At 41.6% G+C, this 61,879-nt stretch overlaps 2 protein-coding genes across 2 annotated transcripts; one reads left to right on the top strand and one right to left on the bottom strand.

Annotated features, from left to right (window-relative positions):
* The first annotated feature begins 2,567 nt into the window (after positions 1–2,567).
* Positions 2,568–13,542, top strand: BRI3 (brain protein I3). The gene is made up of 3 exons (XM_084216520.1): positions 2,568–2,856; positions 4,372–4,486; positions 13,162–13,542. Exons 1-3 carry the CDS (start codon positions 2,688–2,690, stop codon positions 13,292–13,294), a joined length of 417 nt encoding a protein of 138 aa, XP_084072646.1. The 5' UTR covers positions 2,568–2,687; the 3' UTR covers positions 13,295–13,542.
* Positions 13,543–14,679: 1,137 nt separating this feature from the next.
* BAIAP2L1 (BAR/IMD domain containing adaptor protein 2 like 1) lies at positions 14,680–47,273 on the bottom strand. Its single transcript, XM_084216510.1, has 14 exons — positions 46,856–47,273; positions 38,666–38,741; positions 35,843–35,929; positions 23,659–23,720; positions 23,491–23,562; positions 23,027–23,164; positions 21,806–21,958; positions 21,180–21,347; positions 20,328–20,475; positions 19,078–19,285; positions 18,713–18,790; positions 18,211–18,376; positions 15,788–15,828; positions 14,680–15,257 (listed from the first exon to the last, which is right to left on the bottom strand). Exons 1-14 carry the CDS (start codon positions 46,904–46,906, stop codon positions 15,182–15,184), a joined length of 1,524 nt encoding a protein of 507 aa, XP_084072636.1. The 5' UTR covers positions 46,907–47,273; the 3' UTR covers positions 14,680–15,181.
* Between the last annotated feature and the right edge of the window lie 14,606 nt (positions 47,274–61,879).

Here is a 61,879-nt window from a genome sequence, read left to right as displayed (position 1 = left end):
AATCTGTGGCAGTGCAGTAGGAGCACAGTAACAGTCCTCCCTCTCTGGACTTCACCAAAGGTGCTGCTTAACATTTATTGCGGGATATCACACACTTGCCCTGCTACAAACGATAACCTCCCGAAACTGCTCGCTTGTACATCTCAGCTTTTGCCGTCACATTCCAGTTCATTTTGAGACAGAAAATCTAACAAGATAGGCAAGGACTCCCATGCCTGTCCTTTCAAATATCTGAACCAAAGTATCCCAGACCTTCATATGTCTCACAGGCCAGCACAGGAGTTGAAAAAGCATTGCAGACCTCTTTCAAAGAGAACTGGCTGATCTCTTGTGAGTCTTGCCTGAGGAGTTTCTAGTTGCTGGTTAAGGAGAATACATCTGCCTTGCTCTAGTCCTGTGGACTGTGTGTTCAGATGGTTTTGGTGGGCAGAGGGTTGTGGTTTGGAGGGTTGATGCACACCTGAAATTCTCTAGAATGATTCCTGTGTAAGGCAAAGCCATCCCGTCTGGGTTGTTTCCTGCTGAGCCCCCAGGACACTTGACTCACTGCAGTGGTTTTGGTCCCTTGCACAGACTGGGGCCTACCTCAACACAGAATTTTTGCTCTCTATTATTGTTTTGATGATTTGATCATTGTAGCAAGACATATTTATCAGACTAAGTACAGTTTAGATCTTAAAAAATTACCTTTGTAAGATTTTCAGTGGTTGTGACTGATACAATTGATGTGTACTCAATCCTGTGGCCACTATTAGCAGGCAGAAACAAGATTTTAGTTGTTTTCCATGGGAACTAGATGGCAGAAGAATTTATGGAGCATTTCCTTGGTTTTTTTCACAGTTTGGATTTGGAACAGCAGTCTATAATCTTACAGGATGGCAGCAAAAATGACTGGATATGCGAAGGGTTTGCACAATAAGTCATTTACAACCTGTACTGTTTTCCCCTGGTTACTTTGAAGAGGACATCACATGTGAAACCAAACAAGTGCTCTCCATACCACTGGCAAGCATGTGCCTTCTGTGTGGTCAGGAGCTCTGCTACACCTGTACTTTGATGTAGAAGTTAGGGTTGAATTGATGCCTTACAAGAACTCTCTCTGCTCTGGGTGTCCATTGCTGAGCCTTGCTTTGTTCAATTGCTGGTGTTGCAATATAACTCCCATTCTGTAAGGAGCTAATGAGGAAGCTTTTGCAAAGACAGCTGAATATAAATGGATTTGCACTGGGTTAATAGGAATGTCCCTTCCAGTCTGTGGCCTGTGAAAGGAGCATCCTGGGTCTTCTCTAAATGGCTGAGAGAAAGAAAACACACAGATATCCTTCCTCACTTCTGTCCTTCAGTCCTGTGGTTACTGCATGACTCAGGAAGAAGGAATTTTCTCCAGTGAACCAAAGCCTAGTGAAGATATCTTCAATCCTATTTCACTGCTTTGCAGTCAGAGGGTGTTGATATCCTACTCTTGGCTCTCCCATACTTTCCCAAACCCCTCTTCCTTAATTCCCTGTAATTAATTCCTTTTTTATATTCCCCCCTCCCATGAAATGGGGCTAACCCTTCCCTGCTGCACAGGACCTGTCATGGGACAGAAGCACAGTGTTTGCCATGGTGATAAGGCTGTGCTGGGACCTGTAGTGAAGGACAAACCAGGGATTTCCAAACCAAAAGATTTGGTGAGTCAGACAGCTCAGGGGATAAAGGTGTGGAGGGAAGAGGCAAGAGTTTTAGCTGGAGTGAAAGACATTTAAGATCTTCACGGCATCTGGCCTGGGCAGGCATTAGGAACCTGGGTTTCAGAAGCAGCTGAATCTGGTGAAAGTGTTTTTGAACTCATTCCTGCAGTTTGCAGTACAGGAGACAGCAGCATCCTTTGCTTTCCTCTTCCTTTCTGTAGTGTTTGTTTCTTAACTTTAGTGTTTCTTTGAACCATTAGAATTTTCTCCTCAATTTATTTTCAAAAACACCCCCTCTCTTTAGAACATTCCCACCCTGCGCCACCATCCCAGACCCCTTCTCTATTTACCGCTCTCGTGCGGCTCTTCGCAGTGGCGATGGAAGAGTTTGCAGAAGTCACTGCGATAACCAGCCCCATCGTGCCCCTGCCCAGCCCACCGGCTTCCAGCAGGGACGGCATTTCACGGAACGGCTCCGGTTGGAAGGGGCTGGGAGAGCGCACGGGCGGGAGCGATGCTGAACGGGGGTGAGCGGAGCCTCGGGCACTGCCGGGCAGCACGCTCTCGCGCTGCCGGCTGCTCTCGGTGTAGCGGCGGGGGTAACCCGGTACCCCCAGCTAGGGCAGCGTGTTCACGGTCCCGCTGACCGGGGCACAAGGCTGCGGGGCAGTCGGTGTCTGTGCGGGGCTGTCGGTGCCGGTGCCGGCGGGGCGCGGCCCCTTTAAGGCCCGGGTTCCCTGCGCCGCCCGGCGGAGCCGCCGCGCGCCGCTCGGGGAGCGGCGTCACGTGGGGCGCGGCGGCCTCGTGACCGGCCGCGAGCGCAGCACCGGGGCCGCCGCTCCGCGCGCGCCGCTGGGGAGGGGCCGCTCCCGTCCCCTCCCCCCGCCGCGGGCCCCTCGCGCCGCCGCCGCCCCCGAGCTCCGGCGCCCCCGGGCGGGGCGGGGCGGCCGGCGCGCGCCGGGCCCGGCGCCGCTTCCTGGTCGGCCCCGCGGGACGAGGCAGCGCCGGCCCAGCATGGACAGCAAACCGCTGCTGCAGGAGCGGCCCCCCGCCTACAGCCCCGCCGCGCCGGGCGCGCCGGGCTACGACTACGGGCACGGCAACTACGGCGCCATCCCCGCCCCGCAGCCCGGCTTCCAGCCGCCCCCGCCGTACTCCTACCCGGGCGCCGCGGCCGCCCCAGGTGGGTCACGGGCGGCGCCGACTCCGGGGGGCTGCGGGCGGGGGGTCCCCTGTGTGCGGAGCGGGCGCCCGAGCGCCCCGCTGCCCCTTGGCTGGGGCGGGGGCCGCTGTGGGGAGGCTCCGCTCCCGGGACTGGGCTGGAGAGGGCTCGGGAGCCGGGCTGGGGCCGGCCGGCGGGAGCGGGGAGCTCCGGGCCGCTCCCGCGTGCGGCTCCCCCGGCTCGGGGAGGTGCCGAGGCTGCCGCGGCTCCGCCGCTCGAAGGCAGCGCGGGGGGCGGGTGCGCCGGGATCCAGGTGTTCTGAAGCGCCATCTCCCTTTGCCCTGCTTCCCTCGGGGCCCCTGGGGTGTTTGCGTTGTGCTCTCCCCAAAATCCCGGCTGGGATCGCCGGCATTCCTCACACGCTCGGGTTTTCTGCCTCAGAAGATTGGCAGAGCCACAGCTGTGCTTGGCACTAAAACAGACCCCAAACTTGTTCTTTGCCTGCACTTCGCTGTACTCTGGTTAATGTTTGTTTTTTCTGATACACTTCAGTAGTCTGGGAGAGACTTAGGCAGGTGAGTAGATGCAATACTTTCATTAACAATTAATACTAACATCTGCCCACGAAAGAAGTAGCCTCTCAGGAAAGAGGAGTGCTTCAAAAGTTGTAGAAGTTACACAACAGGCACAGACCCCCCGTCTTTGAGTCGAACCCTGAGGCAATAGATTGATCTTCCTGTTGATAACTTGAAGCTTGTTTTCCTGCAATACAGGTATTAGGGGTTATTTTCAGTTTGAATAGCGAGGTTGCCAGACTTCACAGATGGATAACTTGATTGAAAAAAGTCTGAGAACTTGGGAAATAAGCTTAAAATGGATTATAACTGAGCAAACTGTGCCTTAATTACACTGTGTGCGTCTAACCATCCATTTCAAAAGCTTTTTAAAAGTATAATTTAAAGTTTTTAATGTTAATAAAGCAGTTAAAGCTTTCTGAATTCTATCTACTGCCATTAAAATTACTCATTCTTTTGCTAACAACATGGACTTTCTTAAAGTTGGGGTTTTTTCCTATGCTCTCCCTTTTTACTTGTGTGCTATCACTCTTACCTTGCTTCCCAGTTAGAAACTTAGTATATGGAATTTAAGGTTGAAACTAGAGGAAGATTTGTTCTGTTTCAAATCGTTTGTCTGCTGGAGTGGGGCATTCTTAATATATAACATCCAGAAGTGAAAGCTATGGTCATTGTTTAAACAGTTTTTCCCGGGTGCTCAGCAGCATTGAAACAAAATCTTGAAGTTAATTATTAGCTCAGTGTCCTTTTGGGATGGTTAAATTGATACTTGGGTTTATGAAGTGGCTTTGTTATTAGATGTGCCAGGTGTTCCAGTTTTGATTTTGATAGAGCTTCAAGTGCTTAATCAAGACTACATTCCTGTTTATTATTTTCCTGTATATTATTATTATTGTTTTGTTGTCATACTTGTAAATTGTCATTGTTCTGTGTGGTGATTGAGGGTTTTTTCTTATTTTAGGGTATGCTGTTCCTCCACCGACATCACAGCCAAACTATTCGAGCACGTACACCATCATCCAACAGCCTGCCACCACCACTTCTGTAGTAGTAGTTGGTGGCTGCCCTGCCTGCAGGTAAAATGGCTCTTGAGGAATTAGACTCAGTCTTGGATTTTGTTATTTAATATTGAGGTATCCGTGTGGTTCCTTGGTTTTCAATAGCTTTTCTTTGTGTGTGTATTTAACTGAAAAGGCACTAAGATCTAGGAGTGGAATGCTTTGGTTTGTGTGGTGTGAGCTTGTCCTGGTGGGCTCGTGACATGTGCTATAAATAATGCAAGACACTTCAAACATGAATTTGTTCTTTAAGATGGAGGAAGATCTGCAAGGGATACTTTTAACAAAATGGCACTTCAGTAACAGATGTAACAGGTCAGTTCTTGGGGGAGAGCATGACAGGAAGTCCTTTCTGATGTGTTTATGCCTGGTGATGGTGAGTAGTATGATTTTATTGTGAAACTCTGTAATCTTTGACCATAGTTACTTCTGGTTTTCTGGCAGTACTGTGGAAGAACTTCCGCTGTTGTGGCGGGTGTTCCCATTCCCAGTCCAAACTTTGCAAAACCAGGCAGAGTGATTGTCAGTATTGGCTGAAAACGTTGGTGGCTTAAAGCTTTAAAAGGTCTCTAAAAGTCCTTTAACTGCAGAAGAGCAGAGAAACTGATAGGCCAGACCAAAAATGTCAGTCTGCTGCAGTGGTGAAAACCAGAAAAAGTGGTCAGCTGTTACATGGAGTTGCAGCAAGAGGACAACTTCCCCCTTGGAGATCACAGCCGTAAAAAAGGAAGGAGGCACTCAGTTTTCTCACTAGTGCTGTAAGTCAGCTGTTGTCCCTTTCACTTCTCAGTTCTTCTCTTCCTGGGATATTGGCCATGGCTGAGGGCAGAGGGATTGGTGCTGGTGCAGTTCAGGCACTGCTCTGCCTGACCAGCTGTGACTCAAATGCAGGCTCATTCCCCTCTGTTAAAGCATACAGGAGTTACCCTTGAGTGTCTTGCAAGGAGGCACTTGATACTCTGCAGGTCTGAGCCCTTCCTTGCCTTTCAGAAGGTGTAGGGAACCTGCCTGAGTAGCTGAGGGGATTCCAGTTTGGTGTGTGATGAGTGGACAGAGGATGTCATATGGCAGAGGCTGTAGGTCAAGTGGTAAGGTTGATGTTTGGGTGAGAGTCAATACCTGCCTTCAAAGGTGGATTCAAATAAGAAGTATCCTGTGGTGTTATGTAAAAACAGGTGCCTGTTGAAATGGCACTAGTTAAGGCTGAAAAACCTGTACCAGCTAGAGCTATTGATCTAGAAGGTGAGTGTTTTAAACTGGGGGAAAGCAAGTGCTGAGCTGTTCAGAGGATGTGGTAGATCCTGCTACCTGAGTGATTACATCAACATGCTGATGCTGTAGCTCAGCCAGAAGACAGGGCAGATGTTGTGCATGGCCTGGAGGGGAAGTGGGCAGTGTATTTATACACATGGGTTTTCTGGCCCTGACCCCAGGACAGCTCAAAGCATTTCACTGGGAAGTGCTCTTGGAAATAGCTTAAAATGGGTAGGCTCTTGTGGCTATTATTTTTTTTTTCTGGAAGTTCATAGAATATTCTGAGTTGGGAGGGACTCATCAGGATCATCTAGTCCAACTCCTGGCCCTGTACAGGACACTCCAAGAATCCCACCATGAGCCTGAGAGTGTTGTCCAAGCACTTGCTGAACTCAGATGGGCTTGAGGCTTCTGGGATGGTCTGGGAAAGAATTCTGAAACAATCATTTGCACGTATAATACATAACTTCAGCCAGATTTTTGAAAATGAGCAGTCTGTTGTTAGTTGTTTTTAAGTGATCTCACTTGAATAGCTTTATTAAGTCATCAGCTATGCCCAGCTGGAAGTACCCATTGTGAACTCTTTCCTAAATCAAAATACCCTCCACAAAATCCTAGTTTGCTCTTGGACCCTCAGTTTCTGGTTTAGGCTTTGAAAAAAATAAATTGTGAGGAGAACTGTGAAATATTCTGGATCAGGGAATCCCATGGATGAATAAATGTATTAGTAATGGTGTGTCAGTCTCCTTTGCCTTATTGCAATGTTACTTCCTAATTGTCCTGATTGAGAAAAAACTCAATCCTCTTTGACTTAAAACACAGTTCCAGTTTACTTTCATGTCCTGGAAACCTATTTTATGATGAATGCATTGTGCAGCTATACTCTGAATACTGCCCTGAACAGAAAAGATGTTGAAGGAGCATTAAGAAATATTAAAAGCTATTAATGGTACAGAAAAAACTTTGTTATTAAACTGTCAGGTTGTAGGGGGATAGAATATAAGAAAATAAAGATAGTGTAGGAACTAATCTTACCCCTAAGGAGTTGCAGCTGGGCCAATTATCAAAGATCAGGAGCAGGCCTGACTTTAACAGGCCACAGCTGTAAGCAATGAGAAGAAGAGTGCTATAAAAGAGTGGGGTGGCTGAGTGAGAAGGGAACTGGAGTCAGTTGAAGAAGGAAGAGGCAGTGCTCTGAGGAGGTGGCCATGAGAAAACACCAAGAAGGTGTGAAACTTTTGTGATAAGGAGACAGCAGTATGGAATCCCTGCAATAAGACAACAACACCAGGTCAGTTGTCCTGTTGCTCTCCTGATTTGATAGTGCATGATTGTTAGAGAAGTCCATCTGCTTTAGATGACCAGGAAGAGCCTTGTGTGTGGCTGTGGGTTGATGTAACTGATGGAAGAACCTAAAGGCCATCAAGAGGATTTCTGCCATCAGGAATACAAAGCAGTCTGTTGCACTATGGCATGTATTTGTGTTGTTGATTGAAATCAAAACAATTTCCAATTTAAAATATGGTATGGAGGAGAAATGTGCAGTACTGCTTTCTTATTTGAATTGGTGTCTATTTTACTGCAGTCACGAGTGATCTTGCAGTTAATAAGCTGGCACAAGTACAGTCCATCTTTAGGCTTTTTTTTATGGTATTTAGTCATAAAAAGTACAAAGTTTCTCCAGCAGTAGCCTCTCTGAAGTTGGTAATGTGCTCGTGGTGACTGGTAATTGCATTCCTGCCCTTCTCCCTCTGAAGCACTGCTGCCATCTGAGGGATGACTCTCCTGTCTCTTTCATAGAGCTGTTCCTCACACTGAGCTCGTTCATCACTGGTCAGTGTTGCTTTCTAGTTACAGACTTCAGTTTTAATGTGCTCCATCCTTCCTTGCACTCTCAGAATGTCTTTGTTGGTTGGAGTCCTCTTTTCTCAGTGTGTGTTCTTTTCCCAGCCCTGATGTACAGAGAATTAAACTGAGTTGCACAATCTTGTCAGCTTTATGGCTTCTAGTTGACATTTAAGGTTCAGCCAAGTCCTGCTTTTAAGCTATTTTATGTTCCTGAGTATGTGTTGAGTCATTACAGGCACTGACTTTAGATATCCTGCTGTGGAATTACCTTTTTAGTTTGGAGAATGCAGCCCGGCTGCTTTACTTGTGGTCACTTTCATTTTCTTTTTCTCTGTCTTTTGTTGTTGGCCATAACTAACTGCTCAGGAATGTTTGCTTTCCTGTTATTTAACAGAAGAAAGTTCCTTTTAAAAACTGCAAAAACGTTTTTTTGATCTGATCACTGCAAAAGCCAACTCCCTCAAAATCTGGGGGAGAGCCTGTGATGGGCCCTGTTGGATTTTTATTTTCCTGTTGAACTGTATTCATTTGCTTGGGAGAAAGAGCAAGGGAAAGGACCTCACACTGCTGCAGCTTTCACTTCTGACAGCTACAGTGCATCTGCTGGACCAGCATTGTGGTGTGTCTCAAATGATGCCAACACTGAAGCTTCTTCCTGAACTGGAAGATGAGACCAGTTTAATTAAAACTGTATTTATTCTGGGATATCTTACAGCATTTGCCCTGCCACAGGTGTGGTTTTGTTGTTGTGATGGATTTTTTTAATTTACTGGGTTTTTTTTTTTGACTTCACAAAGTTACAACTTCTCAGGTCTCAGTTGAAATTTTGTTTTTGTCAATTACAGCCATCTCCTGAGGGAATAGACTCTAGAAAAATTGCACTTAGGTTATCAAGTTCTTCCAAATTTCAGCCTTCTGCTTTTCCATTATTTCAGTCACAAATTATGTGTGGGCTTTGATAAAAGGCTGCTCAGGATAGAGGCTTTCTATAGTTGTTCACTATTTAAACTTCATGTAAATATTCTTAGTATAATTTAATTTTATTCACTAGTTAAATATGCAAGGAATTTTAAAAAAGGCAGCAGCAAAACACCTGTTTAGAGAGCATGTCTTGAGAGTGTGAGCAAACCTGAGGATTTTTGGTTTCCAGCAGCAAGCTGGAGATCCTTTTGAACCTTGTGAGTGAAGTAAACTCTGCAATACCTTTTTGGGAGTGCTGTGAAGAGGACAGGGAAGCAGAAAGCCTTGATGCAGCAGACTGGGGCAGGTGCCACAAGGGCAGTTTGGAATTCCTGACTGGGAGAGCTGGGACCTTTCCCAGCCCAGCAGCAGGAAGCTGCTCTCTGAGCCTGCAGAGAGGAGGGATAAAGGCTGTAGCAGGGTCCCAAATGAGAACAGCACAGCTCTGGCTGCTTCTGAGGGGTTTTGTTCCACTGGTCTGACCTGATTTGCAGACAATAATCAAAACACATTAATCTCATAAAGTCTCATTTCTTAGAAAAATAAGGCACAGCAGGAATGTATTCCCTAATGGGAGTGTATAAAAATGGCAATCTGGTCTCTAATGCCTGGTCTGTCACTGGCCCCAAATTACAGCAATTATTTTTTCTTAGTGTCACCATTTGTCTTGAAAGAATACTTGTGTGATAGTTAGGATTTCATTGCAGCAATGAGTTGTCCTGGGAGAGGGGAGGGAGCTGCCCTTGTTTGTTGCTCAGCACAGCAGTGCTGATGGGCTGTGTGTGCAGACAAGGGAGGAAAAGCCCCAGCAGGGCTCAGTGGGGTTCACCCTGCTGGATGTGTACCCACAGAGAGCTCTGGCTGCTGTGCTCAGCCTCCTTTGCCAGGCTGGGCTCTTGGTGTCCTGATTAGAACTGGAGTTAAAGCAGTGGTGCTCCTGCAGCAGGGAAGGCTGCTGGTTTGGAGGCATTTCAGTGAACACAAACAGATACAGGCTGCTCCCATTGCCAGGATTCCTCTGCTTCTCCAGCCAGGCCTCTGTATAGGAAATGGGGCCTAAAGCACAAGGAAATTCAGATAAATCTGTAAATACTGTTGTGCCTCTGAACTAGGAAGGGATTTTAAAATATAATAACATTTACATATATGCATATCTTGTGCTGAGGAGGGCAAGCCAGTGGCTACACAGAGATTTGGGCTTCTTGTGAATGTGGATGAACAACTCTTCAAGATGCCATCAAGCTGAGGCTGGAGGAGCTGGTACCCCTCTTCACAGAAATCAAAACTGTAAACATCCAGTGCTTACTCAGTAGTTCCATATATAATTGTCAATTCTTTTTCTTCTGCAGCTGCAGGTGAGATTTAAACATTCTGAACATAGCTGCTGCTCTTGCATTAGCCAGGAGATGATGAAGAATCTCTGGCTGGTTTTGTTTGTATGTTCAAAATTAGAGATTTAGTGTGTAGCTGCAATAGTCCGTACTTGCCCCTGGTCTGATGTTCCCATTCAAATCTAAACTTTGAAATTCAACCAGCCTCTGTGGCAGAAGATGGGATATGATTTGAAAATTCCAGGTGGTTGGTCAGTGATCTTTGTGGAGGATAGATAGCAGTTTTCTCAAATGCAGTTTCTTTTAATGTTTTGCAGAGCTTGTGGTACAATCAGCCTGTCTGTGATTACCTGGGGTGGCCCTTTGAATGTATTTGTAAGGTCTAAAAAATGCTGATAAGCCCACATTTAAATACTGTGATGTAGTGATAAGTCTAAAAATGCACGTGTTAAATCAGACCAATGCTGTGTTCACAGACCTCATTATCAGCCCTCTCATCCTGAGCATTTGACTTAATATCTTAATGTGAGAGTTACTTTGAAAAAGGGGGTTATCTGAAAAACAATTTGGTTTCAAGTACTTGTCAGTGGGCATAATTGACCTTACTGTATGGAGTTGGCAGCTGCAGTTGTAGCTTAAATGCAAGATGCTGCTTGCAGTATAAATAAACCTTTCCACTTTATTTTTAGAGTGGGAGTGGTGCAGTTATAATCAGCTTTTATGTGGTTTATGCTGTAGAAGAAAATTTATGTTTGGTTATGTTAGTGAATCCACAGTTTGAGTATGGAGTCTCTAATTACTCCACATCTCAGGTAAGATATACAGGCAAAAAATATCCATATTATAAAAAGTATTTTTTTTCTTTTTAAATTTAGTAACTGGCTAAGCAGTGGTTGGGTAAGTGTTCATCTAAAATTAGGTGCTGACATAAATCAGCAGAAGCCAAGAAGTGTTTGTGTTGCTAATGCTGTAATCACACTGTTAGACATGATAGGAGCTCTGAAACATCAGGTATGGTGTGGGGGTCATACAGGCACAGCTCTGGTGAGTGTCCCTGGAGCTGCCTTGCTCTGCTGCTGGCCTGGGCTGTCCCTGGATCTGGTGTTGAACATGGATGGCAATTCTTAAATTTTTAATTGTAGTTTGCACTACTACTGAACACTTCTGAGTAACTCTGTTTAGGGGGAAGGGAGTTAAAAAGAAATTCTGTATGAAGTGTCAAGGACATGTGCTGACCAGTGGACTTGGGCCCTGCAAGCTGTTTAAGAAGGTTGATTGGAATGGGTTGGGCTGTGCTCATCACTGCTGGGGCTGACCAGCAGTACCCCATTGGTCCCTGTTTGATTAGTGTGTTTATTCTTTAGGGTCACATCAATGGACTGCTTATACTCTTAACTGAGCACACTGGCTTACTTGTCACAAATGTGGGTTGCAGGGCAGGAGCTGAATATGGAATTATTAAGAGACAAGGAGAGGATTTCAAAACAGTAATGAAGCTGGAGTTGGGTGCCTGCAGGAGGGAGCTGCTCAGTGTGTGTGAAAGGAAAAGAAGGCATTAGTGCAACAGCAGAGCAGGACAGGAAATACAACAGCTGTAACATGCTGTGTGCATTTTCCAAATAATGTTATTTGTGATGTCATTGAAATGCCTGGAAAAGGCTTTGCCTGTCTTGGGTGGATCTGCAGCGGGAAAACAGAATTTTGAATTACTCAGAAACCTCAAGAGTGTGTTACTGGGTTAACCTGGGGAGAAGCAGAGGCCTCACCTCCTGAGCTTGTGCTGCTGTTTTCTGTTTGGTCTGAGGGTGGTCAGCATTTTGTACATTTCCCAAGTGAAAATTGCCAAATTCAGCTGCTTCATCCAGACCTGATGGTTCTGGCTGAACACTGCAGTGTCCTTTTTGCCCCTGTGTCTGTTACTGGTGTGTTCCCAACAGTCCTGAATTTTTTTGTATTCCAGCTCTGGTAGCAGAGTGTTTCAGGAGATGGCACTTCCCCGAGCTCCAGCTCTCTCAGGGCAGGCACTTCATTTTGCCACAACAATGCATGATTACTTGAATATTGAATTGAATATCTGTGTGCCCAGAGAGATTAGAATGGTGAGAGATGAGCTCTGAAGAAGTGTTCTGCTTCAAGGCACACTCCTCAGGAATTCATATCCAACCCTTTTTCCCAGAGCTGGACTACATTTTGTAGAGTGAGTTTCAGTAGTGCAGGTCCTACTGTTCTCTCCCCAAGGCTCCACAGCACTTCAGGAGAGTCTCCTGTTCTCTCCCCATGGCTCATGTTATGCTGAGTTTGTAGGAATAGCCCCAGTGTCCAGCACAGGCTGCACAGCTCTGAGCTGTGGGACACTTGTGTGCTCAGACTTGAATCTCTGTGGTGATATGAACTTGGTCTGCATTTTTTAGTTGCCTTAAAAGAAAGTTATCTGAGGACATGAAATGATAAAGCTACTGCTGGGATCAATGGTAACCTGACAGTTCCTTTATTTTATACCAGATAGAGAGTTTATTTCTGTTTGCAGAGATAGAAGTTAAGTGCATTAAAGTGAGGGAAAGCTTAAGGGGAACATGAACTTGCGTTAGCAGCAGAATATCGGGAGCACTTGGAAAAGCCTTTGGCTTCTGATGGTGGCTGAGGGAAGGGGAATGGTTCCCAGGTTTAGTCAGGTTGCAGTGTTCAGGCAGTTGCTGTAAGGAAATGTCTCTTGAGCCTGCGCCTTCCTTCCTTCGCTCTATTTACACATCCAAGAGCTTGTCCCTGACTGCTCCCAGGGGAACAGCAGCTTGTTGGCCTTGGCACCCTGCTCACAGCCTGCACTTCAGGGTCACTCAGCTCTGTTTGCCTTGACTTTCACTGTACCAGGAGGATACATCTTGTTCGAGTGTTTTGCTAAACTCCAGATCTTGACTATTTAATGTAACTGCACAAATTTCTAAAGTCTCAATTCTCTGGTTTACTGTCTGTCTTCATTTTGGGGGATGCTCAGATACAGAGCTGAGTCGGGGATTGAAATGGAGGTAAATTTCTGCTGTCATAGGACTGTGCTGAAACCAAATTTCTGTGTGGTCATGGAGTTGGGAGTCAGCTGGAGCCATGTGACATCAATAATGAGTTCCTCTGCAGTTGTAAAGAGAGATCAGTTTTGAGAAGTAAAAACCAGGAACAAACCCCAAACCTTGTACTTTATCTTGCTCTATAAAATGGTGTGGTTTCTCGTGACTGCCAAAGCACTGAATGGTGACTTGGGGCCAAATTTGAGTGTCCTTTGACTGAGTCTGTTTTCCCTTTTTGCAGGGTTGGCGTGTTGGAGGACACCTTCACCTGTCTTGGTGTTTTGTGTGCCATTGTATTCTTTCCAATTGGGATTCTGTTCTGCCTTGCACTGAGGCAGAGAAGATGCCCCAACTGTGGGGCAGCTTTTGGCTGAGGGGCTGAATGTGGACGTGCTTACTGAAGCTACAACTGTTAGCATACTCTTTCTAATGTAAATGTCATGTACAATCATTTTATTTGCTTCAGACCTGTTTTGTAAAGTGTGAAGGAATTTAGTCTCTTGCATGTAATTTAAACTTAATCTTTTATGAGCATGTGCATTGCAAAACATGAAAACCTGACTTGTTTTCCATGTTTAGTGGCACCTGTTGAAAACTAAATAAAACTGCTTTTCCTTTTGCAATCCTCAACTTTTGGCTGGATTATTAAATATGTTACTGACATATCAGGTGTAGTCTGAAAGCAGAGTAGTAATCCTAGCTACAACGAAGGGTATTTGCCAGAATCCTTCTGATGACGATAAATGATGTTTAAGACTGTACATGTTTAGGACAGCAGGTATTTGAGGGGTGTTGTAAGTGCTGTGAGTGCTACCTCTATGGCAACAGCTCCTCTCCCCCACTGCAGGCACAAGTATTCACACAATCAGAGCCTGGTTTTAATTAGTGAGGGTTTTGCTTCATGCAGGGGCTGGTGTTGGTTCACAGACAGCAGAACCTTCTGCCTGCAGCAGGAAGAGCTTGGGGCACTGCCAGCCATGTGCTGCCCTGAGTAAAGGCTTTTGCATCTTAGATTGTTGAATTTTGATACTGAATTATTGAAAGCTCAGACAGGCTAGGTTGAGTTGCCTCTGCTGTGCTGTGGGAGATGGGCTCAGGTGTGGGGTACCCCTCTGAAAAGCTGCTGTTTCAGGTGGGGATGGGGAGTGTTTATGCAGGGCGCTCTGGCAAAATGTCCTCGGCCTTGAACTTGAAAGGCAGGGTGAGAGGAGCCAGCACATGCTCATATACTATTTTTTGATATTAAGTAAGTGAAAGGCATTTCACATGACTTGAATTCACTGTTTATAGTAGTAGAAGTAGGCACCACTAAACTAATGAGCCAGGGGATGCTGCAGGAAATGTGTGCATGTGTAAAATAGAATGATTTAGAGTAAGGATTAATCACAGGCACAGCTCTGCTCTGGCTGAAGTTAAAAGCTCTGTTTCTCTAAACTTGGCTACTGCACTGTGCCAGCATTCAGGCCTTTGCTCAGCTCCTTAACCAAAAATTTTCAACTTTAAGCTGTTTTTCTTTTGGGTAGGCTGCAGTAATGGAGGACCTTCAAAGGCAGCTTTTTATATTGGTGTTTGAGAGAAAAATATGGCACTGCTTTATTATGACCTTTTATCAGACTAAAGTTTGACAACAGTTTTTAAAGACAAAATTATCATTGAAGAATGTGTTGACAGTGTAACATTAGGCTGCAAATGAGTTTCTGTTGACTTGAAATTTGTGTGAACGTTAAGCAAGGCATTACAAGTTGTCTATTCTTAAGGGGATAAATATTTATTTATAACCTAAGGTATCTTTCTTACACAAAATAACATATAATCATTTATACAGGCAATTCTCTATTCTGGAATAAGGCAGTTGTTACATTCTTCTGTTTGAAAAAAAAAATCACTTATCTTCTTTAGGTGGCATATGCAGGCTTATATTCTAGAACTTACCATTGCAGCTTCCACATAATGAATGCCAAAGATTCTGAGCTATTACTTATTCTGATTCACTTGTGTATCCAAACTATTCCAGTATTTTCACAATTCCTACTACAAAAAAAGGCATACTGTAAAATCAAGCCCAAGTGCTCAAACACTAGCCCAAAGCAATTACCTCATTAGAAACTATAGGTTTAAAAAACATCAGCGCTCCATTCCAGTATGTGTCTATTGTACAGTAATTACATTTAAATAAATTTTTAGGACATGTTGAGATAGTAATTGTCATTGTTGAAACTGGGTGTCGATAAGGAGGAAGCAGATGTGTCTGACCCGTGTGTTCATCGGATAATCGGTGCTGATCTGTCATTTGTTACTGTGGGTCTGAGTTTCACTGTTGCAAAGGGGTTTTCTCCACTGAAAAGAAATGCATCCAGTTACTTGAAGGCTTTCTGCAATCCAACCCCAAATTTATTCATCAGGTCTTTCACTGTCAAACAGTAAGTTGTGGTTCTGAGACTCAGGGATTCTGTGCAGCTCTTAGTTTAACTGGAATTTTTAAAACGAGGTTACATATGAAGAATCACTTTTCAGTGAGCAAAAAATATGGGAAGTTAATGCCCAGTTACATCTGGACTTTTTTTTAATAGCTCCCAGTCTTCAAAGATTTTTGCTTTTAACCATCAAAGTCAGTTAAAAAGGGTTTTAACTCCTGCTCCCTGTCAAGCTACTGGAGAAACGTGTCTTTCTGAGAAGGGCCTGTGTATTGTGCTGCACTTGATGCCACCCTTGAGGAAAGTGCAACTAATTTTAGCCATATTGTTCTAGCAGTGACTGGGAAAGGTCACAGAGAAATTAATGACAAACATCCTTATTTCCTCTTATAATCAATAAAATTAAATAAGCCAATATAAAACCAAAGCAAAATCAGTGTAAAACTATTTTACCTTAGAAAAGGTGGTTTTATAATGCCATTCATGTCAGGTTTCTGTAAAAAAAAAAAAAATTCACATGAATTTGTAGAAATTTGCTACAGGTGATCTTGCTGTCCTGCTAAGGAAGAGAGACCCTGTAATTAATCTGTATGGCCAGTTTGGTTTTAATACTTCAAATTTCATTGCTGAACCAAAGCCTGTCAGGCTTTCCATTCCAGGCACGCTGTGTTTCAGGACCTCATTCAGCAGGTTCTTAACTCATGCTTGGCTTGTGATTGCAATGAAATTGCTCAAGTACATCAGCTGTAAATAGACTTAGACCTTAGAATTAGGCCTAATTAACCCTTAAAAATAAGAAAAATGAACAAATGCCTGAATTAAATCTTACTGAACACCAACCCTCCTCAAAGCTATGTCAACTACTAAAATATTTTTTTTATAATTGATACTGTTGTGCATATTGCTGTCTTGTGTAGCACAGCAGGAACAGTTTAACTGTCAAGACCCATTCCTCATCTCTCCTTCTTGAAATCCTGAGCTATTTTTTCTGTGTATTCTGAAACAAAAATAAGATGCCTTGAATCATTTCCTGTTTCTGCATAGGACGCCCAGTGAGCAGACTGTTTTACATGTCTGTAAATCCTGTAGGAATGTCCAAGCCAGCCCAGTATAATGTTGGGCTTATTTCCAAAGCCTATGGAGATGTGGGGCATGGGGACTTGCACGGAAGCAGGAAAGACAAGGAAGTTCTGCAAGAATGAAAATAAATAGTGACTTTGGAACAAAACACTTGGTTGCAAGTGCAGCAGCTCTCCTCTAGAGTTGTCCTAAGATGGGGTCACAGCAGCTGCTGTGAGTTAGGAGGTGCCTCAACAAAAGTGGTCATTGTTCTATACTCCACAAGTTCTAATTTATTTTAGTCTTGCTTTCCCGGTAGAAATTTAGATTATCAAAAAAGATGTATTTGTTTTCCACTCCTAGGAGCTATTAGTTTCCATTCTGGCTTCCAAAGAGATTGTACAGCTCTAATTAGAGCTCTGCCAACTGACTGATCTGCCATTCCTCTTGAGTTTCTGGTTCAACAGGAATGTTAGTCCACAAGCCTTAAATTTATTCCTAAGCCTAATGCCACAAACCAAAACAGCCCTTAAGGTGACTGTTCCTGAGAATGGAGTGCCCCCAGCAGAACAGTGCAGGGATCCTGAGACCATTTCACACATTCTGTAATTCTTTAAGCTCTTTAGTCGGTCACCTGGTCCCACAGAACTCTCCCTGCTGGACTGGCAGCTCCCAAGGGCTTTGGACATAATCACACTTGAAGGCCATGTGGATCCTGCAGGCTTCAACAGCAAGACACAGGCTAAGGGAGCACCATGAGTTCTGACATTACACCATTACTAAGGCTCATGGCTTCTTCATTCAAAAATGAAAACCACAAATACGTCAAAATACAGATGCTGGTCTTCAGAAAAATTTTAGAAGTTCCCAGATATTTGTTTTGAAAGTAACTGAATCCTGAGATTTAGGTAATATTTCTTGATAATAATTTTATGCAGCAGAAAGGCTTCATTCCTCACAGAAAACACTGTCCCAGAAACATCACTGCACAAACTACACACTTCCTACACCACAATGTTCACTACTGAGAAATAAACCCACTTACCTGAATGTGGACTCAAATATATATGCTCATATTACACTGTTCTGACTCCCCCAAAAAGTGCAAATCTTTTCTGTAGGAATATTTAGATGGGGGAAAAAAAAAGGGTATCCCAAAACATGACTCATAGTGAAATGGAGTAAGATCTCTGAGAGGAGCTTCACAAATCTCCAGCAACAACTTTCATACTTTCTTTCACACTTTTTATATTTGTAAAATGAGGTAACTTGTTCTTTTAAGAACTAGACACAAGTGTGTGGTTTGATACAAAAGTGATTGTAAAGTTTTTTACTGTGGGATTCACCAGATTACTTAGAAAGCAAAAACATCTGTCCCCAGGTCAACCCAAAATTTGTTTGGATGCTATACTGAGACACAAAATATTTTAGTCATCCCAAGAAATAATACCATTTTTTAGCTGGCAGCCAATTGTATTATTCTTTGATTCCTGAAGTTTCACTTTGCATCTTACTTTGGTGCAGTGTCTCATATTTTTGAGAATTTCTTTTCGTGTTTAACAGATTCCATGGCTGAGAAGTTTTGCTGTGCAGGGTAAGTGTCCCGCTACTGTCAGTTACATCCCTGATCAATTCTTCTCCCTTCCTGTTAGGATGGATGGACTGAAATGCCAAAACCCCTGAAATTCCTGCAGACAGATGGGTCAAAGGGCTGAGGTGGAGCACAGGTAGGTGAGGTGGGAGATGCCAGGGCCTCATTTCAGAGCCCATGTCAGCAGGGTGCCGTGTTTGGGTTCATTTGGGCTCCCCGCACTCACCGGGCCTGCCTGCTCCGCTCTGTCGGTCGGAGTCTTCACAGCAGCACCTTTGGCAGGCTCCATCCGTCTGTCTGTCTGTGCAGCCCCCAGGTAGTCTGGTGGTGGGAGGACGACTTCCCCTTTCTCCACAAGGTTCACGGAGCTAACGCTTCGGATTGGTGCAGGGCTGCGAGACAGAAGCCAACAAACCATTCTCAGGTGCCAGAATCCACCTCGCACTTCCCTGCAGCACCGGGAAAGCTCAGGGGTGCAGGAAGTGAATAATGGTGCAGTGTCCTGGAGCCAGGGAATCTGAGTTAAGGCTGTTCCAAAGCTACTCCTTGGGTCTATGTGTAACCATTAAAACACATTATTAGCATAATTAAGGCGCTGAGGGTAGACTATTAGAGGGTATTTACTGTACACGTTACTGAACTTTAAAAAATGTGAGCACAAAAAGAACATTTTAAATAAATGTTAGTGAAGATCTGGGCATTTCTGCAAGTGCCACCCAAAATGTTACCTTGGCACTGGGGCAAAGGCTTTTTCTTCTGCTGATTCATCCAGTGGTCTGGTGTATGATGATGGAAACCATCCTTTTCTGTAAAGGGAAAGGTCTTTTATATTATATAAAATTGGAAAGATCTTTCAAAATACTACAGTAGACTCAGCAAACAGCTTTAACTTTTGAAGAAACCAGTTTCTGATATTGCCAAATTAGTGTGTAAAACCAAATATGTGCAGAGATTTTTCCTTAGAGGGAGACCCCAAGTCCCTAGTCAGTGACAGCCAGTAAAAAATGTTGAAAACCATTTACTAATGTCTGCTAACATCATCTGGTGAGACACACTTTTACTTCATGTTCAAGGTGGGTAATGATTATCTTACAGTCTGGTTGTGTCATGCTCCCCATAAAGCCAGCCATCCTTTTCCTCAGCCACCAGCAGGGTGATGACATCCCCCTGGGCAAAGCTGAGCAATGTCTTGTTGCTTCCAGCAGTATGAGGGAAGATTGTCTTCACTTTTTGCCTTTTCATTATGTTCAGTCCCGTGGCAACAGAAGTTGAACGTGATAAACTGGCATCATCAGAATTCTCTGTCACAAAAAGAAAAAAAAATTAGATACACAGAAATAAATGCAATTATTAATCTGAGAGAAAAAAAAGGAAAACTCGAGTGAAAATGGAGACTTTGTACTTAGACACATCTCCCTGCCAATGTTTCTTATCACCAAGAAGTTCTTAACTGCATATGCCTTTATATGCACACACCCAGCATAATAAAGTGGAACCAACAGGCAGAAAAAGTTCTGTGAGTTTTAACTGGCTACCTCTTTTGGCAAGAAAAGTACTAAACAATCACACCTGTAAAAGACCTTTGAAAATTTTCCCTTCTGAAAAATGGAACTGTGTATAAAATCCAACTGACACTTTCAGATGTGCCTCAGCACTCAGCTTCAGCACTGAGAAGACTTGCAGATACTTAGCATTTTCTGCACACCAGGTGTTTATCAGAAAAAAATATAAAGGAGGGCTTAAAACTGTATGTTATTTGACTATTTTTAAGGAAGAAATGCTGGAATTTCTATTACACATTGAGGAGTTCTGTATTTCTTATCCTGTGGTCTAGGCCTAGTTGTTTCACATATCACAGAAAGTATAAAAATCAATATATTAGACACCTGGGAAGCAAATCTTAATAGGATTTTAAATTTCAGGAAAAGAACACAAGACTGTGTGCATCTTGTCCGACATGCATTCCTCCCTTACTGCTACATGCCCTTAAAGTAAGCCAGGGTGAGACTGTCAGTGTTTGTTTGTGCACTGAAACACTCAGATGTATCCTGTTCAAAATCATGGAATGCCTTCTGCTGATAACATTTCAAGCCAGGAGAGCAGTTAAGTTGGGTTAATAAGTGACACACAAAGTAATTAAAATAGAAATGACTTATCCCGACCTGCATTTAACACACCTCTCTCCCGTTAGGTAAATCATATAAATCCTTTGTAAGGACCATTTCCTACTCCTTACACATCCTGAAATTCATATCATCATAGTAGCAGAGCAGCCCTGAGGTAATTTTGAACAGTGCAGGCTGTCATTCACACTTACCCAGTTTGCAGGGAAAGGACACTCACCTGCTGAGTGGTTCAGTTTTTCAGAAGGTGCTTTGGGAGCTGTTGCAGGATTGTTGAACATATCCACGAGTGGGCTCGTGTATGCCCTGCCTGTGGGGGCTGGGGGCACCTTGGATGTATTTTCTTGAGGATAATAATCATTTCCAATCTGGAGCCACAAAAACAACAGTATCACAATACTGAGGAAACAGCAATAACTTTTTTGCAAGATTAAATTCCAGAGAGCCATGCTTAAATATTCCCAAAGGATACACATTTAAACATGACATAAAGCCCACATGTTCCTATGGAATTGCTGATTGAAGGTTTTTAAGAGGCTTGATAAACACTTGCTAGTGGGAAGGCTACAATAGCCTTTTTTCTGCAAATAGCATGATGATCTCCAGATTTTTCTTCTTTAGAAGTTTAATCTTTTAGAAATTCAACAACTAATGATCACACAGCATACAAACCAGCAGAAATGAGAATTTCACCTGTATTCCCATAAGCTAATAATCATGACAAGAAGAAGGAAAAAAAAATAGAAAATAATATTTTTCTTAAGTTTACATTGAACTACTGAGTATGTAATGCTATTATTTAGAGACAAGAATGTAGGAAATGGAATGGCTGGAACAAAAATGCTTCAGGAGAAGCCCTGGGCACCCAGCTGAGAACTGAGCCTTGCTTGGACACGTGCTCCTCCCTTCACTGCTCTGCATTTTCCCCATAGCAGAGCTTCAGCTTAATGATCTTGGTTCCATACCCAAGCCCAGTATATTCCAGCTGAGATACACCATGCTGAGGTCCAGCAGAACCTCTTGAAGCCTCTCCACCCACCCTGAGGAGCCCTGGCCACGAGCAGCAGCTTACCAGGGTGTTTCTCTTCACCATCGGCGAGGGCTGCGGCGTCCCCGACACCGGCGTGGAGCCAGGGGTCCTGATTTCATCTATCATCATTCTCACCTTTTCAGGCACTTTGGTGGCATCACTACAGATTTCCTCCCACCCAGGCAGCTTGGATTTTAGGAAGTCCGCACACTGCATCCAAATTAAAAGATACGTGTCAAAGATAGGCTTTGTCATAAAGTTGCACAAATCTGCTGGATAACTTTCATTATACCAAAATGTTTACACCAGCAAAATGGAAGTATTTCCTAAGATTCTTCTAAGGAATACCTCTTTGAAACAAGTAAGATGTTGTAAAAACATCTCTTTTGCAGGGTTAGATATTGGAAGTACCTGATCAGTCCATGTATTTTTTTCTTAACACATGATTAAAAAAAATTCACAGTAACCCTTTTGTTTTGCTACAATACATTTCATAGCATAGTGTATTGTAAACATTTACAATATGAACTGGGCACAACACTTGTCTGGCACTTCAGTTCTTCTTAGCTGTTTCTGACAGTCTGGTCTACATGCTGCAGGAAACACTCAATACTCCTGTGTGCCTGAATTTCAGGAGTTTTATTTCTGTTTACGCCCACAGCACTGACCTGAACGTGGTAGAAGTGCATGTGCTGGGTAAAGCTGCAGTGCTTGTCAACCAGAAAACAGAACCTTCTTTTCTCTTCAAGGAGAGCTTCTCTGCAGCCTTCTGCAATAAATCTCTGAATATCACTTTGTCGAGAGCTCACGGTTTCCAAATACTGAGAGAAAAAGGGAAAAAAAGAATCACATAGAGCCTCTGAATTTTATTTGATGCTATATCCAATTAGTTTAGTAAACTCTAAAAGCCTTAGAAAAGCTTTTGGAAAGGCAGGGTGGGATAGGGTGGCTCTACTTCTGAGTCCCTCTCTCTTCCTGCACAGATCTGACTGCCCTGATCTGATCAGGTGAATGTATATTGTTCCTACAGGCAATTAACAGCTGTTTAGGGGTGGTGGGGGGGTGGTGGTGGTGTGTGTTCAAATTAGAATGACCTTTGTCTGCACCACCACAGCTCCATTAATTCACAGAAAGCTGGGTTGAATCTCTGCTTCATTTAGGAGGGGGGATATGAGTTACTAGAAAGACTGAACTATATTTATCTGAGATTATGAGGATTCAGTAAATGCTAATCCTTGAACTCAGACCCAGAACCTTCAAAAAAACCCTCAACTCTTACAGAAAGCTGGTTAAAAGTCAGGCAGTAAGAAATAGGAGCTACTGTTACCTACACTTACTGTACTGTGTTATACACAGAGATTTTTGAAAATTAAAATAGATATGGAGAAAAAATATATGAGCTAGCAGAAAGTATAAGTGTTATGCAAGTAAAAATATCAATGGCAAGTGTTTTCAGAGAGACACACGACAATGAGAATCTGATTTACTAATTTTAAACCAGTTTCTCTTCATTGTCTTGCCATTTCAGATTTCACCTCAAGATGGCAATGCTGGATTAAGGGCAGCAGGAAAGGCAGTAACACAAGCTGGCACTGCCTACTTAGGGAAATGACTCTATAGCAAATTACTACTGAATTTGCATAGTTTAGCTGGCTCCCAGTGTAGAGCTCTGCTTAAAGGTGCAGTTACAGATCAATTATTGGTCACGGGATGAAATCTAGGAACCAGAAGTCTCTGAATATGTACACTGGAGCAGTGAGAGCTCAATTGCAGCTGCAGGACGAACTCTAGGAGTGCCTTTAGCACACACCAGCTTTGAGGAGCCATCACTTTTTCTGTTGACCAGTTCTCATACAGAGTAAGAAACAAATAAGAGACAATGCACTGACCTCCATTTCTTTGTGCTCATACTTTGTTACATTCCGTGCTCCTTGGCTTTTCCTTCTGATTTTTTTCAGCTCAGCCTGAGACTTCTCTAAAGAATCCAGTTTGCTTCTGTGTTCAGTTTGGTACCTTTTCAAAGTTGCCTGCAATCAAAGCATTTACATCATTTCATAATGCACTCAGCCCTGTATCTGGGTAAGGGACTGAAAAGCATTACTGTGATCTCAGATATTGCTCACACACCCCAAATGACTTCAGCAACTGCTGTAGTTTTATAAGGAGCTATGAAGTCATACAGGGATTCCTTTTTAAATTTAGCATGAAAATTTTGGCCATCTTTATATATTTAAAGTGCATTTCTATTAAAATTTGTATCAACTAATTAAATCTTGGGAAACAACATCTAAAAAAAATTCTTTGACTAGCAGTAGACAAATAAAAAAGGAGTTTTAGAATTGAATGTACTTACAGTCATATATTTTACATCCAGGTCTGTTTTCTTCTCCAGTTCAGATATAATTTCTTTATGAAATTTTTTGAACTTTAAAAAACAAATGAATTACGGGTTAATAAAAATTGGCAAAAGTAGTTTATTATTTCACAAGCAAAATGAATTAGAAGAAATTATTTAACTTACACTCTCCTCTAGACTGTCATTAAGTTTCTTGTGTGTTCTTGAGATTTCTACCAGAACTTGGCCTGTTGATAAACATACAACTGTATTGGTTTCTTTCTTAGACTTCTGAAGTTAATTAACAAAGAGCAGTAATAAAATACATTTAACTGATATACTCATAATGGTTATATTAAGAGGGGTAGAAAATTTCTTGCTGTTGCTCATCACAGCAGCTGAAATAAATAATTAACTTGGGCCACAGACAAACCAAGCAGTTCATAAGTGATAGAAGAATAACTAATCATGCATTGTTATGCAAAAGGACCCTGGAGTGCTGGGAAATACTTCCTCCTCTCCAGAACAGCTCCTGTTGGTTTAGTTAACAGCCTCTGTTTGTGCCAAGTCAGAGAATAGCACACAAGTTGTTACTACCCAAATAGCTGCTATCCATTTCATAGTCTGAAAACTAAACTTCAATATTTATTAAGTTACTGCACCTTCAGAGTCAACAAAGCAACCTTTCAGTTCCCTCACTGCACGCCTGCTAAAACAGACCTGCTTCACACAGGAATTCCCACCTGGGCAGCATTAACCAACGGCCAAGGCAAAGCAGATTGCTCAGCATCCTCACAACAGACCCCGAATATCCCATTCTGCTCAGCCGCCTTCCAGCACAAACTCACACAGCCCAGTCAGGACTGTGAGCAGCTGAAAGCTGAACTGTTCCATTTTGCTTCAGGAGGACACAGAGGAACCATCTCTCCGTCTCTGGGTGTGGCTGTACGTGCAGAGCAGCGAGAGCCGCGGGCTGGTGCTGCCCTGCCTGCAGCCAGCCACATCACCCTGCCTGCTGCTCGGCCACGTCAGCCCCACGCCCTTCCGCGCCCTGGCACGGCACACACGGGGGCCAGCCCTGTCTGGGAGGTGGCAGCGCTGCTGAGGAGAGCAGCTGAAGGGCCCAGTGTGACTGCACCCAGATCAGAGCAGGCACTGTTCCCAGCTCCTGGCCAGGGGCCGCTACCAGAACTGGAACTGCCCTGATCAGATCCACAAACTGGGCTGCGTGCGGAAGCCTTGACTAGGGATGTGTTTTCCTGGCACTCCATTTGCATGGCAGGACTGGCGGGTTCAGTTTGACAGCTGGCTCCCTGGCACACCTCCTCCAGTGATCCTTGTATCCCTCCATCACCCTTGCAGCTGTCCCACCTGGATTTGCCACAGGTACCTGCAGTTGTGCTGTCCTCGTGCACAGGCAGCACTGCAGAGTGACCACAGTTCTGTAATTCCTGCACATCCCTGGCAGTCACTGCATGGGACTGTGTGTCCTTCCTATTGCCATCTTGTGCAGTTCTAGTTTCCTTTTTTTGAGTTAAAATAGAAAGGATGCATTAAGTGCTCAACACACTGCTGTATGAATTTTGTTTTCCACCATCTATATTCTTTGAGAACCCTTGAGGAAAAACTTACCATCCCATAATGCTTCAGATTGTTCAGCCGTTCAGAAAAGCTCCCAAAAGATGCCAATAATTTAAAACATTGGCTCAATAAAGGAATGACAGAACTCTTCAGGAGAACCTTCTTGTACTTTTTCTCATCTGCACAGACATCCAAGCCTGTCTCTCCAGAGAGCAGGTTGGTGACTTGGGAACTTTCTCAGGCAGAAGCCTCCCCATGTCCATGGGTGTGTTACCACCTTTCTCCCTTCTAATTTGTCATTCTCCAGTTACATCATCTCAAAATCTTAGCTTCTTTGACACGAGAACCACATCTCTTGTGAAGCAGCATGACACAACAGATTTTCAACTAAATCTTATAAAACGTGGGTCTGCATTGTTGTTTACGGGGAAACATCAGGTGCTACAGGAGGAAACACACGTGTCTCTCCTGGCTTTTCAGGAATCCCTCTTCCTGCTCCAGTGCCCACCCCAACCTCTCTTTGCACAACAGACTGCAGAGCTCTTAGAGGAAAGAATTGGAATGCAGTGAGAACAGACAGCCCCTTGACTAGCAAGAAAAGGAACTCAGAGTCACAGAGGAGTGCTTTTTATTTTTTTAAATATATATATAGTTTTTCTAAGTTCTGTACAGCCCACAGAGTACTGTGGTTTTTATGTCCATATTTAAAGTTGCTGGTGACTACAGCAATAGAAATACTATGAGAAATGAGAGGTGCTATGGTAATTAGCTGCTCACATGCAATAGGAAAGTAAATACAATTAGTTACACAAACACTTGAAGTAACGGAGGTGAGCAGTGTTATTTTAAGGCTCCAGAAATGAATGCACTTTGTTTCTGTTTCACCAACTCAACTCAAAAGATATATTTTAGACTGTAATGGTCTTTTAAAGTTAGAAGAGTTTTGTGAATACTTATCTACAACTTAAAAAGGGAGATGTTGATAAAAGAAAGCAGGAAAAATTATCGAGAAATACAAACAAAATTATAAAGTTTGTTTGGTTTTACATCACAGACTAGAGAGCTGTTTGGGAAGCTGTTTTGTTGCATCTATATTTTCTATTGAGAAAGTAATACAGACTAGAATTTCATTAATGCTGTTGGGTTTGTTACAAAACAACCCAAAACAACCTTGAGTCCAAAAGGTGCAACAGTCATTTCTCCATCCACAGCATCCTCTGAGCAAGAAAAAATCCTTGAAAGGCTGTCTTGCCCAGAAGATGAAAGCCAAGGAAAGCAATTTCCCTCAGAAATACTCATTGGAAGGCTAGGACTCCTGCAGAAGTTACACTTCAACCTCACTGTTTGCACTGGCTGATTGTTCAGGTTATTTACCTTTTCACCTTGTGTTGACTGTTCTTGTGAAGTCTAAAAGAATTTGTTCAAGTTAAAAACAAAAATGGAACTCAATCAATAGAGTTCTGTCATAGAAACAAGTATCAACAGCTACCTACAAAATCCCTTCAACTTTTAAATACCAAATAGCTACATAAGAATCAATAAAAGTATTAATTACATCAGTTTACTTGAAAAATAATTCAATTTTGTTTTATTTAGAGGAGGTTGCTCTTGAAAAAATTCAAGTATCTTAATAGTGAGACATTTTTGGATGTCTGGGAACAGGCAAAATGCTTAATTATATCACTCATTTACCTCCTGTTGTCCTGTTTTGTATTCAGGGCAGGTTGATTAACTTTGTGACTTGGAGATGAAGCCACATAATTATTTCTATTAAACAAGAGAATGAAAGGCTGAGTCAAAGCTGCACATGGAGGCAGCGCAGTCCAGGTGTGCTATTAGCTGCTATTGCTGGCAAGATGCTCTTTTCTCCAGGTCACCCTCTGCCCAGAAAAAAGGCATTTATGACATGGGAAAGTCCTTTGAAAACAGCAGCCCCCAGGAGGTAGTGAAATAAGAAGTTTCAAAGAAATACAGTGTAACAAATAAATATGATTGAACAAAACATCTGCCAAGCTCTGTGATAGGAAGGATTTAACTGTGCAAGAGATGCTTTAATGAAACCAAAAGGTTTAATGGAATTTAACATGTCAAGGAAGAAAATCATAAAGAAGGATAAAATAATGCAAAACTTGCCCAGCTCTAACTGCACTTTTCTTCTGGTACAATTTGTCCAGAATGCTTTAACCCACTCCCCCATCTGCAGAATTAATAGGAATATGCACATAAATCAATAGGACTAGGTCAAGTCTGCCTTTCCTCACTGCATGAGTGAACATGGAATAGGAACTCAGGAGTGAATCTCCCTGTAATTCATTTTACAAAATGGCATTGACACATGACCATTCGGTGCCATTTTGTGAAGGTGACTGCAGAAGGTGAAGGGGAGGAGCAAAAAAAAAAGAATAATCAAGAAAAGGGGAAGAGATTTTAAAGTATAGTAAAGTATTGTAAGTCCACTCTACATGCTAGCTATAATACCCTCAGGCAGCTAGAGCCATATATAAATAAAATCTGTAAATAAAATAAAAATAGAAGTAAGGAGAACTTCATATTCTAAATGGCATTCTGAGATTAATTTTAAAATATGCAGAGTTCTCATTAAGGCTGTGAACAACACAAATATTTCTGTGATACAACAAGCAAATAAGTTAGTTAATTTAAAACAGATTAAGGGTTAAGGGAAATGAGTAATTACTTCCCAGTCTCATTGATACAGAAGAGATAAACAGCTCTGCAAGATCCCTAAGTCTAAGTAGTCTGAGTATCTTGCCTCCACATCCAGACAAAAGCAGTAAGCAATTAATAGGATTGTGCAGGACACTCTTGCTAATTTTGTGGACTGGGCACTGGTGGTATTTGAAATGATGAACTCCCAGTGCTCCACTTGCTCCTTCCTACAGGATTTCACTGCTGTGCTCCTGAGAAATGTATTCTAGCCCATGCTGACTGCTTAAGTGTCTTTGACCACAACCAAATTTTCATCTGATTCAAGTGAAAAGAACCCAAACAACCCAACCCAAAACAGCCTAAAACTTCAGCTTCTGTTTTTATCCAGTCAAATTAATTCTTTCCAGTTATATCACAGCCAACACACTTGGCCAGGAATCCACAGCTGCTTTACCCACAGAGAACTTTCTAGGCACAAGATGCATCTGAAGGACCAACGGGGACTTTGAGCACTTTACTTTTACAGCAAATGCTGTACACTAAGTTCTGTCCTTCCCAAATATGAGTTTTATTTTGCCATGTACACGTTTGCCTGCACATATATAACCTCCCCATACAAGTGCCTGTCTGTTTCTCACTGACACATACTTGGCAATGCTCTCTTGAGCACTTCCCTGTCATTAGGTTACACATTGCTCTCAGCATGGCAAACAGAATCAAAGAATCCTCTTATTCAAAGATCCTTTTCCCATTTCATAATTAGGCAAACAATGAAGGGACAGAGCACAGTTCACTTCTATTCTAGTAGCCTAGCACCTCTTATGATATCATTTCCTTTTGTAGCCCAGGATCAGAACTATATATAGTCACCCTTTTCTTGTCCTAAAACTTCATTGATGATCATGTGAGATAGTTTAGGACCACATAACAAAGGACTTCCCCAGTACAGAAGACAGAATTTTAATTACTTGAATTAAAATTATTATATTTCTTTAAAACTTTGGGATATTTAAATATTAAAAGAGAGAGAATTCTGCTCAGCTCTTTATACCTTAGAAAGTCAATGCCTGTTTATAAGCCATATTCAGTAAAACCTGAGGATCAACTTGTTTTTTAAATATACCTTACCAAGAATAAAATTAATGCCAAATTCTTTCAGCCAGACACAGGTGACTTCATAAAGAACTGCACAGTTCATACCATGCTATAAAATGGGCAGTGAACTGCTAATCCATGACTTATTCCCACATAAGGCTAGACAAGAGTGAACACTTATGAGATTAACAAGACCATTTTGATTTCCAGTTACCCAGAGTTTGTTCTTGGGGTGATGCTCCTATTTTCCTGTTTTAAATGGAACAAAACCAGCTCACATTGTATTCTGAAGAGGAATGTGACTTTACTGCAGATTCAGCAAAGTTCAGTCTGCAGTCTAGCTCCCCCATCTCTCACAAGATGTTTTGATCTCTTAGTCAAAAAAAATTCAGAGATTAGAATTTTTTTAAACATACTATATCACTGAACAGATGATAATCAACATGAAATATTCAGCTTGTCTCAGATGATTGGTAACACAGAAATGAAATTTTAATGTTAAAAAAAGGAAAGGAAAAGTGTATGCCATGTAAATAATGCATGAAAAATTACAAACTTGTTCTTCCACCTGTTACTCCATTACTGATACATATGAAGTCTGCTGCAGGCATTTTTGTTATTATTTTTTTTTTACCCAAACATATAAACCCACAATACATGAAGGTTTGTATGTCAGAGCCTCATGTTTCATAGGGCCTTGGAGGCCCTGTGTACCTCAGCTTTTCATACCTGAGCTGCAGTGGTGTGCAGGGACTGGTAATCTTCACACAAGGCAGGTGAAAAGAAAATAAATTACAATAGAGCCACAAGCCTGAACTTGCCTGGATGAAACCCTGCTGGTTTGAGGCAGATTAGTTAAGGAAGATCATACAAGAGAGATAATCCCTGTTTTACAGCAGGGATGGAACAAACAAATCATGCTAACCAGCAAAAACTGAAGTTTTTATGGGTTTCCAGTACCAGAGAGGGTAAATATTTAAGTCATCATTATAAATGTTACATGAAATGCAATAAACCACAAGGAATCACTGCAACTTTCATTACAGCATTTTGGAACTGCCACTGAGTTTCACAGTCTTGGCAGTGACCAAAAAAACCCCAAACCAAAAAACCCCACATCTAAATTGAGTCTAAAGTTTTGATAAAATTCTCTTACTCAGAAGTCCAAGACAATTGGTTTAGGTTCCCTGCCCTGCCCCGTGGGACTGTTAGTGACATCTACAATGGGTACAGGAGTTTTTTTTTTTTGTTGAGAAATATTTCAGCAGGAAGAGCTGACTGTACAGACTAAATATATCCTTTCACTAAAGGATTTACAGGCTAGCTACAAATATGACGTTATTTTCCTCACAAAGTTGTCATTAACTTTCCATTTTTCCTCTCACTGAGAGCACAAGAAGTACATTTTCTTGACACAGGCTTATTTCACCTAGGGCTGGTGGTGAGGAAAGGCTGGGATTGCTCAGCATCCAGAGCTTAGAGATGAGAGAGAGCACATCCTGCTGCCCAAAGGAGCCCCTGGTGATGGAGCTGGGTTTGGGGGGTTCAGGCTGGGGGAGAACACACCTGGAGTCACTCTGGGCTAGCCACACCCCAGGAAACATGGCATGGACACACAGGTGAGGTCCAGGGCATCCTGCCCAGGGCTCCACTGCAGGATGAGAGATGTGAGTGAGGATCACGTGAAATTTACATGTTCCAGCACAGTCAGAAATACTTTAGGGAGTCCCTTCGCTGTTTCCTCAGGCCTTTGAGGCACAGCAAGAAGATATCAAGTCCCACTCATTGCAGGTGTTTTGAATATTTTTGAATATGCATTTTTCCCTGGAGGGTGTGTGCTCACCAGCATCATTAGGGGTTTCTGAGCTGAAGCCCAGAGTCAGGGCACACAGGCAGGTGCTCTTCCAGCTGCAGCTGCCCAGGCACCAGTTCTGGTGCCAGCACCACCACGCTGCACCACAGCCACCCTGACAGGGCAGGGCTGCAGCAGTGTTACACCCCAGCTTATCACTGACTAAAACCAGGAGACTCAGCTTTGGTTTGTAGGGCGCAGTAAGACTCGGGCAGCAGGGCAATAAAATATTAAAATTGACTGAAAAATGTAACCTATTATCTAATTTACATGAAAAAACAGCTGGAAAAATGTCACTGAAATCCTATTAATATCTGTCTTTCTTTTCTCTGCTGCTACTGCAATCTATGCCAAAAGCCTTGTGTATTTTCATATTCTGCTTCCTCCCATCAGCCATTTCTAGAACCTGGAAATATGTAACTTATCTGGAAGTCTTCATAACAAAATTTACAGCAATATAATTGTATACAGAACAAACTTTGTTTGGGTAGTTCTGTAAGAACAAACTGCAGTATCTGTTTCTAGACACATTCTTTATGTTCAGTAACCAACCCACCTTTCATTCACTGTGCTTCTTGAATACTTCTGGTTTATTTTCCAGCAGAGAAATATTACAGAGCTTACACCCAAGACTGGCTCATCTCCTTCCACCTTTCTTTTAGCAGTCTGGAGGTTTGTATAGCACAAGCCTGGAATGTTACTGTACAACTGGAAGGTACAAAACCTTATTCCTGTAAAACCCCACAAATACTTTGTATTTCCCTTTCAAGACAGCTCTCTGTGTAGTTTCCTTTTATAGCACAGGAATGGAGTGGCTTCTTCATATGAAATTCCATTATAAATATAGCAGAATACTTTTTTATTAATGCTCCATAGGAAAAGCTGGCCTGATTCTAATTACTTAAACTGCAGACTCAAAGCTGGTTTCCCAGAAGTTTCCACCAGATGAGGTGCTAAAGGTTCTGCAGTTGCTGGCACACTTCACTCTCCTTTCTGCCCAAGACAATCCATTCCAGAGGCAGCACACTGGGATGCAGAGATGGCATGGATGCAGAAGTGGGCAGGATGTCAGATCTCCTGTCCAGCTGAAATGAGCCGGAGAAGGGAAGAGTGCACGGTGTCATCTTTCTAAGTGAAACAGGATTCCAGCTGACAGGGTCAATGTATATGTGTTAAAGTAAGCCAGCAACTCTCCTCTCCTCCCCTTTTTATTTTAATGGAAGCTGAGCTAGCTACACTCATCCTAAACCATGAAATTTTCTCTTTTTCTGCCTGATTTTCTCACTAGTGAGAGGGACACAAGTTGACAATTGTGGACAAAGCTGTGGAGACCTTTAAAATTGACAGGCAGAAGTCTTTTATGAATGTGTTCAAATCTTATCTTTTAACCTGAAGAACAATCTGTTCTTTTGTGCTTGAGAGGAACATCAAGTTCAGGGCTCACCCTCTGTCAGGAAAGAATTCCACTTCCTCTGTGCACCATGAGAAGTTTTGGGGTTTTCTCCCCTCCTCTCTCTATCTTGTGACTGCTACAACAAAGAGCAATCTTTGACTTCAATACTTGCTTTCCTAGATCATTTGCAGTGGTTTTAACCAGAAGAATTCTTCTGAAAGGAACCCAAAATTTCCAAAATTCTTACATTTTAGACTGCATATGAGCATAAGCTCTTGCATACCTGTTTCAAATTAAGTTTTAACACAATGCAACTATAAAAAACAAGCCTGTAAACCAAAGTAATCTTTAAATAAATTATCAGTCTTGGTTAGATGAGGAGAGACTTTTGTCTCTTCTGATTGTTCTATTAACGTACTGATCTTCAGCAATTTAATTCCACTGATCAAACCCATGCAATGTAATATTTTTCAGCAATTTAGTTCCACTGATCAAACCCATGCAATGTAATATTTTTCTTTCTTCTTCTATTTGGACAAGCAATTAATAGTTTACACTCCTTAATTCTTGAGCAACAAGCTCTGGGTACAGATCCATAATGTAATTGTGGGTGACTGCTGTAGATACCGTTGCTACACAACAAACTGAGTGGGACTTTACACCCACACTATAAAATGAGATGCAGCTACAATAACTGGCAGGTGCTGCAGAAGATAGTTGGGAAGATAGGAGAAGCAGAATTCCATAGGCAAGCAGGAAATAACTTCCCAATTCCTTCTGCAAGTGAAGCCTACGGAGACAGCCCGTGTTACTAGAGGAGATTTTATTTACATTATAAGCACTAAAAATTGACATGACAAAGCCTGGCAAGCCTTTGTGTTTTGGGCAAGACAAAACCAATCAGCAACACGTGAAAGTTACTATTTTAACACCGTGGTGAAGTGTCTGTGTGAAATTGGTTTTACTGCATTATTGAAACACAGCATTTTGTGCTGGTGTGGTATGCTGAAATTTGAATAGTATGAAATGTGAACATTTTTAAACACGCAATTTCTTGTTTTCTATCTTTTGTTCCTAGAGGGATTTCCAAAAGGTGCCTAGGAAAAGAGGAATGCAATTCCATATTGCAGAATAGCTTGAAGCACATAAATTCAGATTCTGTTCTTTTAATGCTCATAGCCAAGTCTGAGGGACTACAAGCTCGGAAATTTAGGGAAATACAAAATTAGAAAGAATGTTGACTCAATCAACTCATCCCTTATTCATAAGGATTGTGTTATGACTGCAGTACATTCTTCTACTTCCTCAATTTGCTTAAATTATTCTGTATTAAAATAATGCAGAGAGCTTCAACTAGACTTGAAAGACAGAGATACTTAGTACAAAAGCTCTGAATCAGCTGGAATATCCAGATTTCCTTTTCATACTCATTTCCCTCTTCTGCTCCAATCTCATTCAACAGAAGAAAGGATTTCTGGCATTTTTACTTGATTTTTTTCCCCATGACTTCTCCAGCCTCTCTGCTTTCCACCCTCTGCTTCAAAAAAATTCTCCTTTATTTCTATGCTGTTTCTATTTGTCCCCTGCTGTGGGGCTGGTGTCCCTTTTACTGTCTCATGCCAGAAGTCCATGTTCTGTGTTTCCTTGTGGGGAGGAAGGATTGGCTGTGGTTTGATACCAATCTTTACATCACATTGGCAGTGAATACACTCTAGGTCACCCAGCAGGTTTGGGTTTGAACTGTGAAACCACCTCTAATTTGGCAGAGATAACAGAAGTATTATGCATGACAGAGCTGCTAGTGGTCAACCACTTGGCTTTTGGCAAGTCTAAAGGAATTCCTGGATGAAGATTTGCACAGGGGGCTGCAGCAGCTCCCCTGGAGTTAGAATGGGCAAAGTTTGATCTGTCCTTACACACCCCCCCATACTGCTCAGCACGCGCTGAAATGACACTAAAACATCAAAGTGTACAGTAAATACTTTTCTTTTCAAGCAGATACTTTTAGAGACACCTGGGTGTATCATATTTCTTTGGTAAATAGTCTAATATTGTATCCCAGCTTCAGAACTTGTAAGACTTTTTCTTGAAAATGCAAATGATCTGTCGCAGACTCCTAACCACATTATCCTGCCTTTTCCAGCATTCATTGACTTTCCTTATCTCTAATTAAGTATTCCATCAGAGAGTGTGTTGGAAGAAATCCAGGGTTGCTGTTTGCCTTAAGAAGAATAGATTTTTCTGCAGTAACAGTTAAAGCAGAAGGTAAACAGAAAGCAGGGAAGAAGGCCGTGTTTTCTTAATACTGTATTACAAATTTTGAAAAAGATTTGTAATTGCAGGATGGAATTCATAGTTAGACAAAAATACACTTTCAATCATAATTCTGTGTTGTCCCAAATAATAGGGAAAACCTGCTATTTTCAGAAGTCAGCAGAAGATTACCCAATAATAATAATATTTCCAAATAAGCAGACAATGTCCCACAGCGACGAGTCATAGATCAGTTGCTTCCATGCATCTGACCAACTGCTTGATTGCAAAAATTGTAATTGTGCCTTTTCTGCTATTTCATAAGACTCTGCACAGCCATTTCTTTTAACTGTTCTATAGTCTGAGAGCAGCAGCTCTGCTTTCTGTAAACAGCCTGCAAAGCAAACAGAGGAGCTGCTGTCGGGACTGTTTGCTCTGCCCTGTTTGCTGTTCCACCGCTCCCGGCCCTCAGCGCTCACCCGCAAGCGCTGTCAGAGCAAACCATGAAAATGCAGCAGCCACACAGAAACCAGTGCCCACCTTTCAACAGGGATTTGCCTCCTCAATTCTACTTCTCCAGAGCTATGAAAAAAAATTGCTAAACCCATCCATGGTAATCAGCTGAATTAACAAACTACGGTGAGTTACAGGATTAGATGCAAGTTACATCACTGGAAGGGTCCTACATTGCTCAGAAGTTCAGAGGCAAGACACATCATCAAGTTATTTTTGTCAAACAGCAAATGAAGGCATTAAACAAATGTTTATTCTTTGCAGTATAGGTCCCAGTTCTTTGCTTTGCAGTGACATGAGAATCTTTTGTCAGAAATATCACAAATACTTTGTACTCCCTGCCCCGTGTTGCAATTATGCTGCTCAGCCTACAGAAGTGAAGTTGTCAAGGTCAAGTGCTGCTGCTGATCTTTCAAATATTCAGAAATTATTTTCAGAGAGTACAGAACTTGAAGTGGATTTATATTAATGTAAAATTAATCTGTCTTTGAGTCTACAGTTTTTCTTTCAAAAGCTCAAGTAGAAAATAAATATAAATGCACCTGAGAACTTTTAGTGATACACTTGATCAAAAGTAGTGAAGTAAAACTGAACCCTTCACAATGACACTCAACCAGAAAATTGTTTTAGTTTAGAACTGCTGTTGTACATGAGGACTTCTCATACCAATATTCTGTTCCAGAGGTATGTCAACATTCACCTCTGCGTTAAAAATCAAGATACATGTTTTTTGGTGCTTACTTTGGAATTATGTGAGCTTAAAAATACATGCTTTTGAATGCAAATGAAGATATATTTACTGAAGAAGGGAAAAAAGAGCTAAATTTGTCAAAACATTGTGTCTTGAGAAATAATATGCCTTAAAGGCATCTAATCCCTTCCACCTGTGTTATATAAAAGTAGAACATACTTTAACTGATCCTTATCTACTTCACATTTGTTCTGTGAGCTGCCAGCAGGAAAGCAAATATAAAGGTTATACTTTGGAGTAATTGAAAAAACAAGTTTTCACTTACCTAATTCTTTAGAAACTGGAGAATCTGCTGATATGTCCCCAATCTTTGCAAGGCTATCATAATATGCTCTTCCAGCCACTACCATAACTGGGGGTGAGTGAAAAAAACACAACAGTTAAAAAAATCAAAATATCTTCAATTTTTATTAATATATGATCCTATGAAATCTTGTCATCCAGGGCACAGAGTAAGAGAGCAACAAGGAACTTCTTCTGTCAGAGAAAATTACCAAAGTCCCTGTGCTCCCTGCTGATCTGTGAAACCAGGAACAAATACAGAACTCCAGAATACATTAATGAAATTTCAGCCTGTTATTTAGCCTCCAACCTCCCTGCATACCCAGAGGCAACCAGCATCTAGTGGGAAGGCTTAGCCATAAGCCATTGGTCAAGACACAGCAAAGCTCCTTGGTACAGAGAAAACTGTTGGAAAAACCCAAACTGCAATCCCAAACTTCCTAAAAGTGCTGAGGTCTCCTGTGGTGACCAGCCAGAGCAGGGAGCAGGGAAATGGCAACTGGCCACAACACCAGGGACCTGCAGCTGTCCCAGGAGCCCCTCAAAAACAAATCATCCTTCCCTCTAAAACTGGCTGTTACAGGAACCAATACCATATACCACGAGGTTTCAGTGATTCCCAGTTAATCATTTCCTGGTTAGGGCTGATTTATACAGCAAAGCCAGTTTCACTGGAATGAACACAGAAATGTGGGGATTGGAGCTGCAGGGAGGCCAGTGGGAGAAACATCTTACACAGGGAACAGATCCACAGAGGCTGCTGTGCCTCTTCAGAAATGATCTGCACACCACAAAGAAAAGAAATAACAAGGACAAACTGGCAAGCTTTAATGTGAAAAATAACTTATTGAAGTTATTTGTCACAATTTTTTTGTAGTAGTACATTCTTGACCTAAAGTGAAAGTCAAGCAGAGCCTCGCTGTTGACTCTAAAGTTGCTTTTTTTCCTGAGAGGAATATAATTGCCAATTACAGGTCTGTATTTTATGGTTTTTACTAGCAAGGTGAGATCTTTGGTTGCATAACAGTATATTCACTGAGAAGCCTGAAAATTTTCCAAATCAAACAACGATTCTCTTTGAGGCTGTTGCATTAGAAAGGGTGATTTCTGTCTAAGCTGTCTCACAGGTGCTCTGTATTCAAACTTCCTGAGGAGAAGAATTATCCTGGTGCTACTGGTGGAACAGTGTGCCACCTGCACAAGAGGATTTTGATGCCAGTCCAACTCTTCCTATCTGTGTTTTCTCAAGACAGCTCCAAGTCACTCTTTTCTCCGAATACAAGCACTTAAAAAGGAAGGAAATGTGTGATTTTCCCTGTGCTAACCAAGGTAAATCAAGAACCTTGCTTGTATAGTCCCTTCACCAGTACTATGGAATATAAATTATTTCTACAGAAAGAGAAGGTTTTTTGACCTTTTGTCCTCAAAGCGTGGAAAAATACATTATAAACATATCTGGACTTCTTGTAGGTTTTATGTTCTTTGTCAGCATACTCCAACTTTTTTGGAAAGCTGTAAAGTGTTTGATTAGCAACAGTATTTACTCCTATTTACACCACTCAGAGCTGATGGTGAAAAGATTACCAATTTATGAGAGTCCAAAGATGACTTTGCAACAGTTGTTGCAACACTGTAAATATTCATTTGAAATTAAGCATTCGAGCTAGACATGCCTTATCAGCTAGGCTTGAAGGCAGATGTAACAAAAGCCAAAATGTAACATATCAACAGCAAAGTGTGTGAAAAGCAGAACCCTCAGAAACCGGTATAGAAATATTTCAAATGAATATGAAAACACTTGTTATTCCTCCTGGTACTACCTGCAATTCCTAAGGTCAGGTACCAGGTAACCACATGTTAATCCATCACGTCAAGCACTGCCACAATTAAGTCAACATTTCCCTATTTTCATCTCCAGCAGGCTTTGGTTTTATCTTTTTCTCAAGCCAGGTCTAAAATTTGCATGAAGAGAGATTTCAGTGTCTGTTTGGCTAAGCACTACTTCTGCAGGATCCCATTTCTCAGAGGAATGATGTGCCACAGGCTTGAGTGAGGCAAAATTAGAGAGATTTTACATGGTTTTAATATGGTATCAAGCAGTTTGACAGGTCTGCATGGGGAAATGGAGCAGGCTCTGACAGGTCCCACAGTGCAGGCTCTGGGAGTCTGGAGCCCAGTCCTGGAAAGCCCTACTTAGATTGTTTCTGTGAAGTCAATAATGGAAGCAGGCAATTATATTCTAAAATGTTTGAGAGACTGGTCCTTAGATTCAAATTAAAATTCATTCTGATTTTGACTCAATGAAAAAGATAGCATCAGGATTAGCAAGGACAGAAACAACAACAAATCAATCAACTCCTGCAACTTGAACTAATTCACATTGTTCTGTACTCAGGTTACTTAAGTAGTGACGTGTGTAGGTGAGCAGGAACAGATGTAAGAATGTGAAATATCTCTGGAAGGTATTTTCAGAGAAAAAAAAAAAACAATTTACATAATTTTGGTTTTTAAAATTTATTATTCCAATGTGAATAACTCAAACCCACCTTCAGTTTATTTTGCAGGAGCTCTGTGCCTAAGTGTTTGTGATGCAACTTCTCCAGGACAGTGGAAAAACCCCAAAAGGCTGGAGAGAAGGTGCATATATTTGTATATTTGTGCTTGTTACTGGGTTTTTTTCCTCTTAATTAGACACATCCAAAGTTCAACTTGGGAATTAAGCCTATATACACAACCCTCACATCCAATATGTATATTTCAATGAGAATTAAATATTCTTTCTAAATGTAGCACCTGGAAAACTTACCATTAACAGCTTTTTCATAATTCTTCCCCAGATTTATTAAATTCCTCAGCCCGGGATTGAACTGTTCCATAACATTCTAGTGAAAGAAAACAAAATTTGTGTTATAACCAAGGCACAGTTATAAAATCCACAGTGGGTTTCAGAATTAATCTCAGTGTCACTCAGGCCTACTTCACAACTGAGAAGTCCATGGATGGATGAAAACTGGAGGATTTGAGAGACACAGGAAAACAAAGGATGGAAGGGAGAAGAAACTGAGCCCTTAAGACTAACAAATGGGGAAAAAAAAGTTAAACTATTGCAACAGGGGGTAAAAAGGATATTTATAATGGCTGTTTATAATATAAAAGGATATCAAGTGTGTGATGAAAGCTTGTGCAAGACCAACTTTTATGGTAGGTGATGTTGGAATGAGAGAAAAACCTTTATCCACTAATTGTTTTATAAATTCAGACAACCTTCTGAAAGTGGTTCAAGATTTGATTTCTAAACTTAAAAAAATGCTAGAAAAGAAAAGAAGAAAAAATTCATCAGATCTCTGGTTCATATTCTTTGTGGTTTCTGTGTTCCAGATGCATTTAGGGAGATTAGCCCTTTTGGGATTTTTTTGCTGTGTTTTTTGTTTGTTTGAAATTTGTGCAAAGCCATGTTTTTTTCAGAAAGAAAATGAAAATGATGACCTTATTTAAATAGAAGGGGAAAAAAGAAAATCCACTGCAGCTGCTTTCACTGTCAAATACAATTACTGGCTGAAACAACCAGAATCTGAAATCCAGCAGCTCCAGGCAGGACTGCTCTCATTCCTAGCAAATTCTACAACCTGCAGATTCTGGACCTCCTCTTCCCAGAATCTTCCTAACAAATCTATGGCTCTGACATTGCTCTGTGAAATTATACTGTCATGAAAAGAAGATTATGAGATTCCTGTAGACACCATTCAGTTATTCTTACCATTTTTATGGCAATACTTTTATGACACCACTCACTGCTGTTCACACAGTAGAACTGTCAGGTTCAAGGAATTCAAAACAGATGCTTTCTGTTTCTGTTTACAGGAAATACGAGACTCAAGACAAGTGAAATACTATCAAGCTTTTGTCTGTTCTACTACTAACAGAATGGAAATATTTATGTTTAGTACACAGGTGGACCCAAAAAGAATAGCAATACTGTCACATTTGTCTGTTTTCAGGCAAGGCCATGCAGACAGAATTCTATTATTTTTCAAAGACAGCACTATACCTGGATTCTGCTGAACATGAAAAGTGAAGGATTAACTCAAATAACACTTTAACAGTAAAAATATAGATACTTTAAAAATATATGTAACTATTAGATTCCAATACTAGTATAGCATAAATTACACCAAAAGCAGCCACAAAACAACAATACCTGGCCTCACTGCCTTTGTGTACAAATTAAATGCAACTGGGATTGTTTTCTGGTCTGTCCCATTAAACTCTCACCCACCCAAATGCAATCACTGCAAACAAACCAGCTATTGTCCCCAGGCCCTTGATTTGTGTTAACTCACAAACCACATCCAGAAATCATTTGGGAAAGCTGTTTCAGGTGGAGCCAACAATGCCAAGGGCTATTCTAACAACTGAACAGGATGGATATTCAGGCTCCGGTGTCTGGGAACATCCCTCCTCCTGCCCCAGCTCTGGAATTTGCTGTCAGTGTTGCTGCTGTGGCTGCTGCTCTCCTCCTTGCTGAGGCACTCTGACTGTGAGACACTTGTTCCAAGGAGCAAGTTGTTTCTTCCTATTCCAACTTTTTGCTATTTCTTCCCAGCTGTGTGCTAAAGACGGTGCCTGTTGACTTACATGGAGTCAGTGAATCACAAGGAAAAAAAAAAGATGAATTAGGTGATTGTTTCAGGATAAAGAGTCCTGTATGTTCAAGGATATGGGGAAAAAAAAGATGTACCATGATGGTTTGTGTCCATGGCAAAGAGGAATCTCAATGCCACCTTGAATTGCCACTCTAAACCGAAAATAACCTTGAAAGATTCTGCCTATGCTAACTCTGTTCCTCAAAACAAAAAATTACACCTACCCACCTACCCAAAAATTCTAAGTATAACATGATAATTATTGGCCTTGAAGGACTGATTTTTGGAATAACTGTCTTAAGCATTCAGGGGTAAAGATTCCAGTTTGCCTGACATCATCTAATTCAGATTTCAAACCAGTGATTGTCAGTTGTTTTCATTCAGGAGGAAGTGAACAAACCCCAATAAAATAACCTTTAAGAGCTCGCCTCTCTGAAGCAGCCCCACAGATCTTGTTTGTCACTGGAGCTCTTGACCCAGAGCAGGTATTTGTGTACAGCAAACACAGACCACGCTCTGCAGACACAGCAGGTCCAGTGGAACAGAGGAGAGCTCCAGGACATCACACCTGCTCAAGGTGCATAAAACCACTGGGAAAGGTGAAGAAACAGCTCACAGGTAGTGCCTGCAGCAGCTGGAAGGAGCACAGCTCATGGATCTTTTCTCCATCAGGCAGGCTCTGGAAGGGTTTCAGGCCACAGAGGGTGATTGTTAGCAGAACCAGCCCCTGGATGTGAACGCCCGAGAAATGGCAAAAACCTCGGCAATGGAAATTCCCCTTTGGAATCTTGGTTTCCCAGTTTGGTTTATGGGGATCAGCTGATCCTCCCAGCACTGGGCAAGGCTCATCTCAATCAAGGGTTTGTGTTCAATAGAAAATTTAACTCTCCCTGACAGCCCTGCCGCATCTCCAAGGTGACCTGATGAAATGATTCTCAGATTATTTCCCTTTCGTGCATTAGGAAAAAAGCAGAACGTGGGATCTTTTTCCTTTCTACTGAAAACTAGATTCCAAAAGCAAACAAAAAACCTGGCCATGCTTCTAGTGGTCTTTCTATACAGTTAACCACAGGTAACCACTGGCTGTCTTTGAAGTCCAGGACAAGTATCTAGAGCACTTTATCAAAAAGGGAAACTGTCACAGGCAACTCCCTCTTCAGAATGAGCTATAGATTTGATATTACGAAGACATTTCAGATAAGTTAAAATTACTGTAGTATTTTATTCAACTTCAGAAGTTATAGGGGACAAGTGCAATTCCAATCAATTTGTACACATACTTCTTCCTACCATGTCTTACAGTTTTATAGCTTCTCTTTTAGTCCAAAGAAAAGGTCACAAAAATGAGAGGGACTGAACACCAGTGCAAAATTTCAAGTCATACAAATAAAGTCAGATCTCAAAACTTCTCAAAAAGGAGAACAGAGGAACAAAGAAAAAATTCTCATCAGGAAAACAATGAACTTAAAATTGTCAAAAGTGTCAGAAAAATAACAGTATTTTTATCTGCTTTGGTGCAAATAAAACCTTTGTCTTAATCCAAATCAACATCGCAAAGTGAGAGAGAGCTTGGGAGAGATAAAGTGGTTCACAACACATAATTTGCCCATACAGTGAGGCACACAAACAGGGCCTCCTAATTGTCAATCGTGTGTCCTATATTCCAGTGACACACTACCTCTCATGAACAGAATAATTAACGAGAAGAGGAGGCACATGATCAGATCCTACAGCTTTCTATTATTTAGGATGAATGGAAATAAAGGGAAACATTTACAAAACAGGCAACTGGAAACATCTTTTATGCAGAGACCTTTAGAGCTGGCAAAAGCAACCTTGCAAGGGAAAAAAGCATAAGAGAAACCTATTCTGGTGGTTTGAGTCATTAAATCCTCAGAGAATCCGTTGTAAGAGTTGCTGTGTTCCTTCCACCACATGAGACCAGTGTGAGTTATCCAGTGGTAGCACGGAGCTGGCTGAAGAGGAAGAAGCCCTGAATTTCCACTTGTTGTGTGTGGGTATTAAACCTTCCGCAGTTCCTGATGGTCACATAAACAAGGCTAATCTTCAAACCAAATGACAGCCATTGTAAAAGTGCCTTCCTGTAAATGCTCAGCTTTGCTTTTTACTTAAAGACACACCTCACCGAACAATAGCTCAGCAGGTATGAACACAACTAAACAATGCATAGACTCCCTGCAGTTTCAAGTTTACATCCTGCAGGCACTCTTGCAAGAGTGAATAACAAAGTATTTGGGTAGAATTCTGAAATTAGAAAAATACCAGAGAAAAGGAGATCTCGATGTCTACCATCACTCCTATTACCATCACTATAGCTGTTCATAGCTAAGCTCTGTATAGCTATTGGTGATTTCATTTAAATTGTTATTTCTCAATTTGAAAACGAGTAAATTTTTTAAGAAGTCTCTAGTGTTGCCACACTATGGCTGAGAGACCCCCCCCCCCCTTGAGAAGAATCAAAAGGTGAACAAAAAGGAAAAAAAGGAAATAATACTGTGCTCCACTGTAATTTTGTACATTAGTGCATTTCATCTTCTCCTTTAGCTCCTGAAATCCATAATACAGTTTTCAGAAGGGCACAGTTGAGCCCTCAGCACATCTCATGCTAAGATATCCCATTTGTATGTTAGTTTAATATTTTAAAACAGGTTTAACAGAATGGAAAAGACTAAATCAAGATGCCAGTGTTCATTCAAAAAGACTAATTTTTATGACTAATTATTAGTCGTCTTGGTGGAACATTTCTTGTTTAAGAGAAGCATTAATACATCATCCATCAGTGTGTTTCAAATATAAACCTTTTCAGGTTATGAACACATGCCCAGGGATAGACCTCAAGTAGGCATAACTCTTAAGTAAGGGCAGAAGAGATAATTTAGACTGAGGAAGAACTGGATTTTATACAAACTCCCAAAGGCTCCTCTTCCCCCAAGTCAGATTTATAATGCAGGGATGCAAAGCAACAGCCTGGCTGCAGCTTGTGCTGGAACCACAGGTGAATTTGAAGTTTGATACATCAATCCAGTGGCTTAATATAATTATGATTCTTTTTAAAATACAGAAACATGGAATTTAGGACTTTAAACTGAATTTATCAGATCTATTTCTGTGATAAAACAATATAGCCTACCAAAATAATTCTCAATGACTCTGGGGAGCACAAAGCGTTTTTTTTTTCCGAGGGAGGAGTTTTGGGTTTTTTTAAATTGTGCTTTGGTTGATCATCAAAATTTCTGTGTACAATTCACTTGAATACAGAGAGATGTATCTTAAATCCAAGATGAGCAACACAAATCAAGCCAAGATCTCTGGAAACCTCACCCCACAGGAACACTCTGAGCTGCCTGCCCATCCAGGCAGAAGGACAGGTCTGTACCTCAGCCCTTTCCTGCCCTGTCCCCTTTCCCCTGCACTCTGTGTGTCACAGCCGGATGCCAAGCAGTTCTTCCCACTCAGAGCAGAAAACCTGTGCAGGCTGCAGGGACACAGCCACACACAACCACTTTGCTGGGGTGACCATCTGAGTGTCAGGGGGTCCCACAGTGTCCCCTCCCCACAGGGAGCTGCCAGGGCAGGGCAGTGTCATACCAGGGAAGCTCTCAGCAGCTCCTTGGCAGGAGGAGGCTGTGGCCCTTTTAGTCATAGGCTCCCACACCCTTGGGCTTCATTGTGCACGTGCCATTCCTATCATGCATTAGAGTGATTCTTCAGATCTTACATAAAGGGTAAATGTCAGCCCTGGTTTTGGTGTGTGCACACACATTTGTGAATTATGCTGTTTATTTAGTCAGGTTAGCTGAAAAACACCGAGGTATTCACTTTCTGGTGTTGTTGCCAGAAGAAAGGAAGAACAAGATAAAAATAAAACAGCATTACTCAGCCACCTGATGACTTCTGTAAATATATTTTGAAGCTTTGTATAACACAGGTTACTAGGTATTTAATAAATCCAGTGGATTAGCACGGTAAGAAAGAAAGAAAAAAAAAATCACACAACACTCCCCAATCCCCCGAAAATAGCAGGCCAGCAAGGCATTCAATTTAATTTTCTATTCTTTTTCCAGGTCACCCAAAACTTCTTTTTTTTTTTTTTTTTTTGAGAAGTCTTAAGCCTGTATTTGGTCCTGCAGCACAGATGGCAAGACTGCACTGCACTGAACTGGTTTTTCCCCACACCAAGCCTTTCTTACAGGTAGGAGAAGCCCAAGCAGTGCTCTGGGTTTTACCCATCCCAGCACGGTGTTTCAGGCAGTGCACTGCTGGGATGGCACAGGCAAGGGCAGAAGTGCCATGAGCACTGCTGAACAAAGGAGAGCACACTCTGCACACAGGCTGGAGCAGGGCACAAAGAGGTGTTCATTTGTTTTACATGGGGGAGCTGTGATTACAGTCCCAGCCAGTGCTGAATACACAGGCTCCTGCTCTCTGCCCCTAAAGGGTGACCAACTGTTTTCAAGATTTCAACTTTGATGGAGAAATAAGTGCTTTAAAGTGGACCCTGAATCCATTCTCCATCTGAAGCAGCCTTTATACCTTATCTGGATGAAGTTTCAATTTTTAATGAGGGCAGGGCAGGAGGGTTTCCAGGCCTGTGAGTACGAGCTATGTGATGCAACATGGCAGACCTCTCAAAATACCTACAGAGGAGACATTTCATCACAATGTCAACATTAACTTTGTATTCCTTTGTGGTTTTCCTGGTTATTTCAATCTTAAAGATCCCTTTGAATTAGTTGAGAAAACAAAACTAAATCACAAACTTTCCCAGGAAATAAGTACTGAATAACAGGGAAAGTTTTGCTATTTAGAGGTCTCTCATTCCTTTAAAGTGTATTTTAAATTAAATCAATTAAAACACACAGGAGATCTTCTCCCCTCTCCTCTATAAAACTGTTTTTCTGCTTTCTGGAAGTCAATAGACAGACTAGAGCATTCCTTTGTTGGCACAGCCCTGAACAGTCAACTTCCTAGGATTCTCCTCTGTGAGCCTGTATTTACAGGGTGCTCTTCTGAGAGGGGAATTTATGTTTGCTTATGGCCTTGCCACAAACGTAACTGATACGAAAAAGCACCAGACTATTTAAGATTATCTGCTCTGGTTTTAGAGGACAAAATTTATACCCAGATAGTCTAATTTTTTTCAGTAGTTTTGCATGAATTTGATATCTAAGTCCAAAGAAAGTAAACAGCAAATACAACATGACCCCAATATAACTGGATTACTTAAAAGGAGGGGCAAAGTTGACTTAAATGTGTGTTGAAGAACAACAAAACAACAGTAAAATTTACTCCTAGTAAATGTTTTTAGAAACTTTAAATGCTGATAGCAACATCTTCAGAAATATGAAAACATTTGATAATAAACCAGAAAAATTTAGTAAATACTGAAATAGAACAATCCACCAGAAAGTTTTCCTTAGGGCTCAAAGCTACAAGTGCAGTGCAGCTGTAAGTTAAATTTGCAAATGCATTCAATCATGCAAATTTGAGTGCTTTCTCCGGTACAACACACTGTACAGAGTGAGGATTACAGACACAACTATGGATTACTTCACTACCCAACCAAAAGTGTGATTCTCTAGGGAATTTTTCCCAATTAGAATTGCTGTGTTTTGGAAAGAGTTGTTTATAGGGAGAAACAGTTCAGAACATATGTCTGGTGCCCATAAACAAAATATTTTTAAATCTACAAATAACAAGGCATTTTGGAAAGTTTAAAACTTCCCAACATGAATTGAACTACCCAGAGCAGTCGGTACTTTGAGGCAGTGCTAGGGCGCACCATCATAAATCTGATTATCAGCTCGGGACGCTGGCAAACAACTTAATTCAGCGTTAAGCCATTTCTAGGCTCTGGCCGTATGAAGAAACGGTTCAAGCAGAGGACCACAACCACCAGGATCGCCAAACCACCTTATCACCAAAGCACACCGAGGGAATTAGGGCTGCCTGCTGAACCCAGCCTGCTGGAGAGGCAGAAACCGGTCTGGAAGCCGCCTTGTCCCGGGGGTGCCGCGGCCGTGCCCGCCCGGGGGCTGCGGGCAGGGGGAGCGGCCGGACACACCGGGGCGGGCGGGATCCCCCCGGGGAGCGGGGAAAAGAAGGAGACGGGAAAAAAAGAGAAAAAAAAAAACAGACAAGAAAAAAAGAAAAAAAAGTAAAGAGAAGAAAAAGAAAAAAAAGAGAGAGAGATAAAAAAGAAAGCAAAGAGAAAAAAATAAAAAGATAAAAGTTTGCTGCGTTTCCGCGTGAGGAGCCGCGGCTGCCCCGCGCCTCCCGCGGCCCCCGGGGCAAAGGTGGCCGTGGGCAGCCCCTCCCCGGCCCGCACTCACTTTGTACGTGTTCTCCGTCAGCTTGTTCACCTCCTCGGGGTCCCGGGACATGGTGCCGGCGGGGAGACCTCTGTCCTGCGGAGCGCCCCGGCCCCAGCGCAGCGCAGCCTCGCGTTCCGGCCACGAACTGTCAGAAACTTGCGGAACCAGCCGGGCAGCGCCGCCGGGGCGGGCCCTGCGCGCCGCTCCCGACGCGGCAGGACTGGCTCGGCGGGCGGGGAGGGCCGGGCCGGGCTCGCATCGCCGCACTCGGCTCGGCAGGCACGGCTCGGCTCGGCTCGGCCCGGCCGGGCGGGGCGGGCGGAGCGCTTGGACCGCCCCTACCTGGGCCGCCGCCGCCCGCTCCGAGCGCCGCCTCCGTCCCCGTCCCCGTCCCCATCCCCGCGCCCCTCCGCGGAGCCCCTGCCCCGCCGCCGCAGCCCGACCCGGGCCGTGTGGAAGGAAGTCCTCTCAGGAGGCAGCTCTGCTCCAAGTGCCCCGCGAAGGCGGAGGTAAACTTTTCCTCCCAGCAATTAAGTGAGGGTTCTTTAGGAATTAATTAGTCAGGATGAATTAGAGTAGCCCTGGCGATGGTGGTGCGGTGAGGGGTGATCCCCCTGCTTCCTTCCACAGCAACCCTCATGAGGGAGAGCAGCGGGGGGAGACTCCCATTCCTGAGACCCCCTCAGGAATGGACGCAAATGTTTTTCTCCCGAGGCTTGGTCCAGTGCACTGCCCGAGGTTCCTGCTCCACGCTGAAGTTTCTATTAGTTTTAAATACACAGTCAATGAAACACTGCCCTCAGTCATCTTTTCTCTGTGAACTGACTTACAAGTCCTTCATGGAGAGGGGTGGTGAGGAAGGCTGTGGGAAGCTGTAAATTTTTCTGGACCATAAATTGTCCAGATTGTGAGATTAAGGTATGCCAGTTGGAATATCTTTCTGATAAAATAATACAGGCCCTATTTTGAAGGGCTTTGTGGGAATTTCATAACCTTGGGTACTTAAAACTAGGTTATGGGGCTGGGTATCCAGTGTGTGAGGTGTAATTGCCCTCCTCACACGCTGGCTGCCCTTCTCTTGGTCGCTGTCTTTCCCTCTGTTTCCCTCACTTTATCACAGCAATAAAAAACTGGACTTGGATCAGAATCCTAGATATTGGACTCTGGTGAGGGAGGAAGTTGTTACAGAGTTTTGAGAGCTGCAAAAATGTTTTTGAGCACATGGAGGTGCCTTTAGAATTACAATTTACTATGAGGTGGTAAGGTGTTCTCTTGAATGCAGCCAAAATGCTGGGCAGAAAGGGGGTTTCAGGAGACTTCACACTCCCAGCTGAGGTCTTTACAGACTTCTGGTATGAATGGTGTTAATTGCTTTTCAGTTTAATTTATAATGTTATTCTATGGCCATAATGGATTGTTTTGGGCCCAAGTCTACAACTGACGTTCTCTCTAAGCCCTGTTTGCTTGTACAAACAGTCCTGTCAAATATGATGTGGCTGCTTGCCTGAGCCTGGCAGGAAGAGTCACACTGTTTATGCCCAAGTCTTTTCTCTGCAAAGTTTGTTACAACTCTGAAAACAGACTGGGTGCTACCAACTTTTGTGTTACCATATGCCAGTGCCTGAAAAGGATGTTGCTCAAATTTCGGGGAGCGGTACCCAAAGGAAGATGCAGAAATGGACTTTTCCTTCCCTGATTACTGCTAAAGGAGCTGGGAGTGTAGTGTACAGCAGGGAGTGTTTTATTCCTGTTAGGGGCATAGCATTTCTCTTTACTCTGAGTGCTGTGCAGCTTTGGGAGCTCACCCAGAATTCAGGGTGTTTGTTTCCAGTTGGCTTGCTAAGCTCAGTCACAGCAGATCACAATGTGAGTGTAAATGGAGTATGCATATCAGACAGAAACAATATAGATAATTTATTTAGGCAGAAGTGTTTAAGTTGTTATGCTTAACAAGTTGTGGGAATTCTCAGCATTTCAAAATATACATTTATAAAGGTCTTTCTTTTTACCTTTTAAGCAGATGTAAATATTTTAAAGTTCTACTGACTTTCCTACTTCTGTGTGTGACCTTTGGTCTTTGGTATGATCTTTGGTATTTGTTTCTGTAGTCTTTCTATGCATACATTTTTTAGAGTTTTTAGGTAATCTTTTTTTTGTGCGTTTTTAGAGCTGTTTGTTATTTTAAAAAAGAAAAAGGGAAATAAAGATGGAAATAAATAATATGGTATTATACCAATTGTAAAGGAGAAAAGAAAAAGAAACTTAGAAAAAACAGTCTTTAAGGAATACCTAAGTGGGAAATGAAGCTAGCAGGGCAGAATCCTTAATTTGGTTTAATGATTACATCTATTATTTCATCTACCTCCAGATCAAAATAAAAATACCTATAAATAGTTCAGATATTTAACTTTACTCTGTGACTGCAAAACTTGAAAATTTGCAGCTAAATCCAGTTATTTGAGTATCCAGGCCTTTTCAATTTATAATAAATTTTCAAATTCCTAGGAAAGGTTCTGCTTGAGCTTGTAATTCAAATGCAAAGGCTTTGTTCTCTTAATAGGGGATTTTTATCTTACATTGTGTAGAGATTAGTGTTATGTTACTGACTTAGCTGGAGTCAACCCTGATGTGTGCAAACAAGAGGAATTTGGAATGGTTGAATGAGGTTTCATTTTTACAAGCTGCTGAAAGATGCTCTTACATTTAAACATGTGTGCAGTAGTCTGCTAGTAACACACCAAAGTGTTTGGTGTGATCAGGACAGAATGTTTAATAGCTTGCAAAGCTGAAACTTTAATGAATACCTCTTCATGCTCCATTGCCTACATACTCCTGTAGGCATTTGTAATAAACATACTATTGTGAGATGTATTGTTTTATGTAGAGTTTTCTGGTTTATCTATTCACCAATTACACTGAAGTTTGGGTGTTTGACTTCTCAGGTTTTGCATTTTGGTATTGTTTCTTAGGGACTCTGAAGAGCACTTGGCATCTTTGCTCTAGAGAAGAGTTCAGAGCAGGAGTTTAGTTCTGATCACCAATCATATCTGCTCTCTGAACTGACTGGAATTAAAATCAATCTGATTACCTTTTTTTGATGTTTACTTTTAACAGATATGGATTTGTTGGCAAGAAGAGATGAAGAAGGAAATATTTTTTCTTTGGTGCTGAACCCCATCCTGTGGTATAACTACATCTGATCTTTGTAGTTTGTCTCAAGCTAAAACTGCACCTCAAGAATAGTTCAGGGAACTTGCCAGGTTAGTAGCTTAGCTGGTCCAGTCCCCATCAGAGAAGTGCTAAATTCAGCATTAGGGCTCAGGGCTTCATCCAGTTGAATTTTGAAGGAAAAGTTGAGGAACAGAACTGAAAGTTTTATTTGAAAGAGCCTGTAACTTGACAAATAAATATGATAAACCTCTACAGTGTTATAGGAGACAGTGTTGAACATTTTGTGTTGGTCTATGTCACCCTTCCAACTGAGTTGCCTGTGCTCAACAGGATCCTCTGGCTTGTAAGGAGAGCTCTGACTGTAATGTTGCCTATTGAGACAACAAAACTCCTTCCTCATTACCTGCCATTCTGCCTCACTTTACACTTCCCTGATGTTAAACTGAAATGTTTGAAGGACTGTATTAGGTATAATTCCAACAGTTACCCGTGATACTGGCTGTTTTTAAGTGATGGCTTGGATTTCAGCTGTCCTGGTGTCCCCCTTGCAGTGGTTAGGGTGCTCCTGAACAGGGGCAGGCAGGCACAGGCTGGCCTGGGGCTGAGGCTGCCAGCACCTGAACCTGGTTTTCTGCAGCTATTGCTGGGAAGTGCCTCTCTGGGCCCCAGTCCAGCAGCTCATTCCATGTTGGCCAAAGGCAGAATCACACAGATTTAGCAAAACTGCTGTCGAGGGACTCACTCAAAATAAGTGCTTATATTTATTCCCTCCAGAAGGCCAGTTCTTGATTGTAGGCTTTAGGCTTTGGACCATGAATAGCCACAATAAAAATTTCCCCATGTGTTGCCAGCCCTATATAACAGATTGTAATGAGAAAAGGGTGTTGATGCATCTTTTGAAAATGTACATGCTCAGAAATATTCCCTTGAGTAAACACATGTGTTTCTTTAAAAGCAGTAATATTTTGATGTATGATCATTTTCTGCATGTGTCCTGTTTGCATGTCAAATATGTCAAAGACATATTCAAACATTCTTTGGGAAGTATTGAAGCATGCTGTAAAGACCTATTAATATCAGCTCATCATTAGATCTTTAACATGTGTTTTAAGTAGCTTAGTACAACTGTAACTAATTACACAAATTGTGGCTAAGCAGTAATCACATGTGCATGATCTAGCCAGCTGTGGCCTATTTCATTCCCTGTGGTCATTAGCAGATGTTTAACTTGATTAAGGAAAAAAATTGTACACAGCATGTTATTTGATGATTTCAAACTACATTCAGAGTCAGAATATAGTTTTCTGAACAGGAAATTAGAGGGTCTCTACAAGCTCTCTTTTCTGATTGATGGGTATTTTTTGCCCTCTGTTGACTCTTATAAGGAATTTTTCAAGTATTTTAATCCCCTTGAAACTGACAATGAAAAAGCACACTGAAACTTACACAAAGTGTCTTTGAAAGATTTATACAAAACTTTGAAGTGGTTACTGACCCTTTCAGTCTGATTCAGCTCTGGATCATTTAAAGGATTGACTCCATTTTTAAATTGATGCAAGCAAGCACAAAATCATTTTGTTCCCTGCTGTTCATTGTCCTGGGCTGGTTTCAAAGCAAATGAGCTGTAACTCAGACTCACAGGTCAATAAGATACTGAACTCTCTGGTCAAGAAGGACACTTAATCAAATGCTTAATTTAAACATGTAATTAATTGACTGTACTTTGGGGGGTTGAATCAAGGAAGTGCAAGATGCTTTTCATTAACTCTTCTTTCTCCAGGCTAAAAATTAGATTATGTTTTTGTCTTGAAGATGAAGGCTTTGGATGCTTCTGTTTTGTGCCTCAGAAGTCTCATGTTGCAGATGATCTTGGCAGTATTATAAGATGAACTATAATCTGATTTCATCACTGTGGGTTTTTTTTTTTTTTTTTTTGAGACTAAAAAGGACATATGGTATTGAAGAAAGTGTTTTTTAAAAGGTTTCTTTCATGAGGTTGCCTAGGACTTGGATAAAATTTAGCATTCAAGGGAATCTAATAGGCGGTCCTGCTAGCTATGCTGATAATTTTCTGCTGCTAGCTGAAATATTTAATTCAAAGCTGTTATGCTCACACATTTTGTGACTGCTCATTCCCTGCTGAGAGTAGCTGTGCTTTGATTCACGTGCTGTGCCCACTAGATGGCAAGCGAGCTATGCACGATGGGAGGGAAGGAAATACACGTTATCTGTATGCATAAGGCTTTTTTCAAGTGCTTTATAATGAAACAAGATAGATATTAGTGGTAAGCGAATGAAACAGCCTTTATATTGCTCAGACACAGCCTTGGAAATTTTTCCTCAAGAGTGTAAGTGCAGTTAGTATGCTCATGCTTTTGAAATCTGTATATGCCTTGGGATTTGTTACTTTATTTTGGAAGCCAGCCCTAGTAGTGAGCCAACATCCTGATGAAACTCCTGTTAAAAACTTCTAATCCATTTAGGTGCCAGGGGTTTATGAGGTGAGTCATGCTGAAAACACATTATTTTAAATACCTACGTGTTTGTTATTCTCCCTTTTGTAATTTGTCAGCTGGGGATTAACTAACAACAGGTGTGCACTGTCCCAAATGGATAAACTGGTTTTGCCTGGGGCTGAGGGTAGAGTTGTGTAGCTAAACAGAGATCTTCTCGTTGCTGGTCTTAGTAATGTCAAGAGATTCTGTGTTAGAACCAGAGTAGGAATTATCAGTGTTTGTTATGGGGTAGAACATAAAGACCTCAGTTGTGATGCTGTTGCTGGGCTGGGAACAAAATGTGCATCAGGTGTAAAGCAGTGCTGCTGTGAGGATCCCCAGAGAATTTTGGTGCTGTTCTTACCTCTTCCTTTTCACAGTAAGGAAAAGAAAGACCAAGTACATAATAGTGGTAATTTGATTGTACTTAAAATTGGCAAAAGTCCTAGAACTGCAGTTCTATATTGCAAAGAAACTTGTAGCTCATTAACCCCTCTCTTTCATGCAGCCTTACTGTCATGGAGAATTACTGGAAAGGTGGTCAGGATAGATTGTATTACTAATTAACTGTTAAAAAATACATTTACCTTCTTCCCATTGCCATTTAATTGTGAACGCTTTTTAGAAGCGTTACTGACACCAAAAAAGCAATCCATGTCTGTTTGTGGGTAATCAAAATATGATTCCAAACGCATGCATGGATATTCTTGGACTGAGCTATACTGAAGTTTCTCTGTATGGACGTGCTAGGAGCCTGCCTTCTCCTCTTATGTTCACTTGCTGTTCCAGGAATGGAGCACTGCTGTGCCTGCCCACTCCTTGTCTCCAGACACCCACTGGCCAGTGACAACACTAGCAATGCTTTCCAGAAATGCAGGGGCACTGATGGTTGGTGCTGAGCAGCACAGATCTTGGAGCAGCCTGTGGTGGATATTTATAATCCTGCCTGTGTGGCCTGGCAGTGTGTTCCAAGGGTGTCTCCCCAGCAGTCCCAAAGTGGCTGCTGACAGTCACTGTCTCTGCCTGGGGTCATGCCCCTGGCTCGAAAAAACACCTGAGGAAGGAGGTGGTTGGGGGCTGTGACTGTTCTGCAAAGATGGGAAGATGATGATTAGATTAGATTGGCAAAAGGCAGTCTTGGAGGTTTGGATGAAAAGGATGATTGATTAATCACAGGTTGTGTGGAAGGTGATGGCTCTAGGGTCAAAATACCTCACTTCCAGCCCATAGAGATTGGGAAAATAGCATGTTTAGGGAAATTAGAGTGATTACGAGTGGTTCTCAGCTCCTGATTAACTGGCTTCATTGAAGTCAGCTCAGTGCCTATGAATTTCCTGAAAGTTTGGCTCGCCATTCCTCATTTCTGCTCAGCTTTCTCATTTGAAAATCAAATATATGGGCTGTATCACAAGGAGTGGTCCATAGCCTCAGGGCAAAGAGTTGTGGGGATGGCTCAAATCCACCTGGTTCTGGGCGGGTTTGCTCTGGGACTTCCTGACTGCATCCACGCCTTGGTTTGAGTCCCTGCTGGGCACCACCCGCGGGCTGTAAACCCTTAACATGACTTTATTTTGCGTTTTTCGGTTCAAAGTGCCTGAGCTAAGCCAAGGGCCTCTAAGGTGGGTCCTTGCAATGAACTTTGCTCAGGGTGCAGCTCCACTTTCTGCTGAAAGGTAAGGTGGTAGCAGAGGGGATTCTGCAGGTGTTGGAGAGCCCCAGGATCCAGGAGTGACCTCAGGGGTTTGTTTGTCATCCTTACCTGAGTGTGAGGAGAAGGAGGCTCTTGGCTTCTGACAACACTGCCCTGACTTTCCATAGGGCTCTAGGGCAAAACCTTTCCATGTTATTGAGCTAGTGAATTACTGGAGTTACAGGTAATTTACTAGGTAAGAATTGTTTGGGTTGTGATTGAATACTGACATTGCAACTGCTCAGTTGTTTGGTTTCTGAGGAAAAAGCATTTTATTGTTTCTTTTGTCCTTTTCACGAAAGGGCTATAGTTTCAGCTGTTCCTGGGGATATTTTGAATCTAATCAGAGAATCCAGTTTCTGGATACAGGAGATGAATCAAGCTGCTTCTATGCTGCATATTACTGCTGGTCCACCCTAGAATTCACTGAATTAGATATCAAGAATTTAACGAATTGCAGGGTTTCTAAATGTGTTCTAAATATGTTAAATTTTGTAGCTCTTGTTCATTTAGAAAGCCTCTATCTTACTGCTGCTTCAAACTAGGAGGAAAGGGATGTAGTGGACCTTCTTTTGACCATGAGATTCATGTCTTTGTCTTAAATTTAGGACAAAATTTTGGTTGAACTAGAACTGATGGGAGCTTTTGATTTCATTTGGAAAACCCCAGCTTTCTTTTTTATGCTCTTGATTTTTTGTTAAACTTCAAGTCATGTGATTTTTTTTTTTTAGAGAGAAAACAGTTACTCAGAAAACTCTTACACTGACAGGATTTGTGAAACAATTTGATAATACTTCCTCCTTCTTTGACTCCTAAAATACTAGGAGTTTGTTGTACATGTCACATTTTTATTACCTGCTCTTCATCAGTCAGTTGGTTGTGCTGTGTAGATATTTTTTGTTATTATCATGGAATACACGTACTTGCAGCTAAACATTACATAAAGTTAAATATCTACCCACATTTGTTACTCATGTAACCCTACTTAGCAGCTAAAAGTAAATCAAAATATCAGTAATGAAAAAAAAAACGCTCTCAATTTCCCCTCTTTACAATAGAGAGGATGGTCTAAGCTGCAAAAATCAAATATTAGTTTAGCTCTGAAATTTTCAGAAGATAGGGGATTTGACACTGGTTTTATATTTTTAAATGTGAAAAGTCATTAGAATTACCTGGTTCTGCTTTTGGGTGTTCTGTGTCTAGTATTTACAGACCTAGGCACAAGGCTGAACTAAAAGTATTACCATACATAGTAATGAATTAAAGAAAAATACAATTATGATTGTCTCCTTTTTTGGAATATCCAGAAAAGATGTAATATTGTTCTGTGAGTTTATTCTAGATCAGTATCCTAAGTCCCCTTCCTCCCCCAGCTGACAGAACAGATGGTTCATCTCTCTTCTACAATTTCTGCATCCTTCAAAGCCCCACTGTGAGGAGCTAGGGATAGCTCTTTCTTTGGGAAGTCCTGTCCCTCTAGTGCATTTTAATTCTCAATTCTATGGCTAACTCTTCAAATAGCTAACTCTTCAAGTATCACCCTGTTATGCTGATTTTTCTGGAAATTACTAAGAGATGGTGTGTAGAATTAATACTGCTGATGAAAATATCAATCCAAGTAGTACTTCAGCAGGATAGGAGAAATGTAAAGGGTGAATGTCTACAACCTTTTCCCCAAACTTTTTTAATATAAGGCTGTGGTCTTTGAGCAGACTGTGAGAGCTGTGGGCAGTGTAAACAGTTTAGGTCTGTTTATACCCATGAGTGGCACTTCAGGCAAAAAAGGATTTGCAAATTATACAGGTGAGATAAGAGCTGTGGCAGTGTCATGATAACAGCATTACCAGCACTGCTTAGGGGAAGGCTGAAATCTTGGGTCTATTATGAGTGACTCTGTATTCATAGTGGAATAATGCCTATAAAAAGAATGAAAACATCCTTGACAGTCAAGGACCAAAATCTGCACTCATGGGAAACAGGAAGGTGAGACACAGGCAGAGCTGCAGAAATGGACAAGGAGATCTTGAACACCTCCACGAGCAGCAAAAATTAAATCAGTTACTGCAATAACTGCAGGCAGGGGGGTGGGCAGGTTGTGAAGAAAGACAGTAAATTTTGTATGATTTTCTTTCACTGTTGGGAACTTTCCATGACTTCTAGAGAACTATGGCAATTACGTAGCACAGGATGTCAGGAGTGACATCAAAATGACCAAGTCAAGTGGGTGGTGTGACTGGGAATTTAAACCCATGCATTACTTACATTGATGGATAACTCTTTAGAGGAATGAGCATTTTGTTATGGTGATTCACCAGCTAGCAGCTGGATGCTTTTCCCAAAATATTCAGAAATATTCATCTTGCTGAGTGCAGCCAACAGTTTGTGCTGTTTGGGTAATATTAATGAATTAATGCAAAAGTGTGTTATATTTTGTTAGTTTCTAGACAATGTGGGCCAAAGCCACATCCTTTTTTCAACAGCACAAAGTAGTTGAAAAGACAGAGTAGCTAGGTAGGAATCCCACTTACATGGGAGGAGTCCCTTGGTAACAGACAACCACCATAGCAGCTCGATTTCAACTTTTCTCCAGTGCCAAATCAGTTGAAATTTCTGAGCAAAACAAGAGCTGGAAATTGGTTTTTGCTTCTGAGTTACTCCCAGCTGTCAACAGTCCACCAAGAAGGTGGGTGGCAGCATATGAATTAGGGCAGTGCTGCAGCTTGAATTCTGTTTGATGTTGGTGCTGCTCTGACTCAGTGTGATCTGGATTTCAGCACAGCTGAGGTGGAGTTTGAGGCCTGAAGATGGAACTCCCTGGCTGCCACCCACCTGTAGCAGCAGCTACAGCTGGAATCAGGTACAAATCAAATTCAGACTTTCTTCAGTGCCGATTTTGTGTCAATCTCTTATTCTATTTCATTAATTTCCAATTTGTCCTGCCTCACCTATGGGTACTATTTGCCAATACAATAAAAAGAAAATACTGTATAAAACAAAGCACATACACACAAAGTAACAGAAGTCCTGTTTCCCATTTTCAGATCTCTAACATAATGTTCCCTTTCTCCTTGCCTTTCTTGCTCATTTTATGACTCTTTCCCATCTCACTTTCTCTCTGCAGTCATTGATTACTGATGTAATATTTCCCATATCAAATTCACAGCTATAAAAATAGGCTACAGTGCAGAAAATATTTTAGACAGAGGCTGGTTTAGTTGAGTTAGTGAGGTTATGTGTTGGAGAATAGTGACACATTCATTTATTTATCTGCAGGGAATTGTTAGTGAAGTTTCTTGTTTATGCCCTCTCAGTTTCTCTACTGATTCATTCTCACCTGTTTTCTGAGACTGCCGTGACCATGTAGAAATGTAATGTGACCTAAGCAGCTCAAATTCATTAGAACATGAGGATCATGAAGCAAGAGGTCTAGCAGAGACATTTTAAATGAGGATGTAATAGAGGTAGGTTTTTACTTTTAAGAAAGTGTGAAAGTATGAGTTACATTTTCATTAAGTTAAGGCAACGAGGTCTTCAGCATGATTAGTGTACCTGCTGTACAGACAGTGCTGTGAAATAAGCCAGAAGCAGCATTCTTCCCACTGCTTCCTCCTGCTTTTATTGATTTAAGTGAGGCTCTGGGGTATCTGATCCTATCCTGATGCCTGAAGATTTATTCATATAACTCCCCATGCATCAGCATGATATTATACCACTTGTTCTCTGGAGAAAATAATTAAGTGAATTACTAACGCATAAAATGCTCAAGTTAAAATGCTTAAATATTCCATTTGATGCAGTTAAATATAGCTTAATGTAATAAGTGCAGTATCCTCTAAGAGTGCCATGGCTTTAATCTCCATTAAATGGAATATTAATTACCAGTTGATTCCAATTTTGTCAAGGTTGCTTTGTTGTTATATTATTCAGCAAGACCAGAAGGTGAAAACGGACTAACCTGTATATAAATTAAAAGTAATCAACAGAGGTCAGAGCAATACTGTCATTACTTTGGGGTTGCAGTTATAAATACTTGGCTATCACAGAGTATTTAAAATGAGACAGAAACTTAATCTATTGACCGACTTGTAAGAGAACTTGCTAGGGGGGATGGCAGGGTAGTTCATCCTATGTGCAGGTGTTGCAAAGAAAGGGTCAAAAACCAAATACAACCAGTGATGGAGCAGGTGGTGCAGTTCAGCCTTTTACTGACAGAACTGGTGTGAAAATGCAATTCCAGAGGAGCTCCGTGGAACACTCAGCAATGAGTGGATGCTCATGAAGTTCCCAGTATCCTGCTCAAAAAGCCATCAAATAGCTTCCAACTGTGTGTAAGCTGCTGAGAGCTGCAACAGTTAATTCTTCTTCTAATTCCCTTATAGTGAAACAAAATGTGTGGGTTTCTCTATATAGTTTAAAAGAAAACAAAAATCTCTAATATTTTTGCAGCATTTTATTTTATTTACATCAAGTGTTTTCTTTTGCAGATACAGTTTTCTTTGCCTGGGAATAGAGCTATCAGTCCCAGATTTTAAACATGTTTTATTTTTTCCTAAATGTTTGACTTTTTGTCTTGTTTCACTATGGAAACAAGCATTTTAGCCCAACAAATTCAGAGTGAAAATGCAGCTGAAATTCACCTTTTTTTTTTGCAAATATAAATGTGTGTTTGTATATTCTGATTGTTGAAACTAGTCGTCTCTGAACACAAAATCCACTTCAAGAGCCAGATCCTAATAAGGATTCATCCATCTTTATGATTCCTGCTCTATCCCTTTCCCTTGATACAGCTGTTATATAAATGTCAGTGTATTGTGCTGGAAATTGAACACTGGCAGTGGAGGAGAGTCACATGAAGAGGTGGAGGAAGAGTTGTTCCAGGGGTGGTGCAGGTGCCCATTTCATTCACTGCATCCTTTCAGCGCCAAGAGTTCAGCTCAGTGCAGGCTAATTCCAGGAATTGAAACTGTATCTAAATGCAAATCTCATCCTTTGGAATCAACTTTCCTTTGGGTCCTGCTAAGAAAATTCAGTGTGTGCTGGCTCTGATTCTGTGTATTGTTAGCTGGGAGCACACCCACCCATAGCCCATCAATGCCTGGGCACTTACTCCAACATCTCAGATTTTTATGCTGTGGCTCAGAGTACAAAATGAAGAATAGATTAAGCTCTGCTCTTGTTGACTCACCCTTCCACTTTACCTGCTCTCCATGTAACAGAGGTTTTGACCAGGATCTCTGTTACAGCAGTTTTACAGCCCTACTCAATTTAGCAGTTCTGCACCAAGTACAAGAAACTATGAAGTTTGGTTCATCTTTCAAGTAGCTTTTGCATCATTCTGCCTGTCCCCCTCCCTGATATTTTTCTCACTTTGATGCTAATGAGGGGCCAGAGAATCCAAAAGCTAATTAACATTTCTGGTCATAGATGTGCAAACGTAAGAAGAAAATTGATCTGCCAAAGTTGATCTAAAGTGTAGAAAGTAGAGATGCATTGCTAAGGGATCTTTCATCTGAATTAAAAGGAGGACTTTTTTCAGGAGCTGCTGCTTTTTCCTGCACTATTTCTCATCAGCATATTAAACCTCTTCTTCACAGGCTTTGCTCAGCTGTTGCTGAATAGCATTCTAGGTTGTGTAAATTCATGGGAGTGTGGTTTGGGGAAGAGTTGGCAAAATGAAGCTGTAAATTGTTGGGAAGTGTTTAAATTGAGAACAGTGTCGCAAGTTTCCCATGGAGATTTAGGTCTGATTAACTTAACAGAACTGAAATATATTTTTCAATTTATATTCAAATAATGTTCATTGTTATTTTCTTTAATATGAACTTTTAAGATCTCCAAAGGGAACATTTCTCCACAGATAGCTGTCTTCTTTACAATAAACCCCAGTGTTGCCATTGACCTTGAGTATTTTCAAGAGAGAAGAGGAGGCAAATAAATGCAATTTTAGCCCTTGTTTACCAGTCATCTCTAAATGTGCCAAATGTCACAGCTGCCACTGACTTTGGGGAGCACCTATGAATGGTATGAAATCCAGATATAACATTTATTTTGATGGTATTAGAAAATGACAGTTTATGTGTTTCAGTTATTCAGGAATATAATGTAATAGTACAAGAATTATTCTAGGGTGAGTAAATTTAGCTGCAGTGTAGTTTCTCCTGTCTAGAATCCTGATATTAAAACTTTCCAGTGCCTCAACTTTGGGGTACTTCAAATACCAGTTCTTGTGTTCAGAAATGTGTTCCTACCCATGAAAATTATTTCATAGGATCATAGAATATCCTGAGTTGGAAGGGGCCCACCAGGATTATCAAAGTCCAACATTTTTGGAAGAATGTATGGAGCTGTTTTTTGTAATTCTTATTGGAAGAAAACCAGCAGGAATTAGGAGATGGCACTTTGGGAGGATTAGTAACTCATTCAAAGTTGTTAAGGGAAATTGGAGCAACTAAGGCAAGGGGGAAGTCAGGGCACTGCTTGTTCATGAATTGGTAGGGACCTTAAAGAACAAGTCCGGTGACTGGGAAGGACTAGAAAGAAGTCAAATATTGGAGTTACTTGAGGCTTTGTACACTGACTGATACATTATTATATTATCTGCCTAGGGTAATGGTGAAAAGCAGGGTGTCAATACATATTAATGCCATAAATTTATATAAATTAGGCAATTTTAGAAAAGACTACTAAGAGCTCTAGGAGAATGTAATAGAACTTGGTAATAAGATGTCAGATTAAATTCAATTTAGATAAGTGCATGGGAATTAAAGTATAAATCACTTCAGTGTGTGCAGTTCTAAATCAGTCCTTAAGAAAATTGCTTGATATTATATTGGAATATTTGAAAAACACTACTTTGATTATGTAAGTAAAGATTATAGTAAAAAGTGTGATAAAGGCATAGGTGTTTTAAAATGGTATGGACTCTTCTATTGCACTTCTTTACTCCTGATCATTGATTATAATGGTTCTGTAAAGTGTTCCGGGTGCATGAGGTTGTGCCAGATTCCAGTGGCTTGGTAAAAGCAAACAAATCCCATTCACAGTGGTGGCTCTGGTATCTTGCTTATAGATTTAAAACAAGAGGTTTAGATAGTAATGTACATTTCCTTTTTTTCTTTCCCCCACAAAAAAAGAAGGTTCTTGTATTTTTTAGTCCTTCTGAAAAGTGAGTGTTTGAGTTGTATTGGATCTAAAGAAGCTTGGGAGATTATTTCCATAAAGGTGTGCAAGATCCAAAGTGTCAAATTCCATCAGTGGGGTGTACCCTTATAAGTAAATGGTAATCATGTGAGCATCATTTTTCACTCTCCATAATGAAATGATGGTTGAATTAATCTCTCTGAATGCTTAAAAATAACAGCCCTAAACAGAAACCCAGTCTGGGAAAGCTGATGAAAATCAGCATTTTCCATTCTTGTTTAATTCTGCTGGGTTCCTGAAAGCACTAGAAACTCTGGTTGAGATGGTGAGAGCAGGATTATCACCTGCAAGACTGAGACCTGTGTGTTTGAATAATGAAAATTCTGATGAAAACTGCTCATTGTGGCTGCAATCTGCAGTAAGACCACTTATGACTAAATAATTGCAGATTTGACCATAAGGCTTTTCTGAATTCTCTACTAATCTATAGAAGAGCTATATATGAGAGCTATATATATATATATGTTGAATTTTTGCTGACACTTT

Source organism: Fringilla coelebs (assembly GCF_963513975.1).
Source record: "Fringilla coelebs genome assembly, chromosome: 16".
Lineage (NCBI taxonomy): Eukaryota > Metazoa > Chordata > Aves > Passeriformes > Fringillidae > Fringilla > Fringilla coelebs.
Note: the sequence above shows the minus strand (reverse complement) of the source record. Positions and strands in the feature narration are given on the sequence as shown.

What these genes read in the sequence shown, in the direction of transcription:
- BAIAP2L1 (XM_084216510.1), bottom strand. Translation starts at nt 46,906, where the DNA reads ATGTCCCGGGACCCCGAGGAGGTGAACAAGCTGACGGAGAACACGTAC. An exon ending in ATGAGCACAAAGAAATGGAG is followed by an intron (nt 21,959 to 23,026) that starts GTCAGTGCATTG and finishes TTTTTCTCTCAG; the next exon opens with TATTTGGAAACCGTGAGCTC. An exon ending in GAGCATGACACAACCAGACT is followed by an intron (nt 18,791 to 19,077) that starts GTAAGATAATCA and finishes TTCCCTTTACAG; the next exon opens with AAAAGGATGGTTTCCATCAT.
- BRI3 (XM_084216520.1), top strand. Translation starts at nt 2,688, where the DNA reads ATGGACAGCAAACCGCTGCTGCAGGAGCGGCCCCCCGCCTACAGCCCC. An exon ending in GGGCGCCGCGGCCGCCCCAG is followed by an intron (nt 2,857 to 4,371) that starts GTGGGTCACGGG and finishes TTCTTATTTTAG; the next exon opens with GGTATGCTGTTCCTCCACCG. An exon ending in GGTGGCTGCCCTGCCTGCAG is followed by an intron (nt 4,487 to 13,161) that starts GTAAAATGGCTC and finishes CCCTTTTTGCAG; the next exon opens with GGTTGGCGTGTTGGAGGACA.